Source organism: Alnus glutinosa, chromosome 5 (genome assembly GCF_958979055.1).
Source record: "Alnus glutinosa chromosome 5, dhAlnGlut1.1, whole genome shotgun sequence".
Lineage (NCBI taxonomy): Eukaryota > Viridiplantae > Streptophyta > Magnoliopsida > Fagales > Betulaceae > Alnus > Alnus glutinosa.
Window position 1 is genome coordinate 14,196,167 of NC_084890.1, and position 72,089 is coordinate 14,268,255.

The window sequence follows — 72,089 nt, forward strand, 5'->3', positions numbered from 1 at the left end:
TTTTTATTAAAATTTGACAAACAATAAAATATGGTATTTTAATTGTATTACTATTTTTCAAAAATTAATTATATATATTTTTTAATTGTAGATTGTTGTTGTGGCATAATTGCTGCTGAAGTATTCGCAACAGTATTCAAAATTGAAGATGTCAAACCTTTGAAGACTTTGTTGGCCCAATACCTAGTAGACTATTGATGCCATAAAGAACGAAAAGTTTATGAATATAGTGTTGACAAGGCTCTTCTTTACATCAAGAAGAACGGAATCGTTGAAAAAGAAGCTTATGGCTGCCTTACAGGGAAAAAATGAACTGGAGAAAAAAGACAACAGAGCAAGTATAAGAAATAAAACTTATCTCTTTGTTTTAATTTTTTAACTATTCCAATGTTTCTCCAAAAGATAATGTTGATATTTGAGGGCGGATTCAAGATAATAGACTACAAAGATGAAGAATGAATCAAGGAAAAAATTATAAACAACCAGTTTATGGTTGTATGAAGATTTGCAACAACCTTCACAGCTTGCGAGGGGTAAGTGTATTTCCCTTATAACTAACACTTAACAATTTGTCTTTTATTATCATGTGGCAGAATTCCATTTATGAAGGCCAGACAGAAGACGAATGGATAGAAATAATTCAGTATATTTCACTCGGTAATACTTAGTGGCGGAGCCATGTTAAGGCCAGCAGGGTCATGGCCCCTACAATTGGTTTTAAAAATATAAATATATTTTATAAGAAAATTTGTTACGTAATTGTTCCACGTCCCTACTGAGATCTCAACAAGAGCTCGTCAAAATTAAGATCTTAACAAAATGTGAAATGATATAAATATATATCCTAGATGTACATCTCAGTTTCAAATCTACCATTGGATTTATGGGCCCCATATTTGGTCCCACAAATTCAATGGTGGACTTGAAACTTTGTTTTATGGAGATGTGTAGAGGATGTATGCAATGATGGAGCAACGTTAAGGCCAACAAGGGTTGTGGCCCCTACAATTGGTTTTTTTTTTTTTAAAAAAAAAAAAAAAAAAAAAAAAAAAAAAAAAACCAATTGTTTATAAGAAAAAATGTTAAATAATTTATCTACGCCCCTCACACGGTTCCTTATTGGATTTTTTTATTTGCCACATAGGGTAGGTATGTCAACTTGTTGTGTTAAGTTCTTTGTAGAATAAAAAAGTATTGTAAGTTATAATATATTTACTTTAATTATTGCTTACCACTATTTTGGCCATCTTTATATGAAGATCTATGAATAGCATGATTTTGTATGATTATTCTGCTCCTATCTAATAAATGTATTGCATTGATTAATATAATAGGCGATTCAAGAGTGAGACTAATGTTGTCAAGCTATTGAAGTGCTAAATCCATGTATTCATGAACGGGGATTGATTCACGTACAACACCTCTCACACAACTCTCACACATTGGGTGGGACTCATGCATGTAGGTCCTACATGTGGGTCTCACCCAATATGTCTAGAGGTTGTGTGGAAGTTGTGTGAGAGATGTAAGGGAATCATTATTCATTCATGAACGCACAACCAGTAAGTGAAGAAAGATTTTTACTTTTACTTTTTCAATTAAGTTAATGATAGAATATTTTTAGCTAATATGTTCATGGTAATTTGTGTTGAAAAAGTAAAAAATGATTTTACATTAAGTTTTTTAGTCTTGTCTTTTGAGATTTAATAGATTTTGTTGAAAAAGTATCAAATTAGTTGGTAAATTTGATTCAGCACTATATTAAAAAGAAAAAAAAACAAAAACAAAAACAAAAATTAACAAACACATAATTTTTTATTAAAATTTGACAAACAATAAAATAAGGTATTACTATTTTTCAAAAATTAATTATATTTTTTTTTAATCGTAGACTGTTGTTGTGCCATAGTTGTTGCCGAGGTCTTCGCAGTAGTATTGAAAGTTAAAGATGACAAACCTCTAAAAACTTTGTTGGCCCAATACCTAGTATGCTATTCCTGCCTTAAAGAATGAAAAGTATATGAATATTGAGTAATGATTCATTGTCATCTTTTGATATAACTTTTCACCACCTTGCTTATGTGGCAAGGTGGTCCCCTACTACTTTTTGAGTTTTAAAAATAAAATAAGATGAGGGACTACCTTGCCACATAAACAAGGTGGTAAAAAGTTGTATAAAAAGGTGGCAATGAATCATTACTCATGAATATTGTGTTGACAAGACTCTTCTCTACATCAAAAAGAACGGAATCGTTGAAAAAAAAAATTATGACTACCTTACAGGAAAAAAAAAATGGAGAAAAGGACAATAGAGCAGTATAAGAAATAAAACTTGTCTTTTCTTTTTATTATTATTTTTTTAAATTATTCCAATGTTTCTTCAGAATATAATGTTGATATTCAAGGGCGGATTAAAGATAATAGATTATAAAGATAAAGGACGAATCAAGGAAAAAATTAAAAAACAACCAATTTAAGGTTGTATGACGAGTTGCAATGAACTTCACAACTTGCGAGGGGTAAGTGTATTTCCGTTATAATTAACACTTAAGAATTTGTCTTTTATTATCATGTGACAGAATTTCATTTATGAAGGCTGGATAGAAGATGGAGGAATGTAAATAATTCAATATTACTCAGTGATACTAAGAGCGGAGCCATGTTAAGGCCAACAGGTTCGTGGCCCTTGCAATTGGTTTTAAAAAAATATATATATATTTTATAAGAAAATTTGTTAAGTAATTAATCCACGTCCCCACTGAGATCTTAACAAGAGCTCGTCAAAATTGAGTTCTCAACAAAACATGAAATGATATAAATATATATTCTACACATCTCATTTTCAAGTCCACCATTAGATTTATGGGCCTCATATTGGGCCCCACAAATTCAATGGTAGATTTGAAACTTTGTTGTATGGAGATGTGTAAGGGATGGATGTAATGACAGAGCAACGTTAAGGCCGCAATTAGCTTTAAAAAAAATTATTTATAAGAAAAATTGTTAAGTAATTTATCCACGCCCCTAGGGGCAGATGTACAGGGGGACAGGCAAGGGCACCCACCCCTACATCATATTTAAAAAAAATATATATGAAAATAATAATAATAATTATTATTATATGTCTATTTTTAAGTCATGTCCAATCTCGCCCCTACAAGTTTAAGCCCAATGAACCGGCCTAGCACTTTAAAAAATTAAGTTGACTTCAAATTTAGGCTGATATCTCACAAATTCAAGACAAGTTACCCAGCTAAACTTTTTAACCTAGCTATAGCCTACAACCGCCGATCTATAGCAAACAATTAAACAAACTTACAAACATTTTCCTAATCTTCTTTCTCTAAGCCTTTGCTGCTACTTTTGGGCTGAAAATTGAAAAAAATCGCTCAAGAAACCGTTGGTCTATGCAGACTATGGTTAGTCTTTCTCTTGTCCATCTGCTATCTTCTTCTTTTTTTGATGAACGGTGTCCGTCTGGACTCTGAGTTTGGTTTATGGTCCATCCGTCCATGGAGGAAGAGAACCGCAACTGGCAACTGCGAAAGCTGAAAGCAAAGAAATAGATCTAGAGCCTTCTCTCAGTTCTCTGCATAAATAAGATTTGTGTCCATCAGTCAAATGTTCAATGGAGTAAAAGTAAAGAAAATTATAGAGATTCGTGTAACCATGTATTTTGTCATTAAAAAAAAAAAAAAAAAAAAAAAATGGACTCCAGTCACTCCATAATGGAGATTCGTGTCTTGTAATGTTACCATAAAAAAATTTATAGACTACTGAGACTATTATTTTTTATGTAACAATTTTTTTTGTTATTTACTTTACATTGATGTGATTTATTGACTATTATTTTTTTAATATGATTGTTTTCTTATTCAAATAAGAACAACATTGGCATCTTTTAAGAAGGTTTTCTTCATACTTTGGGACTTTGAAAGTGTCAATAAGTTTTAGTAAATTTTTGTCACTTTCATGTACGTTATTTGTTATTGTTTGGTCCTTTTATTAAGATATTTTTTAAAGATTGGTTAGATTAATAGTGATCATAATATTGTAATAATTTAATTATAATATCATTGGAATATGTGTCATAAGTCATGAGTTTTTTTAGTGTAAAAACACTTAAAATTAATAGATAAATAAATTTTCAGGTTTCTGAAAAATCTTAGATTACATCATGGGCAAGCCAAAAAGAATTGATGCATTTTTTAAGAAAAATGATGCTGATTCCAATTCTAAAATGTCTTCTTCCACATCTAATCCTCAAGCTTTAGCTCCTGAGCAACGCCCTTCTAAGATGCTAAGAATTGAATCTCAAATTGAGTCAGTTGACATTTCTACTATACAACATGATCTAGGGTTACGTCCTCAAATATCAGAATATCTAGTTAATCAACAGGATGAAATTAGACATGCTTATCTTAAAGACGGTCCACATAGATTCATTCCTGAAAAATGTTAGATTTACAACATCAATACAACAACTGCACAATAACCACTCACATGAGGGTCACAGTGAGACCCACCCTCATGTGAGTGGTTATTGTGTAGTTGTTGTGATGGTGTAGTGCAATAATCAAATCCCTTCATTCCTTCTAATAGTTCTGGATATCCGTTTTCGGGAACTGGAAAAATAGTCAAAGATTTCAATCATCTTGGTACAAGATGTTTAATTGGTTAAAATACTCACCTACAAAAGATGCTGCTTATTATTTGCCCTGCTATCTTTTCGGTAAAAAGTCAACATGACAACTCGGAGCTAATGCATTTACTATTGAAGGATTTAGTAATTGGAAAAAGGTTAATGATGGTATAAAGTGTGCTTTTTTTTTTTCTTTTTTTTTTTCCATATGGGAAAGGATCCATGTTCACCTTATAATAATGCTATTAAGTGTTGTGATACTTTGAAGAATCAATCTCAACATATTGAAAAGGTGATTGATAAGCAAAATTCGGAACAAAAATTGAACAATCGATTGCGATTGAAGACTTCAATTGATTGTATTCATTATTTAACATCCCAATGATGTGCTCTTAGAGGTCATGATAAGGGTCTAGATTCAAAAAAATCATGGCAAGTTCCTTGAGTTGATAGAACTTGTATCCATATACAATGAGAAAGTTGCTAAGGTTATCTTAGAAAATGCTTCACAAAATGCTAAATATACTTCAAATCATATCCAAAAACATATTTTACATGTCTTGGCAAAGAGGGTATGAAATGCAATTCGTGAAGAAATTTGTGATTCAAAATTTTGTATTATTGTTGACGAAGCATGAGATGAGTCTAAGAAAGAACAAATGGCTATTGTTTTAAAATTTGTTGACAAAGATGGTTTTATACAAGAACGTTTCTTTGAAATTGTCCATGTTAAAGATACATTTGCATCGACTTTAAAGAATGAAATATCTGTTGTCCTTTCTCAACACTGTTACTTGTGTAGTCTTTGTTAGGCATTAGGTCTGTTAGGAAGTATTATCTATGTAGATTGTTGTTAGTTTATCTCTATCTTTGTTAGTAATTCAATTCTATTTGGCTTGTTAGTAGGTTATCAGGTTATCAGGTTATCTCTAGCTTGTTATCTCTATCTCTTTGTTAGTCGAGTCTTAGTGTCCTGTTATAAGTAGAAGTCTCTTGTATTCATTTTCTTTAAATAAGTTGCATTGCTATAGAATGAAATTAACAATGAAATTAAATTCAAACTTTATGTTTGTGAGTTCCAAGCACCTCTAATTGCTCAACCAATGAGGTCTAAGATTCTTCATCCTACGTTACGTAAGCATGTAACAAACACCTTCTTGATATTCAAAATATTCGTGAACAAGGGTATGATGGTGCTAGTAATATGCATGGTGGATGGAAATAATTATAAGCATTATTTCTTAATAATTGTCCTTGTGCATACTATGTTCACTATTTCGCTCATCGACTACAATTAGCATTAGTTGCTGCATCTAGAGAAGTAGTTTATGTTCATAATTTCTTCTCAAATTTGAATTTCACTATCAATGTTGTTGGTTTTTCATGTAAACGTCATGATAAACTACAAGCTACTCAAGCAGCAAAAATTGCACATTTGTTAGCTATTGATGAACTTGAAACTGAAAAATGAGCTAACGAAATTGACACTTTGAAACAAGCTGGTGATACTCGTTGGAGTTCTCATTTTCTATCTATTTGTAGCCTAGTAAGGATGTTTAATGCTACTTGTTCAGTGCTTAAAAATATTATAAATGAAGGATCCACTTACTCTCAATGTGGTGATGCTAATACTGCTTATAAAATGATTACTTCATTTCAATTCATATTTATTTTACACTTGATGAAGGAAATCATGGGTATTACTAATGGTCTTTGTCAACATTTGCAACAAAAATCTCAAGATATCTTGACTGTTGTGCAATTGGTTGCTAATACAAAAAAAAAAAAAAAAAAAAAAAAAAAAAAAAAAAAAAAAAAAAAAAAAAATCCATCCAAAAGTTGAGAGATGAAGATTGGAATAGTTTGCTTGAGGAAGTAGCCTCTTTCTGCAAGAAATTTGAAATTGACATTCCAGATTTGGGTGCTCATTATGTTCAACGTCGAGGTCATCATCAACAAGATCACATCACAATAGAGCATTATTATCATTTTGACATATTCAATGCTACCATAGACTTTCAGTTGCAAGAACTTGATAATAGGTTTAGTAAAGGGGTAATGGAACTCTTGACACTTAGTTCAGCTTTGGATCCAAATGATGCCTATAAATCCTTTAACATTGATGATATATGTAGGCTTGCAGAGAAGTATTATCCTCTTGATTTTTGATAGCAGGAGAAAATTAATCTAAGATTTCAATTGAAACATTTTCAACTTGATATGCTTAATGATCCGAAATTTTTTTAAAAAAAAATTGTCTTCCATTGCAGAATTATGTCGAGGATTGATAGAGACAGAAAAATCAGAGAGATATCATCTTATTGATAGATTGATTCATCTTGTTTTGACTCTTCCAGGGTCAATTGTTATACACATTTTTTTTTTTTTTTGGACATGTCCACACAAGAGAGCTAGGAGGATTCAAACTAATGACACCCGCTTAATGAGGCATGGTCTCCAGCCGATTAAGTTAACTCTTAAGGACCACTGGGTTTAAAGTTAATGTTTCTAATTGTGCACATAATTTTACACTATTTAATTTTTTAATAACAAATTAATATTAACTTCATATACACAATTACATACACTAATTTTAAATCTAGACCATAAGCCAATCTCTCGTCAAAGACAGCTAATATAGACCAATATCTTTGTGTATTCCATTGAGTGGGAAGAATCTTTTGGTTATGATATAAGAAAGTTGTAGCAGTACTCAAACAAAATTTAAATGTCATACTACTTTTACATTTTCTCTCCCTTCAAAAATATATATATATATATATATACATTTTCTCTTTTGAAAAATCAAATAACAATATGTTTTTGAATGAGAACAATACCCTTTTATATATATATATCCCTTCTTGAAATTGATGCATGCCGGTAATAGGAAATGATTAATAAAATTGACCACGGAGGAAACTGCCAATACTGTTGAAAAAGGGATATATTAACCTTGACAGAATTGTTTTTTTTTTTTTTTTTTTTTTTTCTTGGAAGTAGCGTAATTGTCATCCGACCATAAACAAGAGATTTCAATTTTAATTTATTATTATTCTGTGAATTAAGCATGTTTTTTGAAGAGAATGTCAATTAATCCATTCAAGGGGGTAAACAAAGTTACAATCATACTGAGAAAAACTCAGAACATTACAGGACTCAAAACAATACAGAGATCCCAAGCCAAATACCCCATAAAGCTATGACTAATTGCTACAGATAAACCTAGCCAACAGAAAGGTGCCTATGCGTTGACGGAGGACCCAACATTACTTGCACTATGGAATCGGTCACAAACAGTCTGTGCAGAAAAGCTATGAGAAACACGCGCCAAAGACAGGAGAGCCGCAGCAGTGGAAGAAACGCCAGAAGTCCTCGGCTCCAACCAGAACCGGCAAAAGATGCAGCTGTGGCACACACGCGCAGTCGAAGGGAGGAAAACCCCAGGCGAGTGCATACCACGCGCCGGTGACCAGTGAGCGTCTCGGCCGGAGAAAACGGTGAAAGGAACAGAGGACGACGACGGGAGCGACTGGGGGGCGCGTGTCGTCAGCACATAAGCGGAACAGAGCAGATCTGGCACCAAAGAATATTGAAAAGTAAAGCCCCTACCAGATCTACCCACCGGCGGCACCGACGGAGGCTCCACCGCTTCAGGGGCCTCAGAAAGGGTGTACCTGCCAAGCAAAGCAAAAACAAGAAAACAGAAAAAGAAAACAACCACCATAGACCAAACGGCTAGGGGACTAAAACCACCACCGGAACAAGTCCGTGGGACAAAACTCCACAACCCTATTGGTTGGGAGACTCTAGCCTCCACTGGACCAACCCAGGGAGGAAACAAAACCTCTAGAGCCCCAAGGGGCTAAGAGGACAAAGCAAAGGCCGGGAGGAGGGGGCGCTATGGCCCCCTCCCCCGGCAAACAGACTGACTCTGGAGAGGTTTTTTGGAGAGCTCTGAGAGAAAGAGAGAGAAACTATATGATAAGCGTGTTTAGTTTTTACGTACACGTGAATTAAGCATGTTAGTTCTTTGAGGACATTTTGCCATAACATCTCAAACCATGCATACTGAAAATGTCACTAATTAACATCAATTTCTTGAAGTTGGTATTGAAGAAAAGTTTCAATTATTTTAAAATAATTACTTTTGTCAAATACGATCATGTTCATGATTCATACGTTCATTGTGAATCTGTTTGGTTTAAAAAAAAAAAAAAAAAAAAAAAAAAAAAAAAAAAAAAAAAAAACAGAAAATTGTGAATTTTGAACTCATATATATGAAGCCCATAATTACAGAGCTTTAAGGTTTGCGCGCCATGCTTTTTCTGGTCACGTGCATGCGTTCACATTTGGATTTAAAAGAAACTATAAGATGCATTAAGATGTCATTATTTTATTCAACAAATGACTTCATTTATATTATTGCTTGTAATTTACAATCTTTTGTTAAACAATTGAGTTCACTGCATGATAACATGTACACTATTTGTATAATTACTCACTAAATCGTAGACTTAAGCTTGTATCTTTCTACATATGAAACATGTGTTGCTTTATAGTTGGATTACATTTACGTTTAGTTTACGGAATAAACTCCTGGAATGGAATGACTATAGAATAGTCATTCTTTTATTTTGTAGGCGTCTATTCCTTAGAATAACTATTCCCTTACGAAGAGGAATACCGATTCCTCTCAAAAATGAAAGGAATAGCTATCCCAATGGGAATGGAGTACAATTTCAAAAAAAAACTCTTATTTTTTATTTTCTTTCAATTTTTTAAAAAAATAAAAAATAAAAATTGAAACCCAACCCCCTGCACAGTGGCTGGCCGACCACCCATTGAGCCACATAGGGTGTCGGGGGTGGTCAAACCACCCCCGGAGCCCACTTCGAGGGTGGTTGCGGCCACCCCTGGCTCTTTGCCACCTACTATTTTTCAAAAAAAAAAAAAAGTTAATTTTTTTGTTTTTATTTTTTGATAATTTAAGTTTTTTTTAAATATATATATATATATATATATAATGTATGGCTTTTTTAGTAATTTTAATTGAATTCCAATTAAAGTGTACGTGTTGTTACCAAACTAAAGATTATGAAAAATCATTTCATTCCACTCTCTTTTATTCTAGCTTGGTAATAACTATTAATTTTCACAATGGAATACTCATTCCGCAAACCAAACGAGGCCTTAGATGTCGGATTTGAGATGGACCTCGAGGCTAATGCGACTGTTTGGTGATTATGGTAATTAGTACTTTTTGGTGATGTTATAAGCGTAGCATTTGAGGCTCGATTGTATATTAAGGTTTAATTTGAATCTTTTATATCAATGATTTGTTTAGTATGATTTCAATTAATGTAACGATTCTTAGTAGATTACTCTAGTTGTAATGATTAATGTTGATAGAAATATCTTATATTTCTGCTACATAATATTCTCTTTTAAGTAATAAAGATCCGTGAGTCTTATTCCTTGTAGAATGTGACTGAAAGGCAAACCGTAAAGTTAATTACTAGTTAATTAAATTCACTGGGGCATTATAGTCGTGGTCTTCAACTTTGTTCTATTTTTTTCAAATTTATAGCAGCATGTGTCCTTTTTGAAAAATTGTTAAGGTCATTTTTATCTTTTTGTATGACAAAGGAGAACATTGACAAATTTTAATAATTTGAAGGACATATTATCGCAATCAAAATTTGAGGGAGATACATAGACTTTTAGCTTTATATTATTAATTAATATGAATTATAATTAGCAATATTTATAAATGATAATTGAATATAATATTAAAAAACGAAAAAGAAAATATTCAAATAACACAGCTAGTCCTTCCCTATATATACCCAAAGAAAGTAAGACATTTCCAAATCTCTCAATATTGTTCCACACTCACTCGCTTTCACAAATTTACACAAACACATCTAGAGATCGGAAAGATATATAGAACAGAAATAATGTGGCTCCTTTGGTGGCCAAAGAACACTTCCACCACCAAGAGTAGTACTGGCGGAGAAGGAGGTGGCGGCACAGCCTCCGCCACCGCCACCGCCACGGCCATTTCAACCTCTTGCCTAGCAGGCAATGGCTTGTCGTCAGATTGTTGTTGTCTTAGAAAACTAGTGAAGAAACTGAAGAGACAGAGCCGAAGCCTGGGCGCCGCGAGTCGACAGAGTTCATTTCAGTGCCGGTACGATCCATTGAGCTATTCTCTCAACTTTGATCCCAGTGGAAGCGGGAGCTTGTTGGATGAAGATTACCATCAGTTTTACTCCTTCTCTTCCAGATTTGTGGCCAACCCAAGAACAGCTTCCTGTCCAACACTAGTGCCCACTGCTTCTATCTAAACTCGTATCTAAATTAAGCAACGTACCCATAAATGATCGATGCATGTTTTGGTCAACTTTTCTCTCTTGTTAATTTGGTAGTTTTTTTATTATTTTTTGATCTTGTGTTTTAGTTGGATTAGATGGGTAATATATATATATATATATATATATACATTCATCATTCCTAGAGGATCAAGGACGTTTAAAAGTGTTCAACTTCTTATTTCTCTTAGATTTACTTGTATTTTTCGGTATGTCCAGGCAGTGCCAACCCTGCTCGTGACCAAGTAGAACCTGCCCCAGAGAGAGAGAGAGAGTTTTTTTGGTTGGAAAAGGTGGGAGGTGGCATGTGCAAGAAGAGAGTAGCTAGTACTATCTCCGAGAAAATTATTGAAAATTGTTGCATATCACAAGTTATACTAATTTCGGGGACAAAATGCCGTGATTAATGGAAGGCAAATATATATATATATATATATATATATATATATATATATATATATATATATATATACAAAATTTAAGATGTAGGGAGAAAATTCAATAAAAAAAAGAAAGAAAAGATCAAAAAGAACCGATATTAATTCCATATCTCAAGGAATATGGGAATGAACAGTACTACTCCGATGCATTGAGTTTAGACATCGACAGTACGTACTGTTATTATTCACAGATCTCATTGCAATTTTTTCATCTATATCCCACGTTTATCTCACTATATGATGATGCACCAAGGTGTAGTAGCCCTTCCATCGCCTCTTGCTAAAAAAAAGAAAAAAAGAAAAACCTATCCAATAACACTACTAGATATTGCCACATCGTATGGTGAAATAAATGTGTTATATAAAATATGCAAATTACATTTTGCTTTGAGCATGCATGGATATATCATACTATTAAGGAATGCTTGACTTACAATTGGTCTACTCTTTTTACAACATGCATGCTAACATATGTCAATAAGTGGGAAAAGAGTTGGAGGTGATTCTATCATTTTTCTACTAAATAAAATAATGACTTACAACTGATCTACAACTTACTAACACGTGTCAGTCAGTATGTGATTCAAACCACATTAAAATAAAGAAATTATTGTTGTACAACTTTTAACACAACTCGTGTACGACTCTAACTTTTTTTCAAACTAACAATTAGATCTGTTTTCTTGCATATCTAATGATTGATTTTAAAAAAATGAAAAGTTGTTGGAGCTGTACAAAAGTTGTAAACGTATCATATCTCATTAAAATATTATATAATCTTAGAAAATTGTAGTAAAAGTGTTTGTAAACCATAGAAATTATTAACGAATTCTTCTCAGAAAAAATAAAGATAAAAAAGAAGGGTTTTTCTAGGTCAATAAAAATCTAATTCTTTAAGGCTTTTTATTGTATTTAAAAATTTTAATAGATGATTAAATTTAAAAATAATAAAATAAATGTCACCGGAGCAAAAATTATTAATAATTCTTATTAAAAAAATTGTAATAATTTTTATTGAGAAGAAAAACCACTCTCAACCACGTGGTCATGAAGGAATAGGCATATAATGCTCACAATGAACCACATGCACAAGTGCTGTGTAAGACCAAATTAAAATTAATATATGTGTAGATCTGTCCTAGTTACAGATTTATTTAATAAATTGATCTTGATCTATAACTATCCTCACTCATATATACAGAAAGAGATGAGACTCCATCAATATTAATGGGACGACACAACATCATAATTGATCCCAATATATAATTCAGAACAAACTTAAACTTATATATATATATATATATATACTTCTATTATTAGATGTAAAATAGAGATTACTGATATATAGTATTTTTTTCAGTAACAAGTAGAAAAAAAAATTAAAAAAAAAAAAAAAAAAAAAAAGGAGAGAGATACAAACTCATCCACTTCTCATCTCATTTTTAAATTTACTATTGAATTTGTAAGATCCACATTGAGTTGAGTCCCTCAAATTCAATGGTAAATTTAAAACTTGGTTGTATAGAAGAAATGAATGTCTAACATTTCCCTCTCTTCTTTTTTTTTACGAACTTTATTCTTCTCTAAGTCAAATTAAAACACGCCTATATAAATCTCAAATTCTTATTTGTTTATCGTATGTGTTCCATCAATGATCCTTGATCATTAAAAAGCTAGTATGCATGTGTTTGTTAGAGTAATTAAGCTTAAATAATGATATTTAATAGACTGTTAAACGGCTGCCATTTAACTTGGGTGATTGTTGAATCAATAAGAGCTTGTAAAAAAACAAAAAAAAAAAGAAGAAGAAATTAATAGCTTATTTTCAATTTTTCACTGCTATATCATCATAATCATATGACAGTTGTATAACGATCTACCGCATAACATTTTTCATTAAACTTGTGTCTCCTTTCATTTTTCATTACATCGTTTTGAATGGCAAGAGAGTCATGAAGGTGATAGATTTGTTAACAGAACAATGAAGAAGGCGACATAGATTGATGGACATTTCACTTCTCCTTGAAGACTCAAATTCACAGCTTTCAATGCCAACATGAACTGTGGGGATCTCAGAGTTCTCACCATGAACTTGAATACAAACTTCTGGACTAGTATGAAGAGATCTAATGAGAAATACCTGTAAAGCAATCTACTCGCTTAGAATTTTCATTGGAACCAACTGATTTTTCAACCCTAACACAGCTCTTTACATTTGCAAATGGACCCGATGCTCAAATGTCTTGACAAAATGCATATCCACAAGAGAGAGAGAGAGAGAGAGAGAGAGAGAGAGAGAGAGAGAGAGAGAGAGAGAGAGAGAGAGAGTTACATAATTGCTTCTCCAGGACCCCAATGGCCTGTACTTCCTTACACTCTACTGCAATTGCCAGCAGCAGCAGGTACCATTTCAACCTCTTGGATTGTCTATTCACTGCTTCAAGCTCTGTTGGAATGTCTATTCACTGCTTCAAGCTCTGTTGGAATTTGAAACCAGTGGTGAGCCCCATTCACAGTCACAGGAACTTTTACAATTCTGGCACCACCAGCTCTTTGTTTGAATCGACCCACAGATCCGATGCCGTAGCGCAGCTAATACTCTCATCGGTCAGACGTAAGAAGGAAAACGAAGGCTCATGGATTGGGGCAGGGCAAAGGCAATGAATTAAGCGATACAAAGCAAGCAACACTATATTTCATTTTCTCTTACAGAAACTTTACATGAGATGTCCTAATAAACCTATATGTGCTAGTTCATCACTCACTTCATCATGCCTACAAAAATTTGTGCACATTGGTGAAGAGCCTGAAACTTTAGTAGCATGAAAGAATACCTATGTTCAACTTTCTTTTGGATCTCATATTATAGCTATGATTCATGGTCACTCACAGGATGATCTGATACAGTGCCCTCAGATGATACATCATCCACATCAGGCCGTTCAGTCCGAGAGGGATCTGATTGAGTTTTACTGGAATCTCCGCTTTCTGGATGGTCTACTTTCTCCCCCCGAATTGAACCCCACACATCTAAAGGGGATCCCTGCTTAGCCTTCTTTTTTCCAAACGCATCTTGTGGGTCTGGAAATCCTACTAGATCAACAGACTTGGACACTGAGAGTTTGCTTTCAATGTAGCTTGAGCTTGTCATGCCAGAAACTGATGCCATACGTGGGCCTGGAGCAACGCATGATGCTACCAGCTGAAGCACTTCAGGGGAGGGGGACAATCCCATGCTTTTCTTCTTCTGCTGGTGTAAATGTGCTAAGGAGGATGAAGGGTTCATCATATTTAAATTGAGAGGAGGCAAATTCAGGTCGGACTCTATCGGTGGAAGCCCTGCAGTTAGTGGGGTTGATTGTGGATGCAGTGCAAATGCTGGAGACAGTGGAATTGAGCTCGAAGCAGCATTGTCACCTTGAAGGTTTCTTTGAAAATCCTGACTGCTTCCAGCAATGTCGGGTGGGACCCACCTGGACAAATGTGACCTCCGTTTCTTTTTCTTCTTTAGAGTCCGTCTTGGATCCTTTGGGACAGGAGGAGGTGGACCCGGGATCACAAACGGAGGTATGGTTGGCTTATCTTCTCCATACAGCAAGTGAACTGAATGTGCAATTGCTGCTACAGTGGGTGGCAGGTCGGGATCTGGGGGTTTTACAGGAGCACTCACAGCTTCCCGCAGCCAATGGGGTAGCTTGTCCCTTGAAGAACTACTCCCAGCTGCTTCTCCCTTTAAATGCGAAAAACTCAGCCCTTTATTAGGATCAGGTAGCAATACTGAACTGACAGATTCAGCACCTCCTAAATTGTGATGGGTTTCACGCAAAATATTTAGCGACCTATCCAGGAGACTTGGCAACTTCCCATACTTACTGGCTATCTTTTCATCCTCCTTCCTCTGTACATCAAAGCTGCTTGAGCAATTCAAACCTAAAGATCCCAAGGAACTGGTTCCAAAAGAATTCAGCAGAAATGGCTTGTCAATGGGTACATTTGAAGAAGAACCCGGTCGTTCACAAGGTCCAGCAGAAGACTCCCCAGGAAGATTTGCCCCGTATTTTTCATGATTCCAAGTTGGCATAGGTACATATTGGTCATTTTGCAGACCAAGTGGATCACATGTTTCAAAATGTGGCAGATTGGATGCAAGATCACCAAAACCCAATTTCATGTCTGTCAGGTGTCTCTGAAATTTTGGGGGTGTAGCAAGTCTACTTCCTTGCAAAGCCCGGGCCATCATTCCATCAGAGATGCCTGGAAACAATGAAGATTTGGTAGACTTTGTTGGCTTGGTTGATTTTGGAACTGGAAAAGCTGACCCATCAAAGAGCTTGAGTTGTTCCTCCTCCCACCTTGCTGCCAAATCTTCCGTAGTTTTATACTTCGAAAATTTTAACCTGGGGTCTCTAAGCATGACCTCCCAATTGCCCCGTCCATGTCTACGAACACCGATCCACAGGAAATCAAGTTCATCTTCAGACCAGCTTTCTATTTTTGATTTCTTTCTAAACATGTTGTTGCTTGATCCAGAACCAGTCCTCATCATTATGTTTTCAAGCACCTTCCTATGGTTTTCAGGAAATGAGGAAAATGTTGTTGGCATCTGTCCCAGATCCAATGTGGGAGGCACCTCCCTCTCTTGCTGATTATATCTTCCTGCATCTTGTGCCGGGAATTTTAAGTTGGGCAGCAACGATATGGTTGGGAGGTCTTGTGTAAAGCCATTAACAGCTTCAAGTTTGCTACCCAATGATAAGCTAGGTAAGTAGTCAAGATGTGGAGTTGGCATAGTCTTTGCTGAAAGCGGGAATCTAGGCAGCATTTTTTCATCAAATGGTAAGTTTGGCAATGCCATCTTTTCTTGAAAATTAGAGAAAGTAGAACCAGAGCTTTCTAAACGTTCAGAAGCTTTTCCTTGGACAACCCGAAGGCACTGCATACAGAAAGCATGGCAGTTATGCATGTATAAAAGCTGATAGCTACACAACAATCACAAACTCTGAGAGAGAGAGAGAGAGAGAGAGAGAGAGAGAGAGTACCGAAACATATGGGGAAAAGTTATCTGGGATGCTGTTCTTAAGCCGCTGTTGCAAAATTTCTGCAGATGCATCTAGTTTTTTTGCTTTTTCTAAGGTAGAGTCCTGATTTTTTAAATCTATCTCAATTGAAGTCCCGGGGCAAGGAGCTAGACTGAAGGGAAACTCTGGTCCAGTTCCTGATTTAATTTGTCTGCCATTTGATCTTGACAAGCTCCGATATGACGACTCCGCTTGACTAGCATTGGGAGCACACAGTCCCAGAACTGGTAACAAGTTAGTGGTGGGCAATGAGTTTGTGTATTTCATGCTTTGAACATGGTGACTCGGAAGGAAAATGTCAGGAGAGGGGTGGCCATGTGGATTAACAGGAAAATCCAGATGACTGCTCATTTTGTACGTTGATATTCTGCCCAGCCTTAAAGGTGAGTCAGTCTTGCCCTTTGAAGCATCTTCTCGCTGAACAAATTTGCCATCCTCCAAGTCAATTACTGAAATCTCCTCTCTTATAGCTTTGTGTAATTCAGTCACATCCCCTTCTTTGGGATTGATGGAAGGACAATGAGGGAGTGAATCAGGCCCAGCCAGCCCCTCAACAGGACGAGGTTCTTCAACTGCATTCCTTTGAGCAAGCCGTTCTTTTTGTCTAGCACGAAGTCTAGCACTGTTCAATGAAACTTAAGGAGTGAATTGCAGAATCCATGGTGTCAAAATATTTAGAATCCAAAAATAAACTTGACTGATCTAGTTAAGAGTGAAAAAACTTGATCTAATCATGAATAATTTAATAAATTGAAAATTACAATGCATATCACAAATATTTTTTTTTTTAAAAAAAAAAAACCAATTTCTTAATACTTCATAAAATTGTCAAAATGTTCTGATAATCTTGTAATAAGAAAAAAGGCTCCTCCCTCCTACACCATGCTGCACTTTTGCCCATCAAATTTTTTGAACTTTTATTACCTTTTGAAAGTGTCTACATTTATCAACTGCTTTATCTGAATAATCGGCAGCAGTAAAATTTTCAAGCTCAAAGTTTCTATTATGTTGGTTTTTTAAACAAAATCAATCACAATATAAAAGAATTTGAACCTACAACTTTGCTTTTAGAGCACGTCCTGCTGGTGTATACTCCCGCTCGGGCTCCGGTTCCGGCTCTCGTTCCTCTTCACCACCACTCTGCTTTAACAAACTATCAATTAGAGCACTCTACATAAGCAGGAAAAAGAAGCAACTTTGATGCAAGTACTGGCACATATTTTTAAAATTCTCACAGAATCATTGAGAAAAATACAATTCGAGCCCAGATGGTTCAGGTACTTAAATCTGAGGAAGAAATTACTTGGAACCAATCATCAAAGTGATCTGATTCAATTAAGAAAAATTATAGAAAATATGATTCAATTACATAGAAAATGCAAGTGGAGGTCAATGAAAGACACGATTGCCACGGATTCATCAGAGGATATGGCTCTCAATAGAGCTACTCACAAACAACAAACAGACCAGCAAACAAGTTTAGTAGATTTCTGTTGCTATATGTGTGTGTCAATGCGTTTCCAAAACATTGGTCAATCGAGCTCCAAAAACAATATATACAAATTTCTCTTAATGGCAGTGTTTTCTTTAAGAATATGTAAGCTATAAGGTGCTTGTTATTAGATAATAACTTATTCTTAAACATCATGCAGAATGCAACAGAAATACCAGCATTTTTCTTTTGGGTATTTGGCTTTTTGGCAGTACACGTTATACTAAAACAGTATTCCTTATGGTTTCCAAGATGATACAGATCAATCTCTTCTTCTTGTACCAAAGATCTTACCATTTCCAAAGGAACTACAGTCAAATCCCTTTTCAATTTCCATTCAACAGATTTATGTGTTTCCAAGCCCCACTGAGACCTAGAAAAATGGACAAATTCCTTTTCTTTTCTTATAGGAATACATACAAGAATTCTCACTACAAAAAAGATAAATGGTAATGGTAATGGTAATCTCACTATTAACTACTTCATTTATGAATTTCTTAGTAATAGAAAACTGCGTCCAACTAAAATAGAATTTGTAACTTGCTATCCCCTTGCCTAGCAAGCAAAGATTTACCTCTACAGAAAAGATGGCTCATTCAAATCGACATGAGAGCCCAACTATATTAAAAATTCTATTTGAGTGAATTTCTTCTTACCTATGAATTTCATTAAGGCCAAAAATGATACAGAGAATCTTTTGGCTCTTCCAATATCAAGAGGTTGAGCCACTTCCAGGATCTGAAAGAGAATACTTGGGCTCTCCAATAACTAAAACGTGTATAACGCAGAATTTAACTAGGGTTCACGGAAACAACAGACAGATACTCTGGTACTACCAAATATGGTTATCGATACAAAAGATTCCCCTAAACAATTGTGGTTCATTACCAAGTGCTGGTCCCATTTAAGTGTAGTCTTGGGAGAGGTGGCTTAGATACAATCCTACCCTTCAATATTTTTGCATGAAGTGGACAGCTCGACACTATTCTTGTGCTTTTGGCACTATGCCTATTCCTTCTTTTGTAGATCTTTTTGATAAGTTAAAAAATAAATAAATTAAAAATTTAAAAAAAAAAAAAAAAAAAGAGTTGGAAAATCTATAAATACAAAAGGAGGAATAGGCATAGTGACAAAGTATGAGATGACTCATACAAAGATGCTAGAATAAAGATTCCAACTCCATAATAGGCAGCTCTACATCACCGACATGCAATTATTCCCCTTTCTTCAAATTGTCCACATAAGGCAAAGAGGGGTTTTGCATTCCAGATGAGACTACTCCTTTTTTTTAATAAGTAATTCAATCTTATTAGAAAGTGCAGAGAGGCGCAACACAAGTACACGGAGTATACATGAGAGACACCCAACTACGGAGAAAAAGAATAAAATCCAAAAACTCTAGAAATTTGGAAACTTGAAGGCAATTGTGAGCTGCCGTCCAATCATAACCCTCCAGGCTTTTATAATACGGTGACTTTCAAACTGACTCCTCCAACTAGCCAGCAACTCCACCAGCCAATGGGGCAGCAGTCCTTCAGATTTGTGATGAAGTCACAAACAGCAGCCACGTCAATGTTGGCCTCATTTTTTACCTTCCAGTTCTTCCCACGACAATTTCTTCGCTCTCCTTAAACAATTTTTCTTCCTCCCTTACTGTCACAACAGGATCAGAGAAGGCTACAAAAAGAGGAGTAGGGGATGGACCTGTAGAGGGAGAGGAAAGGGAGGAGAGAGTCTAAGAGAAAGCTGCATACTGGAGGGAGTTGAAGAAGGGAAGATTGTAAGCCACGACTGAGATAAACCGATCTGTGGCTGAGGTTGACTTGTCATGTCCAGGTGATGGAGGTTATGGCAGCGCTTCATCCTTGTGATGGGGCAAGTATGAGTTTGAGGGGGACAGGAAAGAGGGCTGATTGGAAGGCGAGTATAGTGGTGGCAGAGAGGCAGAGCAGAAGCATGGAGGCCATTGGATGGTGGACTAAGGAAATAAAAATAGATAACCCTTGAATAAGGGCTTTCTACATGGTAGGTTGAGGATGACACATGCACCCGACAAGGATGACATGGAACGGTGTGGAGGAACTACAGTCAAGTAAGCACAAATATGCTAAACAAATATATTATATTGTAACAAGCTTTAAATGAGCATAAAACAAGTTGAATCGAGTTAATATATATATGAGCATTTCATGAGCTTAAACGAGTAGAGCCAGTTTATATGAGCTTGGATCATTTAATAAACAAGCTTAAATTTTTGTTCAAACTCGGTTTGTTTGACAAATGAACCAAGCTCAAAGCGAACTTATAAAGCTGAGCTCTAGCTGTTCATGAACAACTCTTATGATTTTATTGTCCATAGCAAAAAATACTCCAACATGGGGAAAATATTAATTTTGTTACATGCATGCACTGATCAGTGTCTCGTTGGTAAGAAGTTTCCATATAGAGTTGAACCCAGACCCTTCTCAAAGAAGCTCAGGTATTTTTTACCTATATATGAGACCAACTCCAGACTTGATAAAGAGGTCAGAAAGCAGTCTCGGCATCCCTTTGGATAATAAGATAACTATGGAATGCACACTAAAAAGCTGTGTCCATTTTAAATAAACCATGTTCCTGGAAAAGAACTGCACCACATCTTACTTCAGACAATTAGTCTATTTCATGGTTAAGTGAATAATTTCATTTGACCATGCAACAGTTATTATATAAAACCAGGCCTGATCAATCTCCAATAAAGCTATAAATTGTGTACATCAACACAAGTTTTGTGTATTGATGTGGACATGAGGTATTGCACATGGCAACGCTGATTCAGTATAATGCGCCATACCCTTCTTTGGTCCAGCAGTGGTGGATCGAGCAAAGCCAGCAACATACTTTTAAGTTCGAGATACATAGACAAGGGCTGGGGTAGAGGCATCCTCACCATGTTCAAGCTTTCCTTCTCATAAGTAGTCTATTTAAATTACCCGACCCATATGAATTTGATCGAAGGAAGGTACGATGGCATTAAATTTAGCTACACAGATCTATGTTCTCTCTGGTGCAACTTGTGATATTAAACATAGATAACTAAGACTATAAGTTTGAATGCATAAGAACAGTGGTTTATAGAACATTTATGAATGCAATAACTATGTCGAAGTATCTTAGCAAGAATGGTTAAACATAACGCATTAATAATCTAGATGAAGTAAATTGGAAATAAAATTTGGACGACACTGCCATTGTTTTACAGGGGATACCGTCCCTGGATTATTTAGACTTCTATAATTGTGCTGAAATCACTATTTTTTTTTTGATAAGTAATTTAAAATTCAATAAAAAAGCGCAGAGGGGCGCAACCCTAATACACGGGAAGTATACAAGAGAGCCCCTAAACAGGAGGAACAACTAATAAATTAAGAAAGTCTACAAAAGTAGAAACACCTAGGTGGCAAAGATGGGGAGCTATCCATAGATATAACGTGTTAAGAAGACGCTTCCTTAAAACCACCATTACCGTCTCGACATCTTCAAAAAGCCTCGCATTCCGCTCCCTCCAAATGCTCCACAAAACACAGTGAGGAACTAAACGCCAAACATTTTTTGCTAGGCCATGCCCTCGAAAAGCACCCCAAGTAGTCAACAAACCCATCACCGATTGTGGCATGACCCATTCAACTCCAAACAAAGAAAACACAAAACTGTGTACTGAGGGCAGCTATAATTGTGCTGAAATCACTATTCTGAGATCATTGTATGATTGGGCAGCTGTATTTGGCAGCAATCCTACTTCTTTGCTTGACTTTCTTCCCCTTTTGAATTTTAGATCGTCACTTCCAGGTGAACCTTTAATATACACCTGTGTACTGAGGTGTCTCCTCATTCTAACCAAATTTATTATCTATCCCGACTAAAAAAAAGGTGGGGGTAGGATACAACCCAACACGCATCAATTCAAAGACAGAAAACATAGGGTGAAATCTCTGATCTATTTCTTTTTTTCTTTTATTGCATTTCAGGCAAAAGGTAATCACTTGAGAGATGTGGCTGTACGGCATGTCATACAGCCCTTGAAGGGTCTAGGCTGTCTAGCTTTAGCTTCGTTCAGAAAGCGGTTATATCATCTTTGCAAATTCTGAGACTAATAATCATCAAATTAAGGGGTTCATACTCGAGTAGCATAGTAGTGATTATTGGTCTAACAGCTACATAGGACTAACAGATGCAGAAATATGATACATTGAAAAAATCTATAAATGCAAACTAATGATGGATGTAAATCACCTCTTCTAGCCATTTCCATGTCTAATATCAAATCTGGACTCTTTAAATATATACCATGAAGCCACAGCTATTTGCAGCTCAAACCATTAGGCTCTATTTATTGATAATCTATTTGTCTGCTTAAAGAATACTTGGATTGGATGGATACAAGATTGAAGGGGTCAATCAACCGGTCATTAATTTTTTTGCCCATTTTCTTGAGATCATCTCCTGGCAGAACCAAGAGATTCCCTATCCTTTAGTGCCAATGAGTACCCCCTAAACCATTCTTTTATTTAATATGTAATAAACAAGAATACCCTCTAAACCTTTCCTCATATTACTTTCTTTTATAAGAAACAAAGAGTTACATTTAAACTCTACATAAAAGAAACAATGAGCTACATTTAAATTATACACAAATCGCGCAGAATGTACATCAAACATAGAACAGAAAAGGTAAAGAAGAAATCAGCAAAAATATCAGCCTATCATAATCTAACCATTAAAAAGTGAAGCAACCTAAAATGAAGTGGGTGGCAAATTAGGCAATGTCAATGGTAGTCATGAATCCTTCACAGGAAGAATACAGAGCATCATTAACCACAATATTTAAGTGCAAGTCTCCATCTAATTCACCTCTGATTCCATTTAGGCAATCATCAGCATAAATTACAACACAAATAGAAACGAACCCAAATGTGAATATAAATTCATTTTTCTTAAAATAGTTACAAGGTTCAAACGTAATTTTCCCAAGGCTTAGGGGCTGTTGCAACACAAATAAGCACAATGGCAAAATAGAAAAGGAAAGAGGAGCAAGCTTGTATAAGCTCAACCGGTCAATAACGAGGTAAGAATCCCTTATGCAAGGATTTACTGTTTCATTAAGAAACTATGAGAATGAATAATACGTATCATTGTCAGAAACAACCTTTCTAATTCTAGTCACATCTTCATTAACAACATCACTGACAATCTACAAATATTAATTAGACTAGGAAAACCCCCACGCTTAAAAACTGAAAGCAAATAAAAGTACCTCACTCAATGTTTCACATGGGTGTGGAGCATAAGCTTCCCTGTAAGAAACAGCTTTTCGCTGCCGCTTCCCTCGACCAAGAGCTGCTTCCTCCTCCACTTGGTATTTCTCCCACCTACAAAGCATATAAAAATAAAGGAATTCAAGATAACAGTTTTAAAACTTCTAGTCACTATTTACAAATTCAATGTATTCCATGAATAGAAGCCAAGTAGAAGATGAACTAGTAATTAATCGCACATTCTTCATGTGGTGAAACTTTTTCTGCGACATATAGTATCCAGCTTTGGTACCTTCTCTGCTTTTATACTATTTCCTATTTCTTCATAAATAATAAATCTGTTTATTAATTTATGATTACCAGCTTTTCCCTGCTGCTCATTTACAGACTCGGCCAAGCTTGAAAGAAAATCTAGAAACTTGAATTAAGCTTGAACATAGGTTTGAATTGAACAAGACAAGCCTGAACGCTATAATATTTGGTTTGGCTCAATTTGTTAGCAGCGCTACCTCCAAAGTTCCCAAATTTGATGAAGATTTTTCTATGCATGTTGCTATATAGGGATGGCAGTTGAACGGGTTTAGCAGGTTTTCCGAACTGACTGAACCCTAAGGATGGGTGTGGGATTGATTAAATGGGTAATTAACATGGGTTTGGGATTAAAGTTCAAAACCGAACAGGGTATGGGGCAGTTTGGGTTTTAGGCCTTTAGACATGATCCAACCCAATTATATTTTTTGGTAAGTTAATTACTTAAATGTCTAATGTAAGAGTTCATGAAATCCTAGGTTTTCTATAACCTAACCGCTGGACGACAACGAATATCTCTCTGCTTACTTACTAAAAAAAAAAAAAGGTTTTCTATAACCCTTACCCTCCATCTCTCTCTCTCTCACACACACAAAGTGCTTCAGAACCTCACTTTCTTCCAGTACAGCACATTCAATTCTGTACCCCCAAACAAATTCCACATTCTAATCATACTAAATTTCAAATAGAAAGTTTTGTCAAACTTAGTTAAAATCACCTTTTTCCTATCAGACCTATTATTCTTTTGGATACAATGTAGAAATTTCAAAAGTGGATGGGGCAACTTATCACAAAGTGCATGAGTCATAGACTAGCAGTAATACAGTGATGCATAAAAAACTATGGAACTAACTGACAACAAGAAACTCCTTACCTCACACGCAAAAGTCTATCCCATTCATTTTCTTCTGTACCAGTTGCCACATTATCCTCTTTCCTTTCTGAATTTTGTGCACAGTTATCATCAGTAACGACAGCAGGAGATTCAGCACCCCCTTGTTCTTCTGTTGGTTCATCATTCCATTCAAGCGCCTGGTTGAAAGAACAATCAGAAACATTATATTTACAATTTACAATAAAAAGGATAGTAGATTATACGTATTGCTTGTCGATATAGTCACACTAAAGAAACAACTTCCTCGAAACACCAAAAATATATAAAACAAGAATGTTAATAGGCAGGCAATCAAAAAGCAAAAACAAACATCAAAATGGAGAGAATTTAAATAAATTTATCTACAACTATAAGAATTTTTTTACAAAACTAACCGAGTCCCGTCAGAAGTTCAAGGGAAGAGTGAGAGAAAGAGAGAGAGAGTAGGCAATAAAAACTTATTTCAACAATGTCCCTAAAAACAAATGCACCATGTCAAAAAATTAACATGGGTTTTGAGTCAATGCAACATCAATAAATTATGATTCCAAGTAACAACTAACGAAAGATGTTAACATTAAAAACAAAAACAAAAAAGTACAATTATTTACACGTAAGACTAATTGTTCACCTTCACGGAGCCAAGCATATCACTCTCCAAATCCACTTCAGCATTATCGGTTGATCCAGACTGAAGGTTTGAACGGTCAAGCAATTTCAGAATAGCATTTTCATCCCACACAATCCCACTGCTGCTATCTGTACATTTGTCCTTGTACACATCCCCAAGACTACCAGCCCTCTTCCTATGCTTATTATCCACATCTAATACTCTCTCATCTTTATTATTATTATTTTCCCCTGCATTTTTCCCATTTGTACTGGGAGAATCAATAAAAAGTTCTTCTGTTCCCCATTTCAGAATATCTTCGACTTCTTTCTGAGATCCAGACTTATTCACAAAAAGCTGATCAAGCATCAGCTTCTTCTTTGCAAGCTGCAAGATGCGCTCTTCAACGCTAGCACGTACCACAAGTCGGTATACCAAAAGTCTTTTTGACTGTCCAATTCGATGTGCACGATTCATAGCTTGGATATCAGCATGCGGGTTGAAGTCAGAATCATAAATAATGACAGTGTCAGCAGTTGCCAAATTGATCCCAAGGCCACAAGAGCGTGTTGATAACAAGAAGACAAACCGACTTTTATCTTGATTAAAGCGTGCAATTGCTGTTTGACGATCAGCCACTGCAACAGAGCCATCGACTCTCTCATATGTTTTAGGTCCAAATTCTATAGTTAGATAGTCTTCAAGGATATCAAGAAGCTTGGTCATCTGTGAGAAAAGAAGGACTCGATGACCTTCCTTATATAGAATCTTAAGCATAGAATGCAACAAAGTCAACTTGGCTGAGGCTTTTATCCGCATTTCATGAAGGAATTCAACCGATCCAGAATCAGGTTCAGTACCGGGTATGAGATATGGATGATTGCAAACTTTTCTTAACTGCATCACAATATTTAGCATTGATTGCTGGGCAACCCCTTTCCCAATATTCCGCAATATCTGATAGTTCTTTGTCAGCATTGCACGATAGTATTCAGCTTGGATGGACGACAACTCAACGGGAACCATTCGTTCAGTCTTAGGGGGAATATTTTGCATTGCATCCTTTTTAAGTCTTCGAAGCATATGTGGAGCAACAAGTTTCTTCAATTCATCAACTTTTTCCGCAGTTGTAAGATCATTAAAATTCTCTTCAAATGAAGATAGAGAAGGAAATGAAGCTGGCTGCAAGAAGTTAAGCAAGTTATACATCTCACCGATATTGTTTTGAAGAGGCGTACCAGTCAACAGTACACGATGTTGAAAGGAGAATGTATTGAGCAAGCTGAAAAGCTTACTCCCAGAATTCTTCAGACGGTGGCCCTCATCAACCACAAGAACTTCCCAAGGAACTCCACGCAAATGAGAGGAATCAGCAAGAACCATTTCATATGTAGTTAGAAGAACATTAAATTTATAGGCAGCAGTTTTCTTATTCAACTCACTTGGATCACTAGCATGCCACTCATACTGGCGAATGATGCCTCTTGCTTTTGCACACCCATGATACTCCACAACATTTAAGTGTGGAGCCCATAATGAAAACTCAGCAAGCCAGTTAGGCATTGTGGAAAGTGGAACCAATACCAAACAAGGCAGAGTAGCTTTAAACTCAATATACAGTGATGAAATAAAAGCACAAGCAGATACTGTTTTTCCAAGCCCCATTTCATCAGCAAGTATCACATTTTTGGACTTATGCCAGCATTTACGCAACCAATTGAGTGCTTCAAGCTGATGGGGAAATAATGAACCTCCTTTTAGTTCCTTGGGTTGCTCTGTTAGAGTAACTATCTCATTTTGCCGACAATCACCCTTCCCCCTTGGTGAAGCTTCCTTAGAAGAATCTTTTTCCAATGTTTGGTGTTCAAATTGATTAAATAGATCAATCAGCTGCAAAGATTTTTGAAGAACAGGTTCATCTAATCTTTCCCAAGTGCATTCATCATAAGGAAGACCAGTCCATTTTATAAAAGCGTCACCTCTACCATCTTCGAAATTACGGAGAGCAATCACCCGCTGAGGCTGCTTCCACCGTTCCTCACAGATATTTATTAAAGCTGTCCCATATTTTGCCTTGTAATTTTCTAGTTTTCTCTTTGCCAGAACTTTTAGCTCAGATTCAGAAATCCAACTATTATGAATATTAGACTTCCCTACCCACTTAACCAAAAACTCATAAGATACCCTCTCCCCGTCAGCACATGCAGGTTCAGCCAGGGTGGGCTCCTGAATTTTGTTTTCTGAAGAGCTTCTCATTCCCATTTCTAAATCCACTTCTTTGTCGCCTTTGGCTTCATTAGAGACATCTGTTTCCCAATTTTTTGGAACTTCATCGTTATCATGATCTCCCAAACTAACATCAGTATTCTCCTCTGTAACCAACTTTTCATTTGCTTTTTCCAAATCTTCTGTACTTACAGCAGATTCATCTTGACCTTTGCCATTTATGGTACTAGAATCTGAATCCTTGATGCCTTTATGTAAAAACTCAATGGTGTTTCCCTTTTTACATTCTCTGGTTGCAGATCTTCTGTATACATGTATCTTATCCACTTTCAATTCATTCTTCAGGCTTTCTTCCCTATCAAAACTCTTGACAATATTCTGACAACCCTCAGTAAGATTTTCAGCAGCTGCTACATCTAAATCAGTATCACAAGCAGAATTTTCCTCTGATAATCTGTATTGATTTTCTGAAATTAGTAAGTCATCAGAGGGTAGGTCATCAGCAATGGTCGCAGATAAGTGACATGAAGATCCCGAGTAATCACCTTGAACTCGACATCCCAGAACCCGATCAACCTGCATGTAGACATATAAGAAATACAAAAAGACATCGTGTTATTCACGACATCATGAATATAGCATGTAGTCTATATTTACGACAGTAATACACGTTAACACAAATTTTAGGCTAAAGAAGATTTGTTTACCTGCAGAGGTTCAGCAGGGACACGTTCTACACAGATTTCTGTTTCATCCACATGACCAGTTTTATTTAACTCTTGTGATAGGTTTGTTGCTTCCTGAGGAAGTTTCTGCACCAAAGTAAACATTTTTTTTTTTTGATAAGTAACCAAAGTAAACATATTTATAATAATATTCAAACACAAATATAACAGAAATATTGCAGTCGGAACAAAAATGAAAACAAACTTAATGACAAAAAAAAAAAAAAAAAAAAAACGACAACAATGACAACTCTGGTAATAACAATAATTACCATAGATTATAAAGAGGTCAAATATGATAAAAAGATATCCAAATTCTTTTTTTATTTTATTCTCTAAAACAAGCAAAAAATGAGAAAGTCATCAATCACAAATTATAGAAACGTACATATGAACGAACACAAATTGAATATAGAAATAGATAGTAGAAGCTAAATAATTGTATCATGTTGATATAAAATATAGGACGCAAAATGGAAAACAAGAAAATGGTAATCGGAGTGCCAAAAAACTGTGACTCAAGCAATGATCAATCCTGTCACAAAACTATATAATCTTAAGGTATTATACCATAATTCAATATTAAGCTGTAATTTTTGTGTTCTCCCATGCGTGCACAGATACACAGCGAGAGAGGATTCCTCAATAAGTATTTTTCACTCTATATGCTAATAAGAAATAAGCAGCAGATATGTATGTAAAGAAACAAAGTAAAACAAACACATGGTTCACAAATGGAGGCCTCTATGTCCACATAGTCCCACCAAAAGAATCTCAGATATTAGAGATTAAATTGACGGAGAGAATCTCAGATCTGAGATAGCAAAACAAAAATTTTGTAGTCCTCTGTTTCAAAAGTCAAGGGATTGAAAATAAAAGTTATTTATTCCAAGCCTATGCCATGTGAGACCACCTTAAAGTTTTCCTGCAAATATGCAGATAAAAGGCGCATCAACTACAACCAAATGTTTTATTTCCATATCCTTCTTTTTTATAAGTAAACCAATCTTATTCAAAAGAACAAAGAAGGTGCAACCCAAGTACACTGGAAGTATACAAGAGAAACACCCAACTAAGAAGAAGAAGAACATAAATCAAGAAATTCTAAGAAATTAGAAAGCGAGAATAGCTATAAGCAGCCATTCAAACATAAAGAGATTTGAGCATAATGGCTTTTAACTCTAACATCGTCCTCTCACAATCTTCGAAGTTTCAAGCATTGTGTTCTCTCCAAAGTTTCCATATGCTATACCAAAGGACTCATTCAAACTCTTGAAGGAAGAATGCAAGGAACACATATAAGCATCCTATGTGTGCACCGTTAAAATTCTGACAATTCATGTTTGCCCAATATAAGATATTCAAAATTAAGTTAAGAAAAAGGAGGAAACAATAGACAGCTAGCCAGATATATATATATATATATATATATATATATATATATATATATATATATATATATATAGAGAGAGAGAGAGAGAGAGAGAGAGAGAGAGAGAGAGAGAGAGAGAGAGAGAGAGAGTTTAGTTCACCCGGTAATGAGATTCTGCAGCACACAATACATTTGACATTTTAATAAAGCATTGAGCAACTAGCATTTTTATTCTCCATACTTTCTAATTTTCGAAGGAGAAATATCAACATAACCTTTCTTGGAAAGGCATAGATAACCAAAGTATAACACACACACACACACACTCACGCAGACAGAAATAGATGATACCTCATTTTTGCTATGCACATCTAAAATCTTTGTTCCAAGATCTTCCCTTGACAATGCTGTGGAAACACCATTGTTAATCGACTTGTGCTTCTGATGCGATTTACTATTTCCAGGGCTTGAAGTATTTGCTTTAGATCCACGTTTCTTAGAAGTACTAACTCTAAATTTTCTCTTATCAGTTCTACGCTTCTTTTCACTGTTATCATCATTGACTTTCTGCTTTCTTTTTCTATGCTTCATCGTGGCAGCACTGATAGCAAGAACAAGTGTTTTTCCTGGAGATACATCGTTACTAGACAAATCAGCGTTCCCCTTAGGAGCTTCATCAGTTGCCTCTGAATTTGTAACTTTAGAATTGGATGAAATTTCCTTAGCAGGAGAGGCTGACTTCCTGTCTACAGGGGGCTCCATTTGCGACAAATTGTATTTTTTCTCATCATCAACATTCACAGATGATGAACTACCCTCTAGCAAAGCAAGGGATCGATGACTTGGCTTGGTACTACACAATACATCTATTTGGGAAGAGACAGGCTTCTTTTCAAGGAGTTTGACAGATTTTCCTTTGCTGGAGGACCTTTTCTTTGCAATAATAGAGCTTCCAAAAATCCGAGAGACTTTTTCCATGTCTGATGACTGAATTCCAGTTTTCGATTTTCCAGTGACTATCTTTGTTCTTGCTCTTTTTGAAATGCTATCAAGTTGGCTTATGGGCTTTAATGGATCAATTTTCTGACAGCAGTTTGGACATTGCCACTTACCCATTGGAATACGCTTCACGTGATTAAAAATACCAACAAAAAAAAAACAAACAAACAAACAAAGAAAAAAATCAAAACAAGGAAGAATTGCATGTTCGCATGAATCACTAGAAATGAAAAATAAATAAATTAGATAGCACACCAGTCAGCTAGCTCAAAGATAGATTAACTAAACATACCTTAAGCGGTGGATTAAGGCACTGGAGATGATATGTCTGCGGACAACTATCACAACACAACAAGTTGCCGCCAAGATCACAGACCACGCATTCAAAGTAATACTGGAAGACAAAGAAATTGAGTAGAACAGAAGACAGAAGTAGTTAGTGAATTCTTAAAATGCTGCCAATATCGTAAGAGACAGATAAAGCAAAAGAAGCTATCATTAACAAGGATTACTATCTTAAATTATATCAAACTATCTCATCATATTAAAATAAAAGAAAAAAGTGCTCAAATGTCATAAAGGAATAACTTCAGTGAGAGGATGCAAGTGAATTAAACTAAGTTTCTTTCAAGTGAGTTTAACATGGTTGCCTCCATCTTTGTTAACAAAAATTGTAGAACCATTGGTAATGTTTTAAGTTTTCCTCTCTCAGTGCATCTAAGCCCCCAACCTACCACGTACATAATCCTTTGTACAAACTCTCCAAATATATTGGTAAGCATAAATTTTAAAAGTTCCAAATGAGTAAGAGAAACATCATCAAGCAAATAAAAAACAACCAAGAACTCAAGAAAGAACTTCGGTAAGCCCACAAAAATGCTTTTCAAAATACTCTTTGCCAGCAGGTGTTGAAGATGTTCAAAGAAAAACCACGAAAACAATTGTGACATAAACCTTGCATACAGGAAGAGGACAAGGAATACATAAAAAAATTAAAGCCATCACTAAATGATAGTAAGTCTGACAACAGCAGTCCCTATTAAGTGCTTTGAGTTAGGAGAAAGGAGTAATAAGATTACGCAATGTTATGGTCAATCTCATTACACATAACTCAGCATCGAACTTCCAGCATGTGGAAAAAAATTTCCCTTTCAATACATTTTTAACTAAAAAAAAAAGGAGTAAAATATTGAAAAACATTCACAAGAAAAATTGAGAAAAGCAATCTATTACCCATATTTTTCAAAACTAGCTGAAAGAGAAGCTACCATGAATAAAATAAAAAATAAAAAAATGATGATGATGACGACCAAAATAAATGGGAGGAAATGCTAAAAAGCACAAAAGATAACTCACTCCATCATTTCCTTTCTTCTTGGATGAACATCGCTCAGAATTAATTTCACTCTTCAGCCTGCGTTTAGCTGAAGAAGTGTTCATTGGGGATTCTGATACCACAGAACTATCTTCTTCTTTACCATTGGATAGAACTGGTCCACAAGGGAGCTTTCTCCGTTTGCGCTTCAAGACCCAGTTTCTGTTAATCATTTTACTAGTTGATGAACCGTTTTCCTTCATCTTTCAACCTGGGCCTTACATTGGTTGTTAAAAGCTACAGAAGTATATCATGAGTCCACAATAAGATTGACATGTCAGAGCTTCTAGACAGCATTCTGCTGCAAGGCCTAAACGCTCTGTTCCTGCTTGGATATTCGGCAAGGTTTAGAAGCAAAACAGCAGAAAGATTAAAACAAACACTAACAAGAGACAGAGACAGAAATAAAGAAAAGAAAGGGCATGAATAACTAATGACACAATCAGTTAACCCTGTAGTCAACTGCTTTTATATCACAAAAACTAAATTTGAGGAAAGCTCAATAATCAACCACAACGAGTAGCCTAAAAATAGTAATTCAACAAAGTTCAACTTCAAAAAATATTGGAATCAGATGTTTGATAAACAGATCATAAGACTCCAAATTATAATTTGAATCAACTACCACCAATATTACTGTGAAACATGTGCCCATAGGGGAAACATAGGAACCTAGTGACAAAAGGAAAAATAAAATGGCCCGACCATGGGTTGATTGTAAACTGATGCTAACTTTAGATAACTAAAGAGTACAGGGTCACATAAAGACATCGCTTTTTATAACCAAAACACATTTCATCAGGTGGAGCATAAGCAGAGCATCAATTAAACTACAGGAAATGGAACTATGGGACCAAAAGTCAATCAGTTCAAAAAAAAAAATTAGAATGTAAGAATTGGAGCTTAAATTGAAAATAATATAATAGAAGTTTCAAAACTACTGGTTCACACGAGAGTTTCATCTGTAGTTTACCAAGCCTGAAGCAGAAGCAGGAAATTAGCTCCAAGAAAAGTACTTAGAACACATTACAACAAGACTTATTTAGAATCTGATACCTGGCAATTGATTCATGGCTATCACAGTAAAAAGAACCAAACTCAAGAACTCTTTAACCAATAACCAAAGCACAAGTATAAGTTCACTCAATATAGCATAAGATTCACAGTTATCTGCTATAGTCTGCCAAACCCAAAATACTAGTAGTACTAGAAAACACATAAAACCCGTTCAAAAAGCCAAGAACCAACTACTAAACTGACACAACACAGCCAAATCCAAACATACAACAAACCCAATTGTTGAATCTAGAATCTAGTTAACCATCTATTTCAAACCATTAGTCATCAAATTACTACCTACACCACAAAGAAGAATGATAATGCTGAAATTAAAGAATCAAATCACACCAACTTCAGCATGCACACACATTCAACTCACACTCAAACCCAGAACCCCCATTTGAGTAACCACTCATTCCACAACCCACTCCAAAACCCAATTCACCAAACTCTACAAAGACAACAACATTTGCACCAAAAATCGAACCCATAACCCAGTATCTCAACAATCAAACAACATTCCCACCAAAATGGGCATGAAAGCACATATGGGTCAGCTGAGATGATACAAATAAACAGATACCCACAAAAGTACCGACCAAGAAATAAGCAAAAAACAGATAAAAACACAGTACCCAGATGAATTCAGAAGCTTACCAATCATATAAACGGATCAATGAGCAATATAGTGAAAGAAAGCCTCAGATTGAGAGAGGAAGAGGGAAAGAGATTAGGGTATGGAAACTTGGAAAATAGATGAGAGATACGAGAAAGAGAGAGAGAGAGAAAGCGAATAGGAGACAAACGAATAAATAGAGAGAGGTAGAGAGAAAGAGAGAGCCTTTTTATTTTAGAGAGAGAAGCATACAAATACGGATTCGCCGGGGTCATAGGACGGGGTTACGCTCTGACATGGCAGCAGATAGAGAGAGAGAGAGAGAGAGAGAGAGAGTGTGTGCGTGTGTGTTTTGGTGCTGGTGTCGATGTTGTTGTTGTTGCCGTAAGTTGTTGAAGCCCAAAGCAACTCGACCACTTAGTACTCGCCACGTGGCAGAACGAGGACCCTCTTCCTTTCTCTCTCTTCTTCCCCCTTGCCTTTGCCTGCCCATCCCCCCAAATTTTCCTTTCTTCTTCTTTTTCCTCATTCTCTCTTTCTCTGCTTTTCTCTCTTCCCCACGTCTCCTTACACCCAGACAGAATAGTCTTCCAACCTTCGTCGGTTTCTTTTTTCTTCCTTTTCCTTCTTTTCTCATGATAGCCGTCATCAATTGCTTCCTGCTTGCTGGTGGAATTTTGGCCGTTAACTTGCTTATTTTTTTTATTTTTTTATTTTATATTGTTTTCTACTTTTTTTCTTTTGCAGCCTTTTTCTGGATTTTCTTTCTTTTTCTTGCTCTTTCCTCTTTTGTTTCATTTACCAGGCCTTTTTCTTTTTTTTTTACCGTGGGGTGAATGTGCATTATTATGATAAGCCCTTCTGTTTTTTTTTTTTTTATTTACTTTTCTATTCTCTGATAAGAGCTGTGAATAGATTAACATGTTTGATCGGAGTTTACCGTTAGTGAATTTAAGGAATGCACGAGTAAAGTAACTATTTACTATAATTATCTATATATATATATATATATAAAAAAAAAAAAAAAAAAAAAGGGAAATTACTATAATTGTATGTCTATCTGCTTTAAGTAAGGGTAAAATAGATCCTGCTCAACAAGTACAAAAATAGTAATGTAAGGCGTCACTGAAAAGGCTAAAAGGGTTTGAATGACATTTTCCATCCGGAGGTGCATTTCAACTTGGGATTCAATGCTCTAATGGCACAAACGGAACCAAAACTTTTTGGGTGGAGCTTCGAACTTATCTAAATAAATAAGAAAAAAAAAAAAAAAAAAGTATAAAAGAGCTTTTTGAATTAATATCTGATTTTAAAATGGTCTTATAAATTTTTAAGTTTACTAATGTGATTCACTGAATTATCAAAGTGTGCCAAAAAAAAATGTCACTTTTATCGAAATATTCCTATAATACTCATATTCTCTTAAAAAAAACTAAACTAAACTAAATTATTAAAAAAAAAATGATAAATTTTAAAAATCAATTCATATAGTTGGCCTAAATTGCAAATCCCTCAATGCGGAATAAAAAATAATCCAAAAGTCTTAAAGGTAGGCAAAAAATAACAACGCCAATAAAATGATAACATATATCATTCTTACTAATAAAAAATATCAATATTTTAAAAATATATATTTATAAAACTAAGTCACTCCCTGATATATATATATATATATTTGATGGTAAATTACAATTACAAATCACTCCCTGAACTCGTTTTCTATCCACCAAATTAACAGATTTCGTTATCTTGTCACGTCATACTCATTAAAAAATCGACATGTGTCCATTACAATAAAAAATATATAATTAAAGAAAACTTAAAAAATATTTTATTTTAAAAAAAAAAAATAGAAAATAGCAAATTGGTAGCTACCGGGGGTGGCCCGGCCACATCTAGGGGTGGCGCACGGCCTCCCCTAGGCTTGGGGTGGCCATGTGTCGATTTCCTATTAAGTATGACGTGGTAAACTAACGGAATTTGTTAACTTGGTGGACAGAAAACGGGTTCAAAAAGTAATTCGTAATTATAGTTTACCACATGATCCCTCCATGAACTTTTTGTACCACAGGGATTGATTTGTAATTTAGGCCAATCCCAAAGACTAGTGGTGCAATTATCCTTAAACTCTCAAAACAACCTATTTAAATATAGAGAAATTATATTTTTATATCTCCTATACATCTCTTGTACATCTAAGTAAGTGTATCATTTCTTTTGAAGGTAACCCATTCCCTCTTGTTAAATAAAAATTGGTTTAGCCACAGAACTACTAAACCTTACTTATTATATTATGATCTAAAAATATTTATAGTAGCCAAATCAGAGTATTAAAAGTAATATTTTTATAAGCGTTTAAAAAATATTTGGGGGTGCTGGGGACCCCCCAAGGATAGTCATAGCTCCGCCTCTGGCTAATGGTGTCTACGATTTCTTATACAGTAAATTAAGTCTTGGTGAATACTCTAAATCTAAAATCTGTTGGCTGTTTGGAGAAAATATCAATGAAAGAATTTTTTTCTTGTTAGACACTGGGCCGGGAGGGCCGGTATTGGCCCTAGCCCTCTTCCTCTTTTGAATTTTTTTATTATTATTATTATAGTATGTAAATAACTAATTTCATATATTTGGGCCAAAATAATTAAGTTTGGCACTGCAAAAAAAAAAAAAAAAATACTAGGCCTCTATCCAATTATAACAAAAATAGTTTTATACATAAATCTTAAACAATCCAAATCTATCATGAGTAACAACACAAGTTTATTCATTAAACAAATTAGGCATGAGCAATAGCCTTAAGGAGCAACGTAAAAGAGTTTTTAACATGGCAAAACAACAATGTCGGCTTACTCTTTCATTTTCCACTGCAACTACAAAATGAGCATTTTCAATCATGAATATTGTTAAAATTAGGCATTGCAACAAAATTAAATATGTGTTTCAAACTGATTCTTTGATGTTGTACGTCGAAAGAGAAGTTTCAGCAAAATTTAGTATAAATTCAATCATAGATGATTTTTTTTTTTTTTTTTTGAACAGAATAATCATCACCACTTTCATTACTCAAGAGAACAAAAATTGATCCTTTCAAAAAAGGATCTAGGGACAAAAAAATCCCTAAGAACAATATCACTGACACTCCTAGGAGTCTCTTCCAACCAACATAGATCTACGTTATTACTAGAGGCCTCCTTAGCTAAAACATAGGCTACAACATTACATTCACAGAGGGGTATAAGAAAAACTCACCGACCGAAAGCAGCCCTTTTCAAGATGGATATTTTCTAAAAAATGGCCAACTCGTGAAACATATGGAGGCGCAGAATTTATTTCTTTGACCACTTGGGCTGCATCACCTTCAAAGATAACATCTAAGAAGCCCACTTCTTTGCTAAACTGCATTGCAAATAAAGCCGCCATAACCTCAACTGTCTTGGAGTCTACCTTCATTTGCTTTGTCACACTCCTATCCCCCAAACAGACTCCATTACAGTCTCTGACAATCACTCCAAGCCCAATCCATCCTTTTTTCAAGTTCAATGAGGCATCCCAATTTACTTTAAAAATACCACTAGGAGGTGGAGTCCAGGAAGTGGTTCTAAGTCTGGGGTTTGTTCCCTCAGGTGAGAGTTCTATGCATTCCTTCCCATTGCATCTTTTGAATTCATTTAATGAAGTTGCCTTTTCTTTGTACACAGTATCAAGATGGACAAACATACCATCAAACACTAATGTATTCCTCCAAAGCCATATCCTCTGGGCTACAACTGCCATAAGATCGAGCTCCTCCCTGCTCATTTTTTCCATACAGTACTCAACTAAAGACCTAAATGTAGTGCCTTTGCAGTAGTATTTTTGAAAACAAGAAATATGACCTCCCCAAACATCCATTGCAGCTAGGTAGGACCAAAGAGTATGAAGGGTATTCTCATCTTCTATAGTGCAACACGGGCAACTCTTTGCTTCTACTACCCTTCTATGAAAAAGGTTGGCCTTAGTTGGTAGTAAGTCATTACAGGCCTTCCACATAAATAGCTTCATCGAGTTTGGAACTTCCAAAGACCATATAGCTTTCCATACCTCATGTCCCTTGTGCCCTTGTGAGCATTGGCCTCCTTCTTGGTTTTGTAGTTCCTTTCCCAAGTGATACACACTTCTAACAGTGAAAGCGCCATTCTCAGTGCCCCTCCATATCAACCGATCTCGTGGCAGCATCGAACTAAAGGGAATATTAATGATTACCGTAGCCTCTTCCTCCTAAAAAACTGCTCTTATTAGATCAACTTTACAGCCCTGCATCTCTGTGCCTATCACATCAGCTACTAGAGCATTTTCATCTAGTATTCTAGGAGAGGACTGAACCACAAAGGTGGTAGGCGTAAGTATCCACTGTTCACCCCACAACTTAATAGATTTGCCATCTCCCACTCTCCACAGCAACCCTTTACTCAGTAATGATCTAGTATTGAAAATACTCCGCCATGCAAATGATACCCGCCTAGACCCCAACGATGCTTGGAAGAAGGATACCCTTGGGAAGTACTTGGCTTTAAGTATTTGAGCTGTCAAAGATGAAGGCTCCTACAATATTTGCCAACCTTGCTTGGCAAGCATGGCTTTGTTGAAGAGTACCAAATCTCTAAAACCAAGTCCTCCAATAGCTTTTGATCTACCCATTTTTTTCTAACTCATCCAATGAATTTGGAAGTTTGGGACATATGGTTCCACCAAACATTCTGCATCATTTGGTTGAGTTCTTTGCAAAGGGAGATAGGGAGCTGGAACACCCCTGTACAATAGGTTGGGATTGCCTGGACCACTGCCTTCAATAGGACCTCCTTCCCTACTTGAGATAGAAATTTCACCTTCCAGTTTCCAAGCCGTTGTGCAACTTTGTCAATAATCTCATGGAATGCCAAGTTTATGGACTTGCCCACAAATGATGGTAGCCCCAAGCACTTGTCAATACAATGTGCTTCTGTCAGTCCTGAAAGTGAAAGGATCTCATGTTTCCTCTCAAGGCTTGTATTGCGAGTGAAAAAGATTGACGTTTTATTCAGATTTAGCTTCTGCCCTGATCCCACCTCATAAGAAGCCAGGATTTTGATTAGTCTTCTCCACTCCACAGAATTTGATCTACAAAACAACATGCTATCGTCGGGAAGCAAGGACCTTGGTTATAATTCCCTTTTGCTCCACCTTGTGGAGGAGTGCACTAAAGGCCTCTGTATAAATGAGAAAAAGGTAAGGGGAGACAGGGTCCCCCTGCCTTTTGCCCCTTGATGGCCGAATGTTTCCCACTAGATTGCCATTTACCACCATCGAATAAGTCACTGTCCGGATACATGTCATTACCAGATTCACCCATTTTTCATCAAAGCCCTACCTCCTCATAGCCGCCTCCAAAAACTCCCATTCGACTCGATCATATGCCTTACTCATATCAAGTTTAAGGCCCATATATCCTGTCTTACTCCACATCCTAGTTTGCATAGTGTGCGTTGTCTCATAGGCAGCAAGGATATTATCTGTAATCAGCTGACCTGGGATGAAAGCACTCTGCGTGGAAGAAATAATATCGGACAAAATAACCTTCAGTCTATTAGCCAATACTTTTGAAATCAGCTTATAGATAACATTACATAAGCTAATAGGACAGAAATCCATGACAGAGGCAGGAGACAAATTTTTTGGAATAAGGGTTATGTGAGTAGTATTGATCCTAGCATCCATATTACCAGTATTGAGGAAGTATAAAATAGCAGAACAAACCTCAGGGTGAGTCGAAGCCCAATTATGTTGATAAAAGCACACAGAAAAACCATCGGGCCCCGAGGCCTTGAGGGGAGGCATCTAGGTTAATGCCACTGAGATCTCCTCCATTGTGAACGTTGTCACCAATTTCTAATTCATAGACTCAACCACCTTGCATTCCAACGCCGCAGTACATGCTGACACCTCCAAATTTTCTCTAGCAATGAAAAAACTCTTGGAAGTAAGACACAAAAGCAGCCTTAATTTCTTCTTTAGAGCTACACAGTCTGCCATCCTTATCCTTGATATCCGAGATCCTACCCCGGCCGTGCTTCTGACTAGCACATGCATGGAAAAACTTGGAGTTGTGGGCTCCGAATCGCAGCCAATTTTCTTTCGCTATTTACTTCCACTTCAACTCCTCTTGTTCCAGCAAGGTATGCATTTCATCTTTGAGAGAGGCTTTAGACACAGGAAACTCCATTAGCCCTTGCTCCTGCAGAAGGTGAAGCTCTTGTTCTATGGACTAGATCCACTCCTCTACTATGTACCCATTGTTTCAAGGATCTTCAACATCAAAATAACTTGTTGTGGAAGGTATGCCACGGGTCTTGCACCTTCTGTTTAACCCTCCATACTTGTTTACTGATTTCCTTGTGCTCCTTTTGTTTTGTCCAACTAGCCTCAAATTCGAAAAATCTGCTCTTATTTCATCTGATATCTTTGTTATTCGAAAAATCCACCACAATGGGGTGGTGATCCGAAATACTCTGTGCCAAAACACTAACTTCCACCACATCAAACATCATAGTCCAGCTCACATTTGCCACTGCCCTGTCCAACCTCTCCCTAATATAAGCACTACCACTTCTCCCATTACACCAGGTAAACTTAGGTCCAGAGAAGCCTAAGTTAGCTAAGTGACTGTCCTCCAGGGCCCGCTTGAAAGCTTGCATTTGGTTATGAGGCCGAATAGGAGAGCTAGATTTCTCTGAGGTAGTGGTGATTTCATTGAAATCACCTACGCAAAGCCAAGGTTCAGGGGTCAAGCATGATAGATGCCGCAGTAGAGCCCGCGAGTCCTGTCTCTTGGCCACATTCGGGTTTCCATAAATTCCCATTCCTTTCCCGCACCCCTAGACTGAACTACAACACTGATATGGCCTTTGCTATAATTTTGTATACTCACATGAGCACCCCGATTCCACATCAGGCCTAAACCTCCACTACGTCGGTGACAATCAACCACAAACAGACCCTCAAAGCCAAGTCTGGATTTTATTACCTCCATCTTACTCTGTCTAAGCTTAGTTTCCGTCAGGAAAACAATCATAGATGATTTTCAAGATCTGAAAGAATGTCGGATTCCATTTTGATAGGTGTTTGAGTTGAGTATTGAAATATATTAAGAAACAGTTATTTTGTTTCTTTTATTTTGTTTATTTTTTGTTAACACTAAATTGATACTAATTATATATATATATATATATAAATTTAATATTCAATCTTAATATATTTTTCATTCATGCTTTGTCCCTCGTATTTTAATATATTTCACATTCATACTTTGGCCCATTTCAATAAAAAATTTAGGCTTCATCCCTAGGCAGAACAATTGTGTAATTCGTTCTCTAACCCCCTGATATTTTTATAGACAACCATGCAATTCTTCATAGGTTGCTAAGGATGCACATGCGGATGTGTTATTAGAAATAACTACATTCACATCTGCATTTTGCGGTTATCATATTTAGGTAACCACATCCACATCATGCGGTCATTAACCGTTATCCGCGCAGTTATTGTGGTTATTGAATGTGGTTATCAACCGCTATCCACATATCAGATAACTGGTCTTTTGGGCCTATTTTAGCCTTTTTGGCCTATTCAAGCCTCTATTAAAACCTATTATAAAATATTTTGAAAATGTTTAGTGCCTATTTTTAGTGTTTTTTTGACAATTTTAGTGTTTTTTTTGACAATTTTAGTGTTTTTTGACAATCGATCCCTACGGTATAAAAATAAGACAAAAGTACAAAATCAGTCACTGTGGTTAGTCTAATTTAGAAATTGTTCCCTACAGTCAAATACTGTTAAAAGAAATTGACATATTCTGTTAGGTGTCGTGGTACTGCTAATAAGATGACAACACGTGACTTTCTTAATAAAAAATATAAATATAAAAACTAAACAAATAATTTTTTTTTTCAAAAAAAAATGAAAAAACAAAAGGGGTGGCTGCCGATTGGATAGCCACCCCTTTGGGGGTGGCCTGGCCACCCCAATCAATGAGGGTGGCTCCTCTGGCCAAGGGTGGCACAAGGCCACCCCCAAGGGCGTTGGTGGTCAGCTGGCCACACTCAAAGGGATCTGGGGGTGACCGCGCTCCATCCCCAACTACCTCTATGTTTGGTGCGCGGCCACCCCCATGGGCTATTTTTAATGGGTTAAAATTTTATTAAATAGTAAATATAAAGACTCTCAAAACAACCTATTTTAATATAGAGAAATTATATTTTTACATCTCCTATATAGTTCTTGTATATCTAAGTAAGTGTATCATTTCTCTTAAAGGTAACCCTTTCCCTCTTGTTAAATAAAAATTGGTTTAGCCACGGAACTACTAAACCTTACTTACTATATTATGATCTAAAAATATTTATAGTAGACAGGTCAGATCGGATAGTATAAACTTACATGAAAAATAGTGTTGATATTCAATGGTGAGGCTTCATCCTCACAGTTTTACAAATAATAATAATAATAATAGGCTAGGAGGAGGGAAAAACGAGTGAAGGGCACAGCCTCCACTCACGCCCCCCCTCTCCCCTTTTTCAAGAGATAATGATTCACATAAATACTAATATTGCATGCAGGTTCTAGGGCTCCGGGCTTGCCAAAAACTAAAGAGAAAAAACAACAAAAGTCTGAATTGCCCTCCTCCACTCACGTAGCTGCAGTGGCCTTCTAAGAGAACACCAAAAATACATTATAAGGCTTATTCTTTTTCTTCGGTGCTGCCAAGTCTAAAAAGAAATTCAAAAATGGCCGGAATTCCTGCAGGTCTTCAGGGATAAAGAAGTGTCAGGTCACATGTGCTGCTGACTCCTTCTATTTCTTTTCTTTTTTCCATGTTTTCTTTTCACATGCTGACCAGTTGACTCCTTCTTTCGTGAAAGTCTTGTGTTCCTTCTTTGGGTTATTACCCATGCCCAGTCACCATGACAAATGTGTATGAAGAAGCACGTGATTTCAGTGCTATTCGTTTTGCGCCTCACTCATTTGTCTTATATATATGCTTTTCTCTCCACATTTTGTATCAAATTGAGAAGGTTTTTCCTCTTCTTTGCAATTTCACTTAAAATACCGCCATTTTATCTCAATGTCTTGCAAAACACAAAAGCTAACAAAAAATATTAGAAAATAACAAAACTAAAGGCATAACAAATGCAAATTAAGGGGTCCAATTATACAATATTTGGCACTCATCACTGAGCTACCCCCTTATCCAAAGGAGGATAGTGAATTTTGGGTTACCCCACTTATCCGAAGGAGGATAACCTTTCAGCACCCGAGCTACCCCCTTATCCGAAGGAGAATAGTGGCTTCCAGGTTACCCCCATTATCTGAAGGAGGATATCCTTTCAGCACCCAAGCTACCCCCTTATCCGTAGGAGGATAGCTACTTCCAGGCTTCCAAGTTACCTTCCTTATCCGAAGGAGGATAACTCTTCAGCGTTCTTGTGGTTGAGAGTCATTGGTCCGAAGATAGATTCACCGTAATGATTGATAAATGACAAGCTGAAATAGATGTGCTACATTTCTTCATCTAATATGTCCAAATAAGTTACAAAGATCATAGATAATACTTCTTCAAATGCTTTGCATTCCACGCTCTTGACACGGGCTTCCCTTCAGCTATCACCAAATGGTAGGCTCCTTTGTCGTGGCATTTGACAACTCAATACGGTCCTTCCCATTTGGCTGTAAGCTTTCCTTCCAAGAGATCTTTGGTAATCAAATTCACTTTCCTCATAACCCAATCTCCGATCTGGAACTTCCTGGGTTTCATCATCTTGTTGTAATATTTGGGCTACCCGGCCCTGGTAGGTTGCCCATGTAATATGTGCTTCGTCCCTTTGCTCCTGCAGCAAGTCTAAGTGCAAGTTGATCCCTTCATCATTCAACCCTGGGTTGTAGTGAGACACTCTAAAGATTGGGGAGCCCACCTCGATCGAAATGACTGCGTCGGTCCCATAAGTTAGAGAGATAGGAGTAACTCCAGTCAATGTCCGAGTTGTGGTTTGGTATGACAACAAGACTTTCGAGACATATTCCACCAATGCACCCTTTTTCTGGTTGAGCTTCATCTTCAACGTTCTCAGCAATAACTTGTTGGTCACTGATAATAGCTTAAAAGTGCTTATTTTCCCTATTAAGATAAGTATTATCATACTTTATTAGGATTTAATTCTTGCATTTTACATTTAATTGTGAAATATTGTTTAAATATTAATTTTGAGCTTAAATGATATATTAATGCAAGGGTTTGTGCTTTATAAGAATTACCAAACAAATGTAAAGAAGAACGATTGAAGTAGAACACAAAAGCATCTTTGTCGTGGGACCCATTGCTTGTGGAAATAAAATATAAAGAAAAGAAAAAGTTGATAAAAGAGTAAAGAGTGGCACGTACGTGAAGGTTGAAGCAAACAAGAAGTCAAAAGGGGGACCACAACTTGAAGCTTAAATGGAAAAGGACTCTTTCTCAACCTATGCGTGAAACAAGCAAGAAGAATATATAAAAGAAAAAGGTATCTTTGCCTTTATAATTAGAAGACGCACGACATAGCTAGGGATGGGAAAAAATTACAAAAAGAAGAAAAAGAGATTCAGGCTCAAAAGAAGAAGACGGATCATGATTTATTTTTCTTTCTAGTTATTTTATTTTGCTAACATGATGTTTCAGACTTTGATGATGAAATATATTTTCGTAGTCATGTATAACTAAATCTCTAGTTAAGGCTAGGGGTGAAACTTTTAATGATATTATGGTATTTATTCTCCAACTCTTTTATGGTTTTTAATGTATAATCTTTTTAATTGATTACATTATTTATTTTAGAAAATGGGTTTTTGTTTTGTAAAATTCATTGATTCGTTGTTAACTACGGGTACAGTGAATGCTTTGAATTCCTTGCAAATCAAATAACCAATTTTGCATAATGAAATCAATCAATTTTTAAGATTAATCTTTTAATGATATTTTCTCTTTATGATCATTGCTCTATTTTCCGATTGGGTGCACTCCTTAGCTGTCTCTCAATTGAGTTATAAAATGAGTTGAGGAATAAATATTATGGTTGTGTTAAAAGTAAAACTCCAATGATTTAGCAGTTTCTTTTAATTATTTTTTCCTTATATTTTTTATTGCATTTTATAAAAATCATTCAACCAAATCAATTGTCACATATTTTTCCTAATCTTATTTTGTTAATGTTCTTTGCTCCCCAAATCCCTATGGTTCGACACACGGACTTCCGAGAATTTACTATTTCACGACAACTTACACTTGGGATTGCACACTTAAGTTGTTAACGATTTTTTGGCGCCGTTACCGAAAATTTCGGTGTTGATAAAGAGCATCGGGCATTCTTAACGAGGTTTGCTTTGATTTCGATTCGTCACCGATTCGGTAAACTCATTCCATCTTTTATTTTATTTTATTTTTAATTGTGTGTTTGTTGGTGTATGAACACTTGGTATCGTGATTAGAGTGGTCGTTTGATAAAAATAGAATATGAAGTGGACTTAGATAATTTGTTTGAGTCTTCAATACATTCTCACACACTTGGCACGATGGTTGATGATGGTAGTGATCATGGGGAGAATGAGAATATGAATCTTAATGATCCACCAATGAGGACTTTGCGTGAATATTTGCAACCCCCTCGAAACAGTACAACTTCTTGCATTATTTTTCCTCACCAAGGTAATAATTTTAATTTCAAACCAAGTACGATTCCATTACTTCCTAAATTCTATGGTGTTGAATATGAGAATCCTTATTTGCACATAAAAGAATTTGAAGAAGTATGTTACACTTTTCATGACCAAACTTGTAGTGAAGAATTAGTTGGGCTTAAATTGTTTCCTTTCTCCCTAAAAGAGAAAGCAAAGACTTGGCTTAATGCTCTGAGACCTAGGTCAATGGGCACATGGCAGGAGATGCAAACTAAATTTTTCAGTGTGTGATTTGATCAGATGTGAAGTTTATCTTAGGGAGGAGCCCTAAGGTAAAGGATTCCATTAAAGACCCCTTTAGGTAGAAGACTTGGTTAGGAGGCGTTCGTTTTGAGTTACACGTTAGAGTTCAAGGTATGATCACTGCATAAAAAGTATGAGAGTGATACTGCTTTGTAACTAGCTTTGTCTTCTGAATAGTAGATATCCTGGGTTTGGCTACCCCTTTTGTGGTTTTTCTCTTAATTGAATTTTCACTTCGTCAACAAAATATTTGTCTCTTTTAAATCCTGCAATTTAAATATTTTGTTGCAGACTATCACACACTTGGTAAATTAGAAATCAAATTTATTTTTCAATTGGTATCAGAGTAGGTACACTTCGTTTAAATGATTTAATTTCTGAGTGTGATCCTTATCTCTTTGTGACTTCTATTTTTTTTATTACACATTTTATCATGGATTTCTCTCAATTATCTAAAGAAAATTATGATATTGAGCTCTATAAAGTTTTTACTAAATTGGATAAAATGGTTTCTCTAAAAGAGCTCAAAAACGTGAAGCAAGAAAAAGAGTCCTTGATTATACAATGTCTGAATCACATTTTTTATTGACTCTTTGAAATATAAGAATACCATGTTGTTTAATACTATTAATGAACTTGAGAATAAATTAAAAAAATTCTCATGTGATAATTTGAAAAGCATGGTTTGTATTCACTCAGTTGTTTCTAACAAGCCTGATTTAACTATTGATGATTTAAGTACTTCTACTTCACATGCTTTTGATTCTAAATTAGATTCTATTGATATTCAGCCTGTGATAGAAGATACAACTTGTTTAGATAATTCTTGCTTAACTAATCATGTGATGCCTAAATCCAAGGAATCAGGAATAAAAGGTAAGTTTATTCCTAAGTATCATAATTATGAGAAAATTGGTCATATTAGGCCAAAATGTTATTTGTTGAAATTCCACAGGCCTTGGATTAAGCAGGATGCTTTAAGGAAAAGTGAAGTTGAAGATTCTTCCTCATCAAAATATGTCTATCCGCATAGAAAGCATATAAAAGGTAAGGGCAATGTTGTTTGTAAGAATGCTAACCATATTTTTGCAGAGAAAGTCAAGCAGCTATCCAACAAAAGACACCTGCCCACCTGTCATCACTGCGGCATTACCGGTCACATCCAACCCAGAAGTCCACAACTCCAAGCTTAGAAGAAGAAGGCTCAGAGGAAGTTGCCTACTAAGACCACATCAGGCACTCTACCTTCGGCGGGACATTAGGTTCCACTGCATCAGCTGCGACAACAGCGGTTTGTTCCAAAGAACACATCACGGCACTACAAGAAAAAACCTCAAAAGCCCGATAGCAACCATGCCTATGAAGGGTTGCTGAGCTTGTTACAAGGTATGCTGAGGAGAATGGACAGTATGAGCAATACCTGATCACATCTACCACGGATATACTAGGTATGGGTTAGAAAGGATGAGACCATTTACTCGTTGAGGGGGAGTGGACTCACCTAGAATAGGTGCAGTCTCACCATGCCTAGGATTTTGGTTCCTAAATCACAGTGCATACCAAGTATGTTTGGTTTGCATTGATTGTCATATCTTATATATTCTATTTTTGCCTTGCATTCTGTTCGAGGAACCACCTTTCTATCCCTAGATTTTCTCTTGGTTGCTTTGAGAAATTTCTGCAGGTACATTCTAGGGATGACAGAGAAAGCATGTCACTGCTTTTCTGTCTTGGTATTTCTAAACCTCTCTCCCTGAGGACAAGTTTGATTTTACCTTACATGCTGGGACTAGATGTTATTGCCTTCTCCATAAGCATGTCCTTGTTTTTTTTTTTTTTTTTTTTCTGATTTATTGTTTTCAACGTTAAAAAAAAAAAAAAAAAAAAAAAGATTGGGGACAAGATGCATAATTTTATTTTACTTTTATTTTCATAGCTTTTCAGATATTGTATGTGTTTTTGCTTGATATCTCAGTTCATTGTGCATCAATTGAATATGCTTATATATGATTAAGAGTTTATGTCTGATATCTACTAAGTTTTCTTGTGCATCTTAATGCTAGATAGTTACTTTTCTCATGCGATGAAATTGTGCACTATCCAAAGCTTTCCTAAGGTACATGTTTTTTTACTCTCTGATTTTTAGATTTTGGAAATTCTGATAAAAGAGAGATTTTTTGCTAATATGGTTAAATTGACCAACTCACTAGTTAAACCTAGAACCTAAAAATTCTGGCATTCTCTCTAAGTTGCAGCACCAAGTGATAAAAAGCATTCAAAAAATGAATAAATATGGATAAATAAAAAGATCCACTACTTTTTTGCTATAAATCTGTTCTTGAACTTGTTCCTATAGAAACAGTCAGTGACCAAATCATTGCGGAAATAGACAGTCACTAAAGGTCTAAGTGAAAGAAAAATGTTGCATCTTAGGAGGGGTGTATCAGATGAGGGTGGCTAGGCCCTAGTAAAATAAGGTTTGACTTTTGATTGATTTTCATTAATTTTCTCTCTTGTATAGAAAATTCAGTTGCCTTAAGTCATATTAGTGAACTTCATACCTTATTGAGAAAGCTGTCACACACACACGCATTGCATGAGTTGAGTAATATATTTAAAATTTCTATCTGTAGAGAAATTTGTGCTTATTGAATACTTAACTCTTATTTATATCTTTGCATATTTTTGCAATGCTATTTAACTGCTTTATCAGTTGATTATATACACGTGTTCTGAAGCTAACTTTAGGAAAAAATATTTCTTTTGCAAATTTTTCTCCAGTTTCAGATTTTCAATGTGAAGCGTCTGGACGAGAGTAGTCTTGCCGAATGCTAACCTAGCAGTAGCCGTCCGAACGGTTAAGTGACACGTCTGGACAGGATCTCTACAGGTTTAAGACTTACGTCTCTTTCTCATCCATACACACATCTCTGCATTTTTATTTGATTTATTATGTCATGTTATGTGTTTTTCTAGCGGATTTCTCCCGAGATTTTGGCATTCTCTGCACATTTCTTCTCATTCCATGATCTTCTTTGTGTCTTCCTTTGTTCTTTTAAGTTTTTGTGCTTTTAGAATATTGGAACAGTTGTTGATTGGGATATTTTATTGATATATTGTGCATGACAAACCTATTATGTTTGTGTGTTGGGTTGATCTTGATATATTTATGCCTTATGAATTGCTGCATTGCTTATGTTTTTCTTTGGCATCCATTTGACAACTGTCATAAATACCACATTGTTTTTGGAACTAACAGGATCTAATTTTTCTTTGTAATGGTATTTTTGGAGATATTTCTGTTTAATCTTGGTTCAGGAGTATATCATCCAGCAGCTCCCAGTACAGTGTTTGACAGATGGATCTTTTGGAAAATAGACTGTTGTTGAAGTCATATGTTCATATTTCCAAAGGTCTCAGGTTTTAGATGAGCTCTTCCCCCCCGCTTATGCAGAGCCTTCCGTAGCATCTCCCTCAAATCTATATCAGTTAGAAGTTCAGTGGTGAATCTCCTCTTTTATCTTGCTGACCAGTTGCTTAGAGGATGTCAATCTACGGATAACCAGGTTTAGGCTTTGCAAAATCAAGCGACTGAAGGTTTTTCAGTCCATGGTTCCCAGCTTCTGGAGCTAGAAGCCGAAGTAGTACAAATCCAATCTTTTGTACGGCTTTCTCTCCATTACTTGATTTCAGTGGATCAGCAGGATTTGGTACTTGGAGGATTTTTGTTAATCTCTTTTGGGCCACTCGCAGACTCTTCTCTATTTTCCTATTGTTTTAAATTTTAGAACGTTTTTGTCTGTGGATTTTATATACTCTGCTTACCCTTGTCTTGTTAAGACATCAAGGGGGAGTATTTTATTACTGTGGTCTTTCTATACTCTGTTTACCCTTTCTCCCATTGAAACAAAAAGGGAGAATATGTTAATTTTTGGACCGGGAATGTATTTTTAACCGGTCAAGTGATTTTTATCCTAGAATGGCCAAATGGGGAGTTTGTTAGTTTTTGATTTGCTGCATTCTGTTGATAAAATCACTATTATGTAATGTTGTTGTTTTAGCAGGGATGCCGTATATTTCAGAATCTTCACAGTAATTAGAGTTTTTGTCTCTAATATGGAAAGAGCCTCATTATGATAAGTTGCAGTGTCACAAGCTTCCAGAAGGTTATTTCAAGTGTTCAAGGAAGATTCTGTACATATTCTAACTTAGAGAAGTCAGATGCCATGTTTCCATCTGGACGACCCAGTAAAGCATCTAGACGCTCATCAATCAGCAATATCCGTCCGGACGACGTGGCACCGTCTGAAAGCCCATCAAGTGTCTTGAAGCTTCAAACAGTTCAAACGTCATGGCAACATGTCCGGACGATCTTCAGAAGTTCGAGAAGAATCCTACATTCAAGTGCATCCATCTGAACGATGTGGCAATACCATCCGGACTCCTTTCAATGTTTGATAAGTAAATGGATTTCTTTCCAAAACACAGCTATGGGAAGACAACTGCAACCATCCCGATGACGTGGCTATTCTGTCCGGATGCTATCCTTGATAAGGCAAGTCGTGCAAAAGACGTTCAATCGTCCAGACATCAAACTCCACTGTCTGGATGCTTAGGCCTTAATATGGAAATTGCGTGCAGCAGAAGTGCAATCGTCTGGACGCTAGGGAAACACTGTCCGGACGTGGCCTTATTCAGGAAAGAATATGAGCGAATTTAGAAAGCCGGTTGCATAGTTGTCCTTTTAGATGCCCTCAGCTACCGTCCGGATGCCGCCTAGAGAAAATCGTATTAGACTCGATTTAGGTCTTCTATAGCCTATCAACAGAGGCCTCTAGGCATGTACAATTTACAGAATTCGGTATTAAATTCTCTATAGCTTAGAGATGGTGTTTAGGGAGATATTGAAGATCTGCTAGCTCTCTAACTGTTGCTAGTGTGTGATTTGATCAGATGTGAAGTCTATCTTAGGGAGGAGCCCTAAGGTAAAGGATTCCATTAAAGACCACTTCAAGTAGGAGATCTGGTTGGGAGGCGTTCGTGTTGGGTTACACGTCAGAGTTCAAGGTACGACCACTACATCGGGGGTATGTGAGTGCTACTACTTTGTAACTAACTTTGTCTTCTGAATAGTGGATATCCTGGGTTTGACTACCCCGGAGTGGTTTTTCTTTTAACTGAGTTTTCACTTTGTCAACAAAATTGTTAGTATTTTGGCCTCATTCTGTGTTTGGACAAAATCACTTAAGTGTAAAGATGCTGTAAACAGGGATTCCACTATTTAGAGTCTGCAAGTCAGAAGAATTCAAGTTCCCTGTCAGCCGTCCGGACGATCGAGCCATCCAGTCCAGACGCCCATCTGTCCACTATTCCATCCATCCAGACGACATGTCATCCCGTCCGGACGCTAGACAGACCAGCATCATTCGTCCGGACGAAGTGTTCATTCAGTCCGTACCCCATACTGTATCGAGAAGTTTCTGTGCTAGCTTGTATCCATCCAGACGTTTCAGCATCACGTCCGGATGCCTCCCAGTACTCAATCAGTTTCTGATTTCTTTCCAAGTTCCAAGAAAAGGAAGATCAGTCAACCGTTCGGACGATGTGGTATCCCGTCCGGACGTGCGTCTCCTTAAGGCAAGAATCGCAATTCAAATATGACTGTCTGGACGTCTGACAGCTATGGTCCGGACGCACGTGCATCAAAGAAGGAAATTTCCGATTCAACTTCAACCGTTCGGACGACTATGCCTTTCATGGTCCAGACGCGCGCACTACCGATATGGAAATTGCGTGTTGAAGAATAGCTGTCCAGACGCTCATCCCCCATGGTCCGGATGCTCGAGAGCCTTATAAGGAAATTAGTTGCAGCGGACGTGCGACCGTCCGGATGATGTGCCATCCCGTCCGGACGATGCCCTTAAGCAGGAAAGATTTCCTCGCGAATTTTTCAAAAATCTTGTCACACAGTTGTCCGTCCGGACGGTCCATGTCCACCGTCCGGACGGTGCCCAGGTATATTTTGCTTGACGCTCATTTGAGCCCCCAGCCTATAAATAAGGCCCCTGGGCACTGAGAACTGTAAGAATTCGGTGTGAATTCCATTAGAGCTCAGAGAAGTCATCAATCCCTCTGAAGCCGTTTTACAAGTGTGCTGTGCTGTAAACCGAAGTCTATCTTAGAGGTCGGCTCTAAGGTAAGAAGTTCCATTGAAGACCCCTTCAGGTAGGAGAATCTGGTTGGGAAGCATTCGTGTTGAGTTACACGTCAGAGATCAAGGTACGACCACTGCATCGGTACATGTGAGTGTTACTATCTTGTATCTAGCTATGTCTTCTTAATAGTGGAATTCCTGGGTTTGGCTGCCCCGGAGTGGTTTTTCTCTAACTGAGTTTCCACTTCTTCAACAAAAATCTGTGTGTCATTTACTTTCCGCTGTGCTTTAATTTTTGTTGACACTTATGCGCACACTTTATTTTTAGAAGTCAATTCAATTTTCAAAAATATTTGTATCCTTTTTTTAAATTCCACAATTTAAATATTTTGTTGCACACTATCACACACTTGATAAATTAGAAGTTAAATTTATTTTTCAGGGGGGAACATGGTTGATTTTTTGTTTTCTTTTTGTTATTCTCTAAAAAAAATGGAGAATTTTGTGCAATAATGTCTTGACTTCTTTAATGGTAATGTTGAACTCAAATGCATGAGTAAGTCATTTTTTAGAGTGTTGTGGAACCTTAATTTGGATTCGAAGTTCGTTGGCAAGCTTAAATTCATGAATACATGATCACATGACTGGGAAAACTGAATTTTGCTGCTTATTTTTGTATACTGAATACTTCACTCGTTTCACTTTGAACTTAGCACAAACACGTTAGCATATAGTCGTGGGGTATGAAATGTGAAACCAAATATGCATTTTTCTATCTTAAGTTCATTTGGTTGATTCGTTGGATGAGTGACCTTGACATGAAATTAATATTATATGTATATATATATATTTTTTAAAAAAAAAAAAAAAAAATTCTTGACCACTTTGAGTTTTTGCTAAGTAACCAGGCATCTTGCCTCAATAAGCAGAGAGTGTTCGAGTCAAAAGGTGAGAAGCTTGGAGTGGTTGATGTCATATTGTGGTTAGTTTAGCTTCGTAGTCTTTTTTACTCGAGTTGGTAAACCTGTAGGGGTGTTTTTACACCTAATGCCTTAAATCACTTTGGCTTAGGAGTCATTGGTCTAAAGCTCGATATATGGGTCAATTAGAAAACTTGAGGGAGCTAAGCATTGCACAGTCCACACATGGTAAAAAAAAAGGAAAAAAAAAAAAGGGAAAAAAAGAGAGAAAGAAATAGAAAAATGATCTTAATTTCTGCCTGGGTTGTTCCATTTAATGTAGATTCCAATGAATTCTGGGCTATTGAATTATGTATATAGGAATTACTTCGAAGCCCCATGATTGTGTGATAGTTCACTCTACACCAAAAGAGTACTTGTGGCATTTCAGTAGCCAATTATAGGTGATGTAACTTATTTGGATGGCCTAAACTTGTGAAAATGGAGTTTGTGATTCTAAGCTTGTTAATGAATAAGAAATATATTTTGTGATACTTCACACTCACTGATAACATAGTTTGACATTTGTTTAATTTTAAGTCAAGATTGAGCATATTGTTGGAAATAGCATAGCGTTTGTAGGTATTGTTTTTGGTAAGCCTTCATGAGATTATAACTCATCCACTAGAGACACCTAGGGGTTTAAAGGCTTGTTACATTCGCTAAATGCAATCGAGAATGCCAGTGAAAGTGGTATTTAGAACTTTTATTATAATTGTTTTTTGACAGTTAAAAAAAAAAATCTTCTTTTCTTGAGTCAATTTTTTTACTTTGTGTTTTAAGTCATTTGAATTGCTAGGGACTAGCAATAAGTTGGTTGGGGGGGTGTGATAATAGCCTAAAAGTGCTTATTTTCCCTATTAAGATAAGTATCATCATACTTTACTATGATTTAATTCTTGCATTTTACATTTAACCATGGAATATTGTTTAAATATTAATTTTGAGCTTCAATGATATATTAATGCAAGAGTTTGTGCTTTGTAAGAATTACCAAACAAATGTAAAGAAGAACGATTGAGGTAGAATACAAAAGCATCTTTGTCGTGGGACCCATTGCTTGTGGAAATAAAATACAAAGAAAAGAAGAAATTGATAAAAGAGTGAAGAGAGGCACATACGTGAAGGTTATGAAGGTTGAAGCAAACAAGAAGTCAAAAGGGGGACCACAACTTGAAGGTTAAATGGAAAACGACTCTTTCTCAGCCTATGCATGAAACAAGCAAGAAGAATATAAAAAAGAAAAAGGTCTCTTTGCCTTTATAAATAGAAGAAGCACGACATAGCCAGGGATGGGAAAAAATTATAAAAGGAAGAAGAAGAGATTCAGGCTCGAAAGAAGAAGACGGATCAGGATTTATTTTTCTTTTTAATATTTTATTTTGCTAACATGATGTTTAGGACTTTGATGATGAAATATATTTTCGTAGTCATGTTTAGCTAAATCTCTAGTTAAGGCTAGGGGTGAAACTTTTAATGAGATTATGGTATTTATTCTCCAATTCTTCTATGGTTTTTAATTTATAATCTTTTTAATTGATTACATTATTTATTTTAGAAAAATGGTTTTTGTTCTGTAAAATTCATTGATTCATTGTTAACTACGGGTACAGTGAATGCTTGAAATTTCTTGTGAATCAAATAACCAATTTTGCGTAACGAAATCAATCAATTTTTAAGATTAATCTTTTAATGATATTTTCTCTATATGATCAATGCTCTATTTTCCGATTGGGTGAATTCCTTAGTTGCCTCTCAATTGAGTTATAAAATGAGTTGAGGAATAAATATTTTGGTTTTGGTAAAAGTAAAACCCCAATGCCTTAGCAGTTTCTTTTAATTATTTTTTCCTTATATCATTTATTGAATTTTATAAAAATTATTCAACCAAATCAATTGTCACATATTTTTCCTGATCTTATTTTGTTTAATGTTCTTTGTTCCCCAAATCCCTGTGGTTCGACACTCGGACTTCCGAGAATTTACTACTTCGCGACAATGTGCACTTGGGATCGCACACTTAAGTTGTCAACAGTCGCCTCGACCTGTCCTTTCGACAGAGGATGTGTTGGAATAGAGTAGTAATTGCATATTCGAAGTTCTCCACACATCTTCCAGAACGGTCCACAATTGAATATCTTCCCTTTATCCGTGACAAATGCGTGAGGTATTCCGAACCTGCACACAACCGATCTCCACAAGAAATTTGTCATGTTGTCGGTAGTGACGGTTGCAAGTGCTTCAGCTTCTACCCATTTAGTGTAATAATAAACTGCCACTATAAGAAACTTCTTATTCCCCTTTTTGGTGGGCATTGGCCTGACCAGATCAACACCCCATTCGGCGAACAGTCACGGTGATGAGATAGAACTCAAATTCTTAGGAGGGTTCTTCATGATACGGGCGAACCTTTGACACTTGTCACAACTCCTAACAAGCTCAGCCGAATCCTTTCCCATTGTGGGCCAATAATAGCCAGCTCTCATCGCTTTGTGGGCTAACATCCGACCCCCTGAGTGGTTCTCGCACATTCCTTCATAGATTTCCCTTAGGACATAGTTGGCTTCGGCAGCCGAGAGGCACTTGAGTAAAGGCAGAGTGTACCCCCTTCGGTACAGTACTCCACCGACCATGTTGTACCGGGCAGATTGCAACTTCACCTTCCAGGCTTGGGCCTTATCTTTGGGAAGCACTCCATGCTTCAGATACTAAATGACTTCCGCTGCCCATTCCGGCTTGGTCTCAACTTTCATCAACTTGCACAATGTCCTGCTTCTCAAAGTGATTAAAGGCTCGGCTTGCATCATCATTTTCTCCTTTGAAGCCCTAATTTCTGAGTCCGGCCCAGATCCCACTCAGGACAATGCATCAACCCATGCGTTCTCCTATTGGAGGATCTTCGTCAACACTACTATGTCAAAATAAGATTGACGTTGACGTAACTTTTCTAGATACTTGGCCATTCTGTCTTCTTGGTCTTCAAAACCTCCAGTTACCTGGCCGACCACCACTTGGGAATCACTTTGGATTTCCAGATTCGTAGCTCCCATCCCCCGAGCTTTAGACAGCCCTGCAAGAACAGCTTCGTATTCTACTTCATTGTTAGTGGTGGCAAAGTTCAGCTTAATGGCATACTCGAACTTTTTGCCTTCCGGGCTAGTAAGGGTGACTCCAACAACACTCCTCTGGCTTATGGAAGACCCATCTACATAAATAACCCAGGTAGCTCCCTTCGAAAGTTCTTCAAGCTTTGGGATATTGCACATTTCAACTAAAAAATCAACAAGTACCTGGCCTTTGATTGCGCTCCGAGGGTGAAATTCAATGTCAAACTGTCCGAGCTGTACAACCTAGTTCACAAGTCTTCCCAAGAGGTCTAGCTTCTACAACACCTTCTTCAAAGGATATTCAGTCAGAACTCGAATAGCATGAGCTTGGAAGTAGGGCCTCAATCTCCAAGCCGATACAACCAAGGCAAATGCCAGTTTTTCAATTCAAGGGTATCGCTCTTCTGCTCCGTGAAGTGCCTTATTAGTGAAGTATACTAGCATCTGAGTTCCCAACTCTTCCCTGACCAATACCAAGCTTACAGCCGTGGGGGACACTGCCAGAGAAAGATAGAGTATCTCCCCCTCGGTAGGTCAGCTTAGGAGTAGGGGATTCATTAGATATTCCTTAAGCTTATTGAAGGCTTCTTAACACTCCTCACTCCATACAAATGCTTTCTTTAAAAATTTAAAGAAGGGAAGGCATTTATCTATGGACCGAGAGATAAACCGATTTAGGGCTGCTATCCACTCGATCTGCTGTTGCAACTGCTTGATAGTTCTGGGGGGCTGCATTTCTAAGATTGCCTTCACTTTTTCTGGATTAGCCTCAATACCCCTCCAAGACACCATGAACCCCAAAAACTAGCTGGATGAAACACCGAAAGCACATTTGGCCGAGTTCAACTTCATCTTGTAACGCCTCGAGGTGGCAAACGTTTCCCTCAAATAAGACACATGATTGGTAGTCTGCATGATCTTCACCAGCATATCATCAACTTATACATCCACGTTCCTGCTAATCTGTTCTCGAAACATCTTGTTCACCAGCCTCCTCTAGTAAGTGGCCCCCGCATTCTTCAGCCCAAAAGGCATCATCCTGTAGCAGTATTGCTCATGGTTGGTGATGAAGGATGTCTTCTCTTGGTCCACCCCGTCCATATAGATTTGGTTGTATCCTAAGAAGGCATCCATGAAGCTCAAAAATTCATGTACGAATGTTGAATCGACTAGAAGGTCTATCCGAGGAAAAGGAAAACTATCATTCGGACAAGCCTTATTCAGATCTGTAAGGTACACACATATCCTCCATTTGTTGTTAGACTTCTGCACCAATACCACGTTGACCAACCATTTGGGGGAGTCTACTTCCCTGATGAATCCCACATCCAACAACTTCTGTACTTCTTCAGCGATCGCCTGATTTCACTTGGGAGCGAAAGTCCTTATTCGCTACTTCATCGGCCTCTGGCTCGGGTCCACATTCAGCTTGTGGACGATGACTAAGGGATCTATCCTTGGCATGTCTTCATGGCTCATGGCAAAAACATCTTTATTGCATCATAGAAAAGCCACCAGCTTCTCCTTCTCGGATTGAGGGAGTTGTGAGCTAACTCGTACCTTCCGATCTAAGCCTCCAACTTCAAATTCCTCCAGATCCTCAATCGGCTCCCCCAACTATGATTGCTATTTCTCATCGGACTTAGTCTTCTCTCTGAGGGCCATCTCTTTGGGAAGACTTTTTAGGGATGTGTTGTAACACACCCTAGCAGCCTTCTGGTCACCTCTCACGACTCCGACTCCCTCGTCGGTTGGGAACTTCATGCATAGATGAATTGTCAACGTCATGGCCTTAGTTCGTTCAGCGTCGTTCTTCCAAATATAGAATTGTAAGCTGAGGGACTATCCACCACTAGAAATTTCACCAGGATGGTTTTCTCTCTCGGTGGTTCCCCAGCTGTGACTTGTAGCTTAATGGATTAGACTGGCATCACCTGCTCCCCGGTGAACCCCATAAGAGGACATCTAGGGGGGACCAGCTTTCCCCGATCAATCTTCATCAAATCAAAAGTAAACTAGTACAAAATGTCTGCTGAACTCCCGGTATCCCCTAGAATTTGATGTAGTCTATGGTTTGCAATGGCCAATGTTACAACCAATGGATCTGTGTGAGGAAGAGAGATTCCTGCATAATCATCATCCGAGAAGCTTATGACCTGCTTCTCACATTTCCTCGCTTTTGGGGGTCTTTTTATCATGCATATTACCGCATCCTTCATCTGTCTCACTTACGACTTCCTAGCCGATCGGGACTCTCCTACTCCACCAAATCCTCTAGCTATTGTGCCGATCTCGGGAAAGCCCTCTGGGTTCTCATGCCATGCACGACTCCAGCTTCTCTCCTGCTGATCTCTATCGTCCTCCCGACAATCAGTATCCTGGACTCAGACATGAGTTATTTCTTTTTTGTCCCGACAATTTTCTCGGTACCTGGGAATTCTGGGTTGATCCCGCTCCTCTTTACACTGGTGGTCTTGGGCCATGTTTTGTTGGCCCCTTTGACTGGCGAGAAAGCGAACCAACTTCCCATTCACTATGAACTTCTTGATTAGTGTTCTCAGAGCCACACAAGTCTCCGTACCATGGCCGTTGGAATCGTGAAAGGCACAGTACTTGTACACCATCCTATCTGGCGGCTTTTCGAATATCTTCCTACGTTTCTAATACATTGGGTCCTTCTTGATCTCCATAAGGACCTCTCTAGCGGATGCATTAAGCGGTGTTAAGTTATAATCTTGGAACCTCTTGAACGGCTCACGCTTGGCCATATTTTTTGCCTCTTGATTCTCCTTCTTTTTCATTTTCCTATCATTCGAGTTAGGCGCCTAGGCAGGTTCATCTCCCAAGAGTGCTCAGAGCGTCTCCTCTTGGTTTATGAATTCCTCCACTCTGTCCATAAACTCCTGAAGGTTTCGTGGTGGTTTCCTGGCAAAATCTGCCATTAGAAGCCCATCTTTCTTAATACCCTGGTATAGGGCACAAAAAACAAACTCTTCAGTCTGGCTCTTAGTAGCCAGCTTCTCCTGGATTAAATGCATTAGATAGCTTTTCAACGATTCATCAGGGACTTGTCGGATGGTCATCAAGGACCTTGCAAGTTTCTTCCAAACTATCCCTCTACCATGAACTGCGATAGGAATACCCTTCTGAGGTCCTCAAAATTGCTGATGGAACTTGGCGGGAGTTTCCTAAACCAGTCCTGGGCGCTTCCCGACAATGTGAGAGGGAAAGCCCGGCATGCCACCTCATCTGGTGTCTCGTGTAAGTCTAGATGCGCTCGAAAGCTATCCAAATGCTCAACTGGATCTCTGAGTCCGGTGTAAATCAGGGCGTTGGGGACTTTGAATTTTTCTAAAAGGTGGTAGCTGTCTACCTCCTTGGTAAACGGTGAGGCTATTTTTTGGAACAAGCTATCCACAAGGGAAGCCTTCACTTGATGCTGTTGTTGAATTACATCAGTAAGGAGGTCACAGCGTTGTTCTTGCTTTGTGATCGTCTCCTTCCACCTCTTTTCTTCTTTATTATTTTCCTTCCAGAAGTTAGCAATTTCCAGATCAACTTCTTCATCCTCATCCTTTTCTTCTACTCCTTGATTATCATCCTGATTCTCTTTTTCCTTACACCACACACCAATTTGGTTGTTGCGCACTTCTTCGTCGTCGGGTATCGTCTACGTTGCTTTTTTTAGTCTTTGTAAGGAAGCATCCTTATCTTCTAAGTCCTTCTCCATTTGAGCAATCTTCTTGTTCAGAAGGGCTATCATGGTTTGGGGATTGGTTTAAGTCTCTACTTTATCGTAAGAGTGCACTCTGTGATTCGCTGAGCGTGTCATCACCATTGCAGATTTTTATTTTTGTGAAAACGTTGAAACGTTCCCACAGAAAGCATCAAACTGTTGATACAATTTATAAATGGTGACGTGTCAGCTCTTGATTGGTTCTTTGGGGCCCAGAGAAGAGAATCTGCAAAATAATAAAGGACCATCGAGGGTTGACCGGCGGAACCTCCTCCGATTGCTAAGTCAGCGAGAGCCTGTATGAGAGTGAGTAAAAGTGTTTTGAGTTAGATGATACCTATATTTACTGTCTATTTATATCCCCATTTGAATTAGTTGGCGTGTAAGAGGTTCCTAAATCTCTGAGATTACTGACCATCCGGTATGGGTGAACAGTAATATGGTACGATGTGAACAGTGACTAGGCATGGCATTCAAACACCCGGTATGGTGTATAGGGCAAGGATTAGGTGCACAGTACTGACGCCTAATCTGGTTTCTAACCTGATTTGACCCCACTAAATACTCAAGTTAATAAATGCTAGAGATCCTAATAAATGTTGGAGATCTTATTTACTAAACCTGTTAGTTTGTGATTGGCCTCATTCTGATTGGACAAAATCACTTGTATGTAAAGATGCTGTTTAAAAAAGGATTCCGCTATTCAGAAGAGTTTCAGAAGATTCTGCAAGTAAAAAAGTTGGTTCCTTGCCAGTCGTCTAGACGACGTGTCCTCCCGTCCGGACGCTCATCTGTCCACAGTTCCAGCCGTCCGGACGACGTGCCATATCGTCCGGACGTCCGACAGATCAAGCATCATTCGTCCGAACCAATTGCGTGGATTTCCGTCCGGACCCTCCACTGTATCGAGAAGCTTCTGTTCCAGCTTGCATCCGACCAGACGACTCAGCAGCCCGTCAGGACAACGTCCAGTGATCGATTAGCTTCAAATTTTCTTTCCAAGTTCAAATAAGGGAAGATTGATGCAACCGTCCGGACAACGTGGATTCCCGTCAGGACGCGCTCATACATAAGGCAAGAATCGCAATTCAAATACAATTGTCCGAACGTCAGTCAGCTTGGTCAGACGTGTGTTCAACAGATATGGAAATTGCGTATTCAACTTCAACCGTCCAGACGCCTGCCTATCATGGTCCGGACGCGCGCTAAACAGTTATGAAAATTGCATGTTGAAGATCAACCGTCCCGACGGCCATCCCCCTTGGTCCGGACACGCGAAGCCTTATATGGAAATTACTTGCAGCGGACATGCGACCGTCTGGACGACAGTGCCTCACCGTCCGGATGCAGCTCTCAAACAGGAAAGATTTTCAACGAAAATCTCAGAAATTCTGTCGCACAGTTGTCCGTCCGGACGGCTCAGGTTCACCGTCTGGACGGCGTCCGTACATATCACAGCAGTCGCCCATTTGAACCCTCAGCCTATAAATAGAGGCCCCTGGGCATTAAGAATTGGAAGAATTCGGTATTGAATTCCATCAGAGCTTAGAGAGTTATTTTGTGAAGTTATTGAAGCTTATTTGTTCTCTCTCAAGCCATTGCAAGTGTGCTATTGTTGCGCTACAACTGAAGTCTATTTTAGAAGTTGGCCCTAAGATAAATGATTCCATTGAAGAACCCTTCAGGTAGGAGACCTGGTTGGGAGGCGTTCGTGTTGGGTTACACATTAGAGAGCAAGGTACGACCACTGCATCAGGGGTATATGAGTGTTACTATCTTGTATCTAGTCTTGTCTTCTAAATAGTGGATATCCTGGGTTTGGCTGCCCCGAAGTGGTTTTTCTTTTAATTGAGTTTCCACTTCGTCAACAAAATATTTGTCTCCTTTAATTCCACATTTAATATTTTGTTGCACACTGTTCACACAAACTTGCATTTATTATAGAAGTCAAGTTCATTTTTCAAAATCCCCCATACTTGTCAGGGCATGTGCACTTTGTATTGCATGTCTCAACGACATTCCCGGCACAACCGTCCGCTAGTACCAAGCCTCCAATTATCTCAACGATCGAAAGCACGCTCCCGTTAAAGCGATTGATTCACTTCTAGAGTGTGACCACACATATCCGAATTGTGTGCAACCAGCCGTATCACTCCCAACCCGACATATTCGATCGGGTTTGTCTTGACCATGGGCCCACTTAGGCTTAGGGAATGATAATTCCCCAACAACCTGCTAGTCTGGTCTGAAGTAACCAATTATTCCTCGTATAGTCATCAATCAGTTGGATTAGCATTCCTAGCTCCACCGCAGCTTCGGAAGCACCACATCCCGCTCTCCAGTGCAGGCTCTAGCCAACAAGGGCCTAAAGAAGAAGGTGCTCCAGTCTCTCCCAAAGTTCACCTACGACTCGTTGGACTTGGACAACGCCAAGAACCCAAAGTTGGGCGCAACCGATTGCGCCATATGCTTGGGAGAGTTCGTGGATCGGGACGAGCTCGAGGCATTGCCATAATGTGGCCACACTTTCCATGTCTCTTGCATCAACACATGGCTCGGCTCCCACTTGATCCAACATTTCAGAGGTCTTTCGCTCACATGCCTACGAATGACAAAACCGAGGGCAAAAGTGGAAGAGAAAATGTTAAAACAGGATGTGAAGCGCACGTGATGGGTTGACTGTCTGATTTAACGAGGTTGACTTACGGAAGGGGGGTTTTGGACCTTTTGGTATGTAAATGGTAGTTCAATGCTATCTTTTGATGAGGGTATTAGTTCATGGTGACATATTGACAATGACTGAAAGTTCATGGGGGGAAAAGATAATTACCCCTATATATTAACTAACTTATCATATACCGATCGTACAAGCATATAGATATTCCACAACTTCGGAGAATATAAGTATACAAGCACATCAAGACATAATATCAATCAAATATGAAAACCATTGACATCATAACCTAGTCATACAAGCATACATATATTCCACAACTTCGGAGAATATAACTATATAGGCACATCCAAACTAGACATCACTTAAATCATATGCAATCTAGTCGGATATAAATATGCGTATGTTCTTTCCCATTAAGACTCATAGGCATATTAATATATCTAGTACGAAATCTCGCAAGACATCATTAAAACTCATGTCATGCATGACGTCATAATAGGAGACAACTTCAGCTCATATTATTCATTATGGAGACAACTTTGGCTCCTTTTACTTGTACTTTTACATTGGAAGCAACTTTGGCTCCACAATCATTACATATATACATTCATGCTCATGCTTCATGCTTTCATACTTTTATGTTCAAATAGCATCATCTGCTTCACGTACTTTTCCAACACATTATGAAATCTTAACTTTACATAAAGCTCATTAAAACATGTCTCAAATCATCATTCCATAATCATATCTCAAAGCATAATTTCATATTCATGTCTCAAAACAAGTAAACATCTTCAAAGCATTTCTCAACATAATTGGAAGTATCGAAAAACATCACAAGCATATGTCCAAAATAACATTGGCTCGAAGTAATTAAAACATATTATTTTCTTAGCATAATACTCACTTTAGCTGCTCGGTTTATGGCTTAAAGATAAATCATCAACCAAACCCTTGCAATGCACCTCTGCATCAACACATTGCATGACACATTAATATTTTCTAACTCTAAACTCCCAACTAGCTCTTGAATTACTCAAGGGCTAAACTCATGGAAAACCCATAGAATTTATAGGGCTCCATTTGACCATCCATCAACTAAAAATGCTAACCCATAAGATTATCTTAGGGTTAGCCACCAAAAATCACAACATAAACTACTTTAAACAAAACTAGGGTTTTGGGGTTTTACCTTAAATCCACCAAAACGTGACCCAAAGCTTGGAGATTATTTAGAATGCTCCAAAATGTACAAAACCTAAAGAAAATGAAGAGATTAGGCTTAACCCCTCAAAAATCAACCCAAAATCTAGAGAGACATGGATTTTTGGATTTACCTCAAATCGAATAGTGAAAACGTAGATCTTGCTTTGAGGATCACGTTTTCGAAGTCGAATTTGAGATTGGAAGCTTTAATCTTCAAGGATCTAGGAGAGAGAGAGGAGAAGGATCCGAAAAAAATGAGCTGATACCATCGCTCATCAATTTTAATACAAGCCTGTACGAACACATAAATGGTCTGTCCGGACACGCATGTAAGGAATCGCAGTCCTGAACTTTTTGTAAGTCCCGTCCGGACACGTGTTCGATCTGTTCGGACACATGTTTGGTCTGTCTGGACACATAAATAAATTGTGACTTTTCTGAAAGTGTAGCACCCCAAATTTTAAACTCTAAAATAAAGCATCTTAAATCAAAATTTAAGACTAAATAAAATGACTAGACTAGAGTTGGCGCTCGATCCTCAGCTCCTGGTGTTTGATCGCAGTTGTGCTCGATCCATTGATTTGGTGATCGATCCACTTAATACTGCAGGGAACAATATTCACGTCCAACAACTAATAAAATTAATTGTCTTCAGATTTAATATTAATCCCTAATAAGTTTATGATATTACGTGAATCTTTAAGAAAATAAATATTCATTAGTATTGCATTATAAACTCCGATTTTATAAATAATGTAATTATTATTAGACTCTAATTGTAACAGCCCACCCCCAATGATACAATATTGTCTGCTTTTAACTCCCCTGAACCAAACTTTCCAGGAGGTCACCCATCCTGGTACTACTCTCGCAAAAGTACGCTTAACTGTGGAGTTCTGATAGGTTCTCGGCTTTAAAACGCGTTGTGTCTAGAATGGTACGTTTATACATATAAGCACATCCCCATTCCCAGGCGATGTAGGACATCACAATCACCCCATCTTGGGACTTAGCGTCCCCGCTGGTGACCCTCATAAGACCACCCAATTCTTGGCATCCCAACAAGTGCCTACTGGGGACCCTCATGGGCTTGTGCACGCTCCCCCCATCTCAGGATGGGCAATGGCTCTGATACCATTTGTAACAGCCCATCCCCAATGACACAATATTGTCCGCTTTTGACTCCCCTGAACCAGACTTCTCAAGAAGTCACCCATCCTAGTACTACTCTCGCAAAAACACGCTAAACTGTGGAGTTCTAATAGGTTCATGACCATCATGGCTATAAAAAGCGTTGTGTCAAGAATTGTGCATTTATACATATAACTGATGTGGGCGTCACACTAATAATATTGCTCTAATAATATATCTGAGAGATTTAAATAATAAATAGACAGACTAGAATATTCAGTGATTAAATCAGTGCAATATTATTAGTATAATAATATTATTAATTCAATCGGTATTATAATTAATATTATAATATTTTTTGTATTATAATATTTATTATTGTGCATAATATCATTAGGTATAATAAAATTATCGGTGTAATAATAGTATTAAAGAAATAATATTAATTATGAGACGATCTAGACTTAAAACGGGTTTAAGTTATACCTTAACGAGTTAAATTAAAATGGTAAAGCCCTTGTTAGTATTTTTGTTAGTTTGTAATTAGCCAAATTCTGTTGGACAAAATCACTTCTTTGTAATAATGCTTTTAAACAGGGATTCTACTATTCAGAGTGCTTCTAGGAGATTCTGCACAATTTACAAGTCAGAAAAATCAAATCCCTTGCGGCCGTTCGGACGATGTGATATACCGTCCGGATGCCCATCTGTCTAAAGCATCACCCGTCCAGACGACGAGAACTTTCCGTCCGGACCTTCCTCTGTGTCGAGAAGCTTTGAACTGCTCCAGCTTGCATCCGTCCGAACGTTTCAGCAGCATGTCCGGACGACACTTAGTGTTCGACCAGCTATCGAATTCCTTTCCAAAACACAAATATGGGAAGATCGCTGCAACCGCCCGGATGATGTGGATTCCCGTTCGGACGCCTCATCCACAAGGCAAGTATCGCATTCAAAATCCAGACGTTCGGACACCAATCTTCATGGTACGGACGCGTGAGTATCAGATATAGAAATTGCGTGCATCAGATCAACCGTCCGGACGACCATTCCCTTGGTCCGGACGCACGAAGCCTTGGTATGGAAATTGCGTGCAGCAGCAGTGCGATCGTCTAGATGACAGGGCATCATCGTTCGGACGCGACTCAAATCAGGAAAGAATTTCAGCGAAATTTTGGAAAGCTGATCGCACAGTTGTCCGTCTGAATGGCGCCTAGGTTTTATAAAGCCAGACACTCATTTGAACCTGTAGCCTATAAATAGAGGTCCCTAGGCTTGAGAACAACAAGATTTTGGTATTGAATTCCTTAGTGCTTGAGAGTTATATTGTAAAGTTATTGTGCTGAGTTAATTTCTCTAAAGCCATTGTTGTGTGTGCTGTTGTTGTGCTGATCTGAAGTCTATCTTAAGGGTTGTCCCTAAGGTAAAGGATTCCATTGAAAACCCATTTGGGTAGGAGACCTGGTTGGAAGGCGTTCGTGTTAGGTGACACATTATAGTGCAAGGTACGACCACTGCATTAGGGGTATGTGAGTGCTACTACTTTGTAACTATTCTTGTCTTCTGAATAGTGGATATCCTGGGTTTGGCTGGCTCGGAGTGGCTTTTCTCATATTGAGTTTCCACTTCGTTAACAAAATTCTTGTGTGTTTTAAATTCCGCATTGATATTGTTTTGTTAACACTTTGTGCACACACACACACAGTTGTTTATATTAGAAGTCAATTTTAATTTTTCAATTTTATATTGGCAACAATCTGGTTGACAAGAACACTTTATGTAATGGTTGCTTTTTAACAGGATTATTGGTTCTATTCAGAGTCTTCAAGTAATATGGACAGTGTCTCATTTCATGCCATGTGTATGGTCACAAGTTTCTAAAAAGATGTCCATGAAGATTCCATGCAATTTCCAAGTCAGAACAGCCAGTTCCTGTGCAATCGTTCGGACGGGCATTTGAAGGCGTCCGGATGCCCCACAGTGTCTAGAATCTTCAGCGTTGAAGACGTCCGGACGTCAGAGCAACAACCTCTGGACGCTAGGTCAAGCTTCTCCAATTTCTACACAGAGTTGGATTTCAGCAGTCGACACTGTTTGGGAAGTTTCTGCAAGACATCTAGATGACGTGGTAACACGTCTGGACGATGTCCAGCATTCCAGAATATTCTGGGTTTCCTTTACGAGCGCGGAAAGGAGATACAACGAAGACCGTCCAAACGTGGACTTGATAAGGATAGAATTGCGCTATTTCTGAAAGGCAATTGCAGAAGACCGTTGGGACGGGGCTAACTTTTGTTCGGACGCTCGACAGCCAGAGTCTGAATCTCAGTAGATTTAGGTTTTCTGTTAGCCTATAAATAGAGGGCCCTAAGCTTGTCAATTGTACAGAATTCGGTATTGAATTCTCTTAGCTTTGAGAGGGTGTTTAGGGAGAATTGAAGATCCGCTAGCTCTCAAGCTGTAGCTGGTGTGTGCTCAACAGTTTGTGTGAAGTCTATCTTAGGGGTCGGCCCTAAGGTAAATAAATCCATTGAAGACCCCTTTAAGTATGAGACTTGGTTGGGAAGCGTTCACGATGGGCTTCGTGTCAGAGTTAAAGGTATGACTACTGCATAAGGGTATGTGAGTACAAGTGTCTTGTAACTAGCTTTGTTTTCAGTATAGTGGATATCCTAGGTTTGGCTGCCCCGGAGTGGTTTTTCTCTTCACAAAGTTTCCACTTCGTAACAAATATCTTGTCTTCTTTATATTCCGCATTTAAGATTTTTTTATTGCACACAAACACACACACTTGGTTGTTAGAAGTCATTATTTATTTTCAATTGGTATTAGAGCGGATACACTTGTGTTTGGATTTATTTCCTAAGTGTGATCCATGACTTCTTCTAACATAAATCTTCCTGAGTTCTTTGAAGATGATTTTTATGATTTCTCTAAAGATACCCTTTTGATAAGTAAACTCTTTAAGAAATCCAATAAAGAACTCAAGAAGATTAAGCAATAATGAATTAAAAGAATCAGAAGATCTCTTGGAAAAATTATCTAGTAATAATTTGAAAAGCATGCTTTGTATTCATACAGATATTTTTAACAAGCCTGATTTAATTATAAATGATTTGAGTACTTCTACTTCACATGCTTTTGATTCTGAATTAGATTCTATTGATATTAAGCCTGTGATAGAAGATACAGCTTGTTTAGATAATTCTTGCTTCACTAATCATGTAATGCCTAACTCCAAGGAATCAGGAATACAAGGTAAGTTTATTCCTAAGTGTCATAACTGTGGGAAGATTGGTCATATTAGGCAAAATTGTTATTTGTTGAAATCCCACAAGCCTTGGATTAAGCAGGATGCTTTGAGGAAAAGTGAAGTTGAAGATTCTTCCCCATCAAAATATGTCACTCCGCATAGGAGACATATAAAAGTTAAGGGCAATATTGTTTGTAAGAATGCTAACCATATTTCTGTAGAGAAAGTCAAGCAGCATTCCAACAAAAGAAGCCTGCCCACCTGTCATCACTGCGGCATCACCGGTCACGTCCGACCTAAATGTCCACAGCTCCAAGCTCAGAAGAAGAAGGCTCAGAGAAAGTTGCATATTAAGACCACATCAGGTATTCTACCTTTGGCGAAACATCAGGTTCCATGGCATCAGCGGCAACAACAGTGGTCTGTTCTGATGAACACATCAAGGCACTACAAGAAAAAGCAGCAAAAGCTCGATTGCAACCATGCCTATGAAGGATTGCTGAGCTTGTTACAAGGAATGTTGAGGAGAATGGACAGTATGAGCAATACCTAATCACATCTACCACAGGTACACCAGGGTTGGGTCTGAAAGGATAAGACCATTCACCCCTTGAGGGGGAGTGAACTCACCTAGTATAGGTGCAGTCTCACCATGCCTAGGATTTTGGTTCATAAATCCTAATGCATACTAGGTATGTTTGCATTGCATTGATTGTCATATCTTATATATATATATATATATATATATATATATATATATATATCCTATTTTTACCTTGCATTCTGCTTGAGGAACCACCGTTTCCATCCCTAGATTTTCTCTTGGTTGCTTTGAGAATTTTTTGTAGGTACATTCTAGGGATGACAGAGAAAGCATGTCACTGCTTTTCTGTCTTGATATAGTCAAACCTCTCTCCCTGAGGTCAGAGTTGCTCTAATCTTACATGCTTGGACTAAACTGTCTTCTTCTTTGTATAAGCATGTTTTTGTTGTTTTTTCGTTTTTTTTCTTTAAAAAAAAAATTGGGGGGAGTAGATGCAGAATTTTATTTTCTTATAACTTTTCAGATATCGTATGTGTTTTTGCCTGATATCTCAGTTCATTGTGCATTAATTAAATATGCTTATATATGATTGAGAGTTTATGTCTGATATCTGCTAAGTTTTCTTGTGCATCTTAATGCTAGATAGTTGCTTTTCTCGTGCGATGAAAAATTGTGCACTATCCAAAGTTCTCCTAAGGTACATTTTTTTTCTCTGACTCTTTGCTTCTAGAAATTCTAATGAGAGAGATTTTTTTTGCTAAGATGGTTAATTGACTAACTCGCTAGTTGAACCTAGAACCTATAAATTCTGGCATTCTTTCTAGGTTGCAGCACCAAGTGATAAAAAACATTCAAAACTGAATAAATATGGATAAATAAAAAGATTCATTGCTTTTGTGCTATAAATCTGTTCTTGAACTTATCCCTATAGAAACAGTCAGTGACCAAATCATTGCGAAAATAGACGGTCACTAAAGGACGAAGTAAAAGAAAAGTGATGCAGCTTAAGGGGAGTGTATCAGATGAAGGTGGCTAGGCCCTAGTAAAATAAGGTTTGACTTTTGACTGATCTAACATTGATTTTCTCTCTTATTTAGAAAATTCGGCTGCCTTAAGTCATATCAGTAAACTTCATACCTTATTGAGAAAGCTTTCATGCAGACACGCATTGCATGAGTTAAGTTTACTATTGAAAATTTCTATCTGCAGGGAAATTTTTCTGCTTATTGACTCTTAACTCTCAATTATATCTTAGTATATTTTTGAAATGCTATTTGACTATTTTATCAGTTATTTTTACATGCGTGTTCTGAAGCTAACGTTAGGAAAAAAAAATTCTGCATATTTCCCTCCGTGTTTTAGCTTCTAGTGTGAAGCGTCCAGAAGGATATGTTCTTGCCTCATGACGTGCTCGGCTCTGTCGATCTCTTATCTGACAGCATGTCGTCCAGATGAGTATGTACCACGTCCGGACGCAAGCTTTTTGCTTTCTCTGCCAAATACACACTACTTTTTGCTTGTTCTATCATGTTGTGTTGTGTGTGTTTTCTCTCGGATTGATCCTGAGATTTTGGCATTCTCTGCACATCTCTTCTCATTCCCAGGTATTTTCCTTTGACTATCCTTACTCTTTTAAGCTTTGGTTCTTTTTAAAATATTGGAATCTTTAATTGATTATGATTTGAGAGATTGTGCATGAATATCTTTTTCTATCTTTATGCTGGATGGATATTATTAATCTATGCCTTTTGGATTGCTATATCTACCTTTGTATTTTGTTATGCATCCAATTGATAGCCATCATAATACCACATTCTATTTGAAACTAACAAGATCTAATATTTATTTTCATTTGGTTTCATTGTGGTGTTATTTTTGGATAGATTTCTGTTTAAATATTTTCAGGAATATGTTGTCCAGTGGCTTCCAGCATAGTGTTAGACAGAGGGCTCTTTGGAAAACAAACTAGTCTTGAAATCATATGTTCCAGAGATCTCAATTTTTAGATGGGCTCATTCCCCCTTGTAATACCCCAGATTTTAAGACAGGACGCCTTAAATAGAATTTAAGACCTGAGTTGATCAATCGCTCGATCAACCACTTCTGCCGATCGATCGACTTATTTCTCTATCATCGCTCGATCGACAATAATTATCGCTCGATCGACTTGTCAATTGATAATCGCTCGATCGACTTTAAAATCGCTCGATCGACATTATTCTAATAATTGTATCTTTATGTGCCATTTATTCCAAAACCTAAATATTTGGTAAATTAATTAGAATAATAACATTCCTAATATTATTATATTTTGTAATAATATTACTGACATATAATATTATTTTAGCCTAATATTATTTAGTATATTAATATTATTAGTTTAATGATGTTATTCAAAAATTAACATTATTTATGAAATGAACTGGACTCAAAACGGATTTAAAATTACACCCTAGTGAGTCATTAATGAAAAAGATTTTATATAAAGATATTCATGATTATTAATGATTTGTTTTTATTTAAAAAGGTAACTCTAGTTAATTTAACTAGATAAAAGTTAACCATAGGTTAACTAGATATTTTTAAGATTTATTAAAGTTAGTCTAACTAAGGTAAATTTAACCATGAGTTAAATCCGATATTTTTACTTTAACTCGTGTTAATTTAACTAAGGTAAAAATTAACCATAGTTTATTACTTCTATAAATTAAACCCCTCCTTCAAGCAAATTTCATACCCTCTTCAAACTTCTCTTCTTTCTCCATTCTCTCTTCTTTCTTTTACTCTTTCTTTTCCCTCTTCCATCCGAGTCTCAGATAATGAGACGATCGTGGGAGGAAGGGAGATCGAGTGAGAGAAATAAAGAAAGAACAAAGAAGAAAATCCCCTTCCTTTTTAATTTCTTCTTCTTTCCTCTTCTATCTGAAACAGAGAGAGACAGAGACGGTGAGAGTGAGAGAGATAATCTGAGAGGAGAGAGAGACCCAATCCTTTTTCCCCTTTCTCTTCTTTCTTCTCCTTTTGCTCTTCTTTTCTGTTTCTCACCGAGAGAGATTAAGAGATAGAGGGAGAAAGAGAATCAGAGAGAGAGAAAGAGAAGAGACGCCGATCGTGAAAGGGAGAGAGACCGGAGCTGAGAACGAAACCGAGAGAAGCCCGGAGAAGACCCGACCGGAGGCCAAGCTTCCGGTGGAGCCAGAACCGAAACCCACCGAACCCAGCAGAAACCCAACCCTCCGACGAACCCAGACCCGATTTCCGGCAGGCAGAGGCGCGACTCCCGGTGGATCAATGGCCGGTTGAGCTAAGGGCGATTTCCGGCGGTTCTGTCCGAAAATTCGGCAACTCTCAGTGGCGATTTTCCGGTGAAATTTCCGGTGAAGTCAGAAGCTTTTCCGGTGAATTTCTCTAGCCTTAAAATCCTGATGATTTCTTGTAATTTCTATTTGATTTATTGGGTTTTCTGTTGTGTATTTGGATTAACTCGATTGTGTGTATTTTGGGTAGAACCCGTGTGTGTTTGGTGTTTTTCCCTGTTTTGGTTGATTTTCAGAATGCCCAGCAAGGATCCCTTAGTGTGGATTCAATTGATTGATTAAGGGTGTGAGTGTTGATTATTTTAGTTGGTTTTGAGAATGGAATTCATGGAAGTTGTGGTTATGGGTGATTTGGCAGATTCGGGTTCCTTGTACCCTTCCATGATCAACCATGTTTTATGAAGTTGTATGATTAATTATTGGTATTTCTGTTAGAAGTTTATATACTAAAAATATATGTTGGTACTTTGGGGTGTTGACAGTTTTATGGTGCTCTAAC

At 37.3% G+C, this 72,089-nt stretch overlaps 1 protein-coding gene across 4 annotated transcripts; it reads right to left on the reverse strand.

Moving 5' to 3' along the window:
• Positions 1-14,121: 14,121 nt before the first annotated feature.
• LOC133868308 (protein CHROMATIN REMODELING 4) lies at positions 14,122-34,048 on the reverse strand. 4 transcript variants are annotated; one of them, XM_062305135.1, is made up of 11 exons: positions 33,738-34,048; positions 31,792-32,135; positions 30,728-30,829; positions 29,788-30,561; positions 28,047-28,151; positions 25,135-27,915; positions 24,504-24,661; positions 23,320-23,434; positions 17,592-17,674; positions 16,496-17,156; positions 14,122-16,389 (listed from the first exon to the last, which is right to left on the reverse strand). In XM_062305135.1, exons 2-11 carry the CDS (start codon positions 32,011-32,013, stop codon positions 14,326-14,328), a joined length of 7,065 nt encoding a protein of 2,354 aa, XP_062161119.1. In that variant the 5' UTR covers positions 32,014-32,135; positions 33,738-34,048; the 3' UTR covers positions 14,122-14,325. The 4 variants fall into 4 exon arrangements, with proteins under 4 accessions (XP_062161119.1, XP_062161117.1, XP_062161118.1 ...); XM_062305133.1 differs by having other exon boundaries at positions 33,527-34,048; XM_062305134.1 differs by having other exon boundaries at positions 31,792-32,138; positions 33,527-34,048.
• Positions 34,049-72,089: the final 38,041 nt, after the last annotated feature.

Bases quoted from the DNA above. Each gene is read 5' to 3' on its own strand.
- LOC133868308 (XM_062305135.1), bottom strand. From the start codon at position 32,013: ATGAAGGAAAACGGTTCATCAACTAGTAAAATGATTAACAGAAACTGG. The intron at 30,562-30,727 runs GTATGTTTAGTT...AATCACGTGAAG, and splicing joins GCCTTAATCCACCGCTTAAG to CGTATTCCAATGGGTAAGTG. The intron at 23,435-24,503 runs GTAAGGAGTTTC...TATGCTTTGTAG, and splicing joins GATAGACTTTTGCGTGTGAG to GTGGGAGAAATACCAAGTGG.